Below are 72,089 nucleotides of genomic sequence, written 5' to 3'. Positions count from 1 at the left end.
ATATCAGAGCTATTTGAAATCTATCCCTAAAAGGGTATATAATATTGAAGGTGCACATTGGGTCATTCAGAATAACTTCACACACACCCGCTACTGTGTATTTCCAAGTCTAATTCTGTCACTAAACCCATACCTGTCACCCAGCGCCTAAATACTAGGCCTCAAATTTAAATCCCTCTAAATCTCTCGTTACCCACCGCTGTACTGTTGTTGCTGGGCAAGATATTTAGTGTCCGTCAAAGCACATTTTTTGTTCTGGGTTGAAGTACAATTCCCAATTTAGCAATTTCATAATTTAGTGGTTTCTGCTATATCAGAGCTATTTGAAATCTATCCCTAAAAGGGTATATAATATTGAAGGTGCACATAGGGTCATTCAGAATAACTTCACACACACGCTTCTGTGCATTTCCAAGTCTAATTCTGTCACTAAATCCATACCGGTCACCCAGCGCCTAAATACTAGGCCTCAAATTTATATCCCGCTGAATTTGAATACAATACATTGGGCCAAATAATATATTTGTTGTTGTGGTGAACCATAACAATGAGAAAAACATCTAGTAAGGGACGCGGACGTGGACATGGTCGTGGTGGTGTTAGGGGACCCTCTGGTGCTGGGAGAGGACGTGGCCGTTCTGCCACATCCACACGTCCTAGTGTACCAACTACCTCAGGTCCCAGTAGCCGCCAGAATTTACAGCGATATATGGTGGGGCCCAATGCCGTTCTAAGGATGGTAAGGCCTGAGCAGGTACAGGCATTAGTCAATTGGGTGGCCGACAGTGGATCCAGCACGTTCACATTATCTCCCACCCAGTCTTCTGCAGAAAGCGCACAGATGGCGCCTGAAAACCAACCCCATCAGTCTGTCACATCACCCCCATGCATACCAGGGAAACTGTCTCAGCCTCAAGTTATGCAGCAGTCTCTTATGCTGTTTGAAGACTCCGCTGGCAGGGTTTCCCAAGGGCATCCACCTAGCCCTTCCCCAGCGGTGAAAGACATAGAATGCACTGACGCACAACCACTTATGTTTCCTGATGATGAGGACATGGGAATACCACCTCAGCATGTCTCTGATGATGACGAAACACAGGTGCCAACTGCTGCGTCTTTCTGCAGTGTGCAGACTGAACAGGAGGTCAGGGATCAAGACTGGGTGGAAGACGATGCAGGGGACGATGAGGTCCTAGACCCCACATGGAATGAAGGTCGTGCCACTGACTTTCACAGTTCGGAGGAAGAGGCAGTGGTGAGACCGAGCCAACAGCGTAGCAAAAGAGGGAGCAGTGGGCAAAAGCAGAACACCCGCCGCCAAGAGACTCCGCCTGCTACTGACCGCCGCCATCTGGGACCGAGCACCCCAAAGGCAGCTTCAAGGAGTTCCCTGGCATGGCACTTCTTCAAACAATGTGCTGACGACAAGACCCGAGTGGTTTGCACGCTGTGCCATCAGAGCCTGAAGCGAGGCATTAACGTTCTGAACCTGAGCACAACCTGCATGACCAGGCACCTGCATGCAAAGCATGAACTGCAGTGGAGTAAACACCTTAAAACCAAGGAAGTCACTCAGGCTCCCCCTGCTACCTCTTCTGCTGCTGCCGCCTCGGCCTATTCTGCTGCTGCCGCCTCGGCCTCTTCCTCCGCCTCTGGAGGAACGTTGGCACCTGCCGCCCAGCAAACAGGGGATGTACCACCAACACCACCACCACCACCTCCGTCACCAAGCGTCTCAACCATGTCACACGCCAGCGTTCAGCTCTCCATCTCACAAACATTTGATAGAAAGCGTAAATTCCCACCTAGCCACCCTCGATCCCTGGCCCTGAATGCCAGCATTTCTAAACTACTGGCCTATGAAATGCTGTCATTTAGGCTGGTGGACACAGACAGCTTCAAACAGCTCATGTCGCTTGCTGTCCCACAGTATGTTGTTCCCAGCCGGCACTACTTCTCCAAGAGAGCCGTGCCTTCCCTGCACAACCAAGTATCCGATAAAATCAAGTGTGCACTGCGCAACGCCATCTGTGGCAAGGTCCACCTAACCACAGATACGTGGACCAGTAAGCACGGCCAGGGACGCTATATCTCCCTAACTGCACACTGGGTAAATGTAGTGGCAGCTGGGCCCCAGGCGGAGAGCTGTTTGGCGCACGTCCTTCCGCCGCCAAGGATCGCAGGGCAACATTCTTTGCCTCCTGTTGCCACCTCCTCCTTCTCGGCTTCCTCCTCCTCTTCTTCCACCTGCTCATCCAGTCAGCCACACACCTTCACCACCAACTTCAGCACAGCCCGGGGTAAACGTCAGCAGGCCATTCTGAAACTCATATGTTTGGGGGACAGGCCCCACACCGCACAGGAGTTGTGGCGGGGTATAGAACAACAGACCGACGAGTGGTTGCTGCCGGTGAGCCTCAAGCCCGGCCTGGTGGTGTGTGATAATGGGCGAAATCTCGTTGCAGCTCTGGGACTAGCCAATTTGACGCACATCCCTTGCTTGGCGCATGTGCTGAATTTGGTGGTGCAGAAGTTCATTCACAACTACCCCGACATGTCAGAGCTGCTGCATAAAGTGCGGGCCGTCTGTTCGCGCTTCCGGCGTTCACATCCTGCCGCTGCTCGCCTGTCTGCGCTACAGCGTAACTTCGGCCTTCCCGCTCACCGCCTCATATGCGACGTGCCCACCAGGTGGAACTCCACCTTGCACATGCTGGACAGACTGTGCGAGCAGCAGCAGGCCATAGTGGAGTTTCAGCTGCAGCACGCACGGGTCAGTCGCACTACAGAACAGCACCACTTCACCACCAATGACTGGGCCTCCATGCGAGACCTGTGTGCCCTGTTGCGCTGTTTCGAGTACTCCACCAACATGGCCAGTGGCGATGACACCGTTATCAGCGTTACAATACCACTTCTATGTCTCCTTGAGAAAACACTTAGGGCGATGATGGAACAGGAGGTGGCCCAGGAGGAGGAGGAGGAGGATGAGGAAGAGGGGTCATTTTTAGCACTTTCAGGCCAGTCTCTTCGAAGTGACTCAGAGGGAGGTTTTTTGCAACAGCAGAGGCCAGGTACAAATGTGGCCAGCCAGGGCCCACTACTGGAGGACGAGGAGGACGAGGATGAGGAGGAGGTGGAGGAGGATGAGGATGAAGCATGGTCACAGCGGGGTGGCACCCAACGCAGCTCGGGTCCATCACTGGTGCGTGGCTGGGGGGAAAGGCAGGACGATGACGATACGCCTCCCACAGAGGACAGCTTGTCCTTACCCCTGGGCAGCCTGGCACACATGAGCGACTACATGCTGCAGTGCCTGCGCAACGACAGCAGAGTTGCCCACATTTTAACCTGTGCGGACTACTGGGTTGCCACCCTGCTGGATCCACGCTACAAAGACAATGTGCCCACCTTACTTCCTGCACTGGAGCGTGATAGGAAGATGCGCGAGTACAAGCGCACGTTGGTAGACGCGCTACTGAGAGCATTCCCAAATGTCACAGGGGAACAAGTGGAAGCCCAAGGCCAAGGCAGAGGAGGAGCAAGAGGTCGCCAAGGCAGCTGTGTCACGGCCAGCTCCTCTGAGGGCAGGGTTAGCATGGCAGAGATGTGGAAAACTTTTGTCAACACGCCACAGCTAACTGCACCACCACCTGATACGCAACGTGTTAGCAGGAGGCAACATTTCACTAACATGGTGGAACAGTACGTGTGCACACCCCTCCACGTACTGACTGATGGTTCGGCCCCATTCAACTTCTGGGTCTCTAAATTGTCCACGTGGCCAGAGCTAGCCTTTTATGCCTTGGAGGTGCTGGCCTGCCCGGCAGCCAGCGTTTTGTCTGAACGTGTATTCAGCACGGCAGGGGGCGTCATTACAGACAAACGCAGCCGCCTGTCTACAGCCAATGTGGACAAGCTGACGTTCATAAAAATGAACCAGGCATGGATCCCACAGGACCTGTCCGTCCCTTGTCCAGATTAGACATTAACTACCTCCCCATAACCATATATTATTGGACTCCAGGGCACTTCCTCATTCAATCCTATTTTTATTTTCATTTTACCATTATATTGCGATGCTACCCAAAGTTGAATGAACCTCTCCTCTGCCTGTGTGCTAGGCCTAAATATATGCCAATGGACTGTTGCAGTGGTGGCTGACATGAAGCCTGATTCTCTGCTATGACATGCAGACTAATTCTCTGCTGACATGAAGCCAGATTGTCTGTTACGGGACCTCTCTCCTCTGCCTGGGTGCTGGGCCTAAATTTATGACAATGGACTGTTGCAGTGGTGGCTGACGTGAAGCCTGATTCTCTGCTATGACATGCAGACTGATTCTCTGCTGACATGAAGCCAGATCCTCTGTTACGGGACCTCTCTCCTCTGCCTGGGTGCTGGGCCTAAATTTATGACAATGGACTGTTGCAGTGGTGGCTGACGTGAAGCCTGATTCTCTGCTATGACATGCAGACTGATTCTCTGCTGACATGAAGCCAGATCCTCTGTTACGGGACCTCTCTCCTCTGCCTGGGTGCTGGGCCTGAATATATGCCAATGGACTGTTGCAGTGGTGGGTGACGTGAAGCCTCATTCTCTGCTATGACATGCAGACTAATTCTCTGCTGACATGAAGCCAGATTGTCTGTTACGGGACCTTTCTCCTCTGCCTGGGTTCTGGGCCTAAATTTATGAAAATTGACTCTTACAGTGGTGGGTGACGTGAAGCCTGATTCTCTGCTATGATATGAAGACTGATTCTCTGCTGACATGAAGCCAGATTGTCTGTTACGGGACCTTTCTCCTCTGCCTGGGTTCTGGGCCTAAATTTATGAAAATTGACTCTTACAGTGGTGGGTGACGTGAAGCCTGATTCTCTGCTATGATATGAAGACTGATTCTCTGCTGACATGAAGCCAGATTGTCTGTTACGGGACCTTTCTCCTCTGCCTGGGTTCTGGGCCTAAATTTATGAAAATTGACTCTTACAGTGGTGGGTGACGTGAAGCCTGATTCTCTGCTATGATATGAAGACTGATTCTCTGCTGACATGAAGCCAGATTGTCTGTTACGGGACCTTTCTCCTCTGCCTGGGTTCTGGGCCTAAATTTATGAAAATTGACTCTTACAGTGGTGGGTGACGTGAAGCCTGATTCTCTGCTATGATATGAAGACTGATTCTCTGCTGACATGAAGCCAGATTGTCTGTTACGGGACCTTTCTCCTCTGCCTGGGTTCTGGGCCTAAATTTATGAAAATTGACTCTTACAGTGGTGGGTGACGTGAAGCCTGATTCTCTGCTATGATATGAAGACTGATTCTCTGCTGACATGAAGCCAGATTGTCTGTTACGGGACCTTTCTCCTCTGCCTGGGTTCTGGGCCTAAATTTATGAAAATTGACTCTTACAGTGGTGGGTGACGTGAAGCCTGATTCTCTGCTATGATATGAAGACTGATTCTCTGCTGACATGAAGCCAGATTGTCTGTTACGGGACCTTTCTCCTCTGCCTGGGTTCTGGGCCTAAATTTATGAAAATTGACTCTTACAGTGGTGGGTGACGTGAAGCCTGATTCTCTGCTATGATATGAAGACTGATTCTCTGCTGACATGAAGCCAGATTGTCTGTTACGGGACCTTTCTCCTCTGCCTGGGTTCTGGGCCTAAATTTATGAAAATTGACTCTTACAGTGGTGGGTGACGTGAAGCCTGATTCTCTGCTATGATATGAAGACTGATTCTCTGCTGACATGAAGACAGATTCTCTGTTACGGGACCTCTCTCCTCTGCCTGTGTGTGTGCTGGGCCTAAATATATGCCAATGGACTGTTGCAGTGGTGGCTGACGTGAAGCCTCATTCTCTGCTATGACATGCAGACTAATTCTCTGCTGACATGAAGACAGATTCTCTGTTACGGGACCTCTCTCCTCTGCCTGTGTGTGTGCTGGGCCTAAATATATGCCAATGGACTGTTGCAGTGGTGGCTGACGTGAAGCCTCATTCTCTGCTATGACATGCAGACTAATTCTCTGCTGACATGAAGCCAGATTGTCTGTTACGGGACCTCTCTCCTCTGCCTGTGTGTGTGCTGGGCCTAAATATATGCCAATGGACTGTTGCAGTGGTGGCTGACGTGAAGCCTCATTCTCTGCTATGACATGCAGACTAATTCTCTGCTGACATGAAGACAGATTCTCTGTTACGGGACCTCCCTCCTCTGCCTGGGTGCTGGGCCTAAATATATGCCAATGGACTGTTGCAGTGGTGGCTGACGTGAAGCCTCATTCTCTGCTATGACATGCAGACTAATTCTCTGCTGACATGAAGACAGATTCTCTGTTACGGGACCTCTCTCCTCTGCCTGGGTGCCGGGGCCTAAATATCTGAGAATGGACTGTTCCAGTGGTGGGTGACGGGAAGCCAGATTCTCTGCTATGGAACCTCTCTCCAATTGATTTTGGTTAATTTTTATTTATTTAATTTTTATTTTAATTCATTTCCCTATCCACATTTGTTTGCAGGGGATTTACCTACATGTTGCTGCCTTTTGCAGCCCTCTAGCTCTTTCCTGGGCTGTTTTACAGCCTTTTTAGTGCCGAAAAGTTCGGGTCCCCATTGACTTCAATGGGGTTCGGGTTCGGGACGAAGTTCGGATCGGGTTCGGATCCCGAACCCGAACATTTCCGGGATGTTCGGCCGAACTTCTCGAACCCGAACATCCAGGTGTTCGCTCAACTCTACTAAGGAGAAGAGAAAATATGACGTGAGTAATCCCTGTCTGCAGTGACTATAGCAGTTTGGACATCGTCTCTGCTTTTCCACACCTGAGTAACTTTCACCTAGAAAAATCAGGAAAACCACAAGTTTCCTGTAAATTGCAAGCATTACGCTATATAACCTCTTATGACACTGTTGTAGATTGCTTCTAATCTCAATAAATGAAGTTTATACTTTTTTATGATTTTTTTAATTGTACAAAGAGGTAACTATTTATTACACTTTATTCTACTTCAATGGTTGACTAGTATGTTATACATTTTCCTACAGGCACAGGGGCCCTGAGACTAATTGAGTGTCAGTTGGACTGGTCAGAGTGGTGTACTGTGGTATCTACAACATTGTATAGGACATCAGTGTAGAAAGAGTGGCTGGTACTATTATTGGGACCCTGTGGCTGGCTGTCCTACAGAGACACTGTGACTGGTGCTATGTTTGGGGCACTATGACTGGAGCTGATGGCACCATTAGCAATGCACTATTACTGCCATGGACATTGTGACTGATGCAGTTGTATCTGCGCTATTGTATTAATTTGGCCATTATATAGCTGTGCCATTTGCTGCATAGTAGCAATACTATTGGTGCTTGTAATTATTATATGGATCTCATAGTTTAGCCATATTTTAGAATGATATTGCACTGTATGGCAGTGTTATGTGGACACTGGATCTAGATATAGCTGGGATAATGTGGTAATAATGCTAATAAAACACGGTGGTCCACGAAAAAGTAGCCCACCTCCAGCGATTTTTCACAAAAGATACTGGAAGTGGTCCCCATTTACGTCTCTGCATCTTTGGGTACGCCGTATTACATTGGCGGATACTCTTTGCAGCTCTTTAACAGTGATGCTGCGCATAGTGTTTGTGATGTTTTCCCTGAGTTTATCCAGGGGATGTGGATTGTTAGCGGACACTTTCTGTTTTATATTTCCCCACAGATAAAAATCTAATGTGGATAAGTCTGGGGAACGTGGTGGCCATAACGCCTTGCTCACAGTTTGCTCCTCCGTAAACAGTTCATGATCCCATGCCAGTGAGTTCTGTGAGGTGCGGCATGTTGTTGGAAAAAGCAGGACATTTTTTCTTCTGGTGTTAGTTGGTTATAAGACTGTTCAAAGATGTCCAGGTAAATTGTGGTATTCACAGTTGAATTGGACTCACTAGTTGTGTTTCTGACACTGCGCACCAAACTTGTCGTAAAGTGGTGTTTTGTAAGTCAAATGGGGATTCTCAGTGGATCGGTACCTTGTTTTCTGAGAATTTACGTGACCTGATACATGAAACCAAGCTTCGTCTGTCATGAGGTATAGCATACCTCCCAACCGTCCCGGATGCGGCGGGACAGTCCCAGATTTCAGTGTCTTTTTTTTTTTTTTTTTACTGCCTGTGAAGGGGGCACTTTACTGGACATATTATTGTCAGGTGGCACAGCTATGCATATTACAGTGAGGGGGCACAGCTGGGCATATTACAGTGAGGGGCCACAGCTGAGCATATTACTGTGAGCGGGCACAGCTGGGCATATTACAGTGAGGGGTCACTACTAGGCATATTAAAGTGAGGGGGCACAGCTGGGCATAGTAAAGTGAGGGGGCACAGCTGGGCATAGCAAAGTGAGGGGCACAGCTGGGCATATTACTGTCAGGGTCACCACTGGGCATATTATTGTGAGGGGTCACAACTGGGAATATTACTGCAAGGGGTCACAACTGGGCATATTATTGTTAGGGGGCAAAGCTGGGCATATTACTGTGAGGAGGAACAGCTGGGCTTAATACTTTGCAGGGGCTCATAAATCGGCATAACTACTGCGGGGGGCACATAACTGGGCAAAACTACTGGGAGGGGGCACAGCTGGGCATATTACTTTGAGGAGGCACATATCCGGGCATAAATACTGTGAGGGGTCACATTTCTGGGCATAAATACTGTGGGGGGGCATATATCTGGCATGAATACTGTGAGGGGGCACATATCTGGGCATAACTACTGTGAAGGAGGCACATATCTGGGTATAATCTGTGAAGGGGCAAAATGCTGACATAACTACTGTATGGTGGCATAAAGAGGGAATAATTACTATATGGGGGCATTTAGAGGACTGGGTGGGATTAGGTGTTTAGTTATGTTTTGGGCGGAGTTAGAAACGTGGCCTAATGCGTAAAAAATTGCTGCGGCGCACTTCGCCAAATGTCTGTCGGCAATCATAGTCAGCAACCAAGTACACACGTTTAGCTTTGTCAGACTCTTTCAGTTCCTGCACACATTATTCAGTACGGTTTCAGGTTCACGTCGTTCCTGATACACCAACTTGCTGAGACAGTCTTTGAGTTAATTTTTCGGGGCTACTTGCAAACCGTTACTGAATTTCATGCACAACTTGCCGTCCTGATTGATGGAAGCCTCGGTTTATTCATGTTTACAACAGAGCCAGTTTGATGCTATTTCCGAACCAGACTCTAAATACAGCATTTAGCTGGTGATTTTGTTCCTGGGTACTTCTCTTGAGTTTCCATAATCGATCTCCTTCACACATGGCCTTCCACAATCAATATTTGTTGTACCAGGGAGCTGTACTCGGCTATCTCCAGCTCTCCCATAGAAATGAATGGAGCAGCAGCAGCACACTTTTCCGACTAGCCTCTGTCCATTTTAAGGGGCTCCACTGGGTCCCCTTTCTCGTGATCGGTGGGGTTCCCAGCAGTAAGACCCCACAGATCTGATAGTTATGCCCTATGCTGTGGATAGGGGATAACTTGTCCTAAACGGGATACCTCTTTAAATATGAGCTTTGCACACTGTACTTATGTAATCTCAGATAACCCCTTTAAGGAGACACAGCAGAACTGGTGGTGTAGTACTAGTTACTGAAAGAGTAATCTGGATAATTAATTAAACATAATTTCTAAATGATTCGAGACCAGCTACCAGCCTTATCATTAAACTTTGTGAATTTGCTGCTGTGCTCATGGGACCTGAAGCTTCTGAGGAGGCCCCCGAGAAATATATTGTTTCCTTCTACTAAACTCATTATAACCTGCAGTATAGAGAAAACAGTGATTGCTGATCTTTTATTAGAACATGATGTGAAACGGACTAGTAATGTCTCCAGTGTCGTGTCTAGGCATCTGAGCCTACACCATACATCAGAGAACTCAATGATTATACTCTTGTCACAATACATAGAATTACAATTAAGTCTGAACTGAGTTATCAGCTGCTGCACATTCCTGCTAGAGGGCATTGTGCCAAAATAAATACAATTATGTAATTAAATTTCAGACATACTGGAGTTGGGTTACTCAGAATCTAATGTGATGTAAATGTTCCCCACCTCATCTTTTCCCTTTGATACTTTGGAAATGTATGATCTCCATAAATATATATAAAAAACCAACAATCAAAAGACACACAAGTAATACATATTCTACTTTCATTTCCAATTTTAGTCGTAAAGAAAAATTAATCTTAATAGTATACTGAGAAGGTGCTTCAAATGCTTTTCATTCTTTAAATACCCACTAATAATATTAAGATATTTCCTGGAATGTTCTACTAGAGATGCCATGAACAATTGTTATCATATGATAGACTTTTATCAGATTTAAAGGGGTTCTCCAGGAATTAATACAATGAAAATACTTCAATATTATTTTATTATAAATATATTTCCAAATACCTTTCATTAGTTATAGTGGCTTGTTATGTCTGGGGAGCAATGATTAGGAGAAACAAAATGGCCGCCGTCCTATTAATACACACAAAATCTGTCCTAATCACACACAAGACAAAGTTACTGTACAACACTGAGGTAAAGAGCTGCCTCATCCTCCTCTCTGCTATACTTGTCAGGGATTATGATCCTGAATACAGTTTAAGGCTCCCTTCACACGTCCGCAATTCTGTCCTGCATTTTGCTGAACGAAATTGCGGACCCATTCATTTCTATGGGGCCTCACGATGTGCTGTCCGGATCCAGAAATGCGGATCCGCACTTCCGGGTCTGGAATTCCATTCCCGAAAAAAATAGAACATGTCCTATTCTTGTCCACAATTGTCCGTGGAGAACGCGCAGAACGCACATTGCCGGTGTCCGTGTTTTGCGGATTAGTGGATCCGCAAAACACATACGGATGTGTGAATGGAGCCTAATATGATCTTCAGCTGAATCTCTGTAGTAATGGAGTTCATGAGGAAACATGGAGTACAGAGAGGACGGACAAGACAGACTGTGGTAATGTGGGATTGTGGTAATGGAGACTGCATACAAGAGTTGTTGCTCATTAGCCACATCCCCACTTTCTTCTCTGTAATTCATGTTTCCTCCATCCCTACAGAGATTCACCTGAAGATCATATTAAACTGTATTCAGTATCATAATCCCTGACAAGCAGAGCAGAGAGGAGGATGAGGCAGCTCTTTAGCTCAGCGTTGTGAAGTAACTTGTCCTGCTGTGTGATTCGGACAGGTTTTGTGTGTACTGATAGGACGGCGGCCATTTTATTTCTCCTGATGAATGCTCCCCAGACAAAACAAGCCATTATAACTAATGAAATGTATTTGGGAATATATTTATAATAATGTAATATTTAATTATTTTTATTTTCTTAATTCCCAGAGAACCCCTTTAATATTATATATTTATATATGTTTTTAATTAATGTGATAGCTTTCTATTTCTAATGTATTTCTGTAGGTATTTGAGTTTTTTCTACTATCATGGTATGGCTTTTTCTTCCAAGTTAGTAAAATTGAGTTTTATTCACACTTAGCTGAGTAGTCCAACCATATGGTGTCCAGAAATGCTTGGCTCTGTTCATTCACTCTCACGGAGCCTCCATTAGGGGTTCTATCATTTTATGATCTGTTCATAAAGTATATTCCCACAGAGCCTCCATTAGAGGTTCTATCACTTTTTAAAGGGGTCATCTGGCCTAGGGGCTGGCAACCCAATTGTTCCTAATATGTAGCCCATAGAAAAACACCTGGCCACAGTTACCCCCTGTCCGTGATGCTCTGTTTCTGGCTTCTTTCAGACCCCACAGGACCATGAAGTGGCTTGGTCAGTGACTGCTGTGATGGGTCTCCATGGTCTGCTTGAACGGTGTGACATTTGAATTAAAACACGCTAATACAAACTCATGTGAAACTGACTTCAAATATTACCTGCAAGATAAATTTCCCCCTCCCCCTTAAATTTTATTTTTCGTCATTGTGGCTGATTCTTGGAGGGAGACCCCTTCTAACAGACATCATATAGTATATGACAATCTCTTTCTAGAAAAATTTGAACAAGCCATGTAGCTCACATGGATCCAGAGCTCTCCCCATTTATTACTCTGCAAGATATACTTCAAGCTGGTAACTTAGGGTTGTGTCCTTTCTCAGCGTGTGTGTCCTTCCTGCTATAGCTCGCTCTCTGTAACTGTCACAACTACTAACAGTAGATAGGATGATGGCAGTTAAAGGGTAGAACTGAGTATGTGTTAGGCCTGGGCCTTTTGCTATACCTCTTGCTGTCTCACCTGTCATATCCCCAGCAACTCCTGCCTTGCTGCCTGCTGCTGTCTCCACCAGATGTGGCAGGCGTGTCCTCCGGCCACGCTGCCTCCATTCTCCAACCCATGCTGGCATCCCATTGGTGCGTGGACCCACTGCTTCCTGTCATTTATGCTTCCAGGGGTGCGTGTTTCTTGCCACCCAGCACGGCCCCTGGGCGGGTTACAAGGTTAAAAAGCAGCTTCCTCTTCCGGGAAGTTGCCTGAGCATTGGGTTACTATCAGTAATAGCAAAGATGTTCTGTTCTGATCTTCTGTTTTTGACCCAGCCTGTTTGACAATTCTGTTTGCCTGCCGCCTGCATCGACTACTGGACCCGTCTGAGCCTGTCTCCTCCTCTGTACCACGCTACTATTGGATACTGGCTTCTGACCTCTGGCTTGTCTCTGACCACGCTTCAGCTTCTGCCTCTGACAATTATCATCATCAGCTGCTGTCTTCTCTGCAATACCACTTCTCACAACCGTGTCTGCTATTGGACTCAGTTCACACTATCTCCGGTTCTTACTGCAACTTGTGCTATTGGAGCGTTACCTGTTGTCTGAGTCTGTGAGTCAGCTGTCAACCATGTAATCCCGTAGGTAGTGGTTCAGTTTCTCTCTTGCTGAGTTCTTTCCTGTCTCCTGTGAGACATGGGTTGGTGGGTGGACCCTGGATACGGTGGTCCCCCAATTCAATTAACTATTTGGTTTCAGTCATATATAAATAAGTCTCTCACTGCTGTAACTTATATGCTTGAGAAAGACTGTGAAGTCAAAACGTCGCACAGTTGGTGAATAAAACGACATACTATTGAAGACAGGGAGTGCTGCAGTTTTCAATTTTTTCTATGGATTAACGGGGACCCATTGGGCTTGGACCCAACACCGCTGGCACCGCCACCATTGGGACTTTTTCTGAATCTATTCAGTGAGTAGTGCTGTTTTCCTTTTTTTTTTATATGTCTCCCTGTGAGAGTGATGAATAACACTCTAGGGCAGGAATGGCCATCCTGTGGCTCTTCAGCTGTTCCAAAACTACAACTCCCAGCATGCCTAGATTGCTTAGAGCTTTCAGCCTACAGCAGGGCATGGTGGGAATTGTAGTTTTGCAACAGCTGGAGAGCCTCAGGTTGGCCAGCCCTGCTCTAGGGGTTAGTGGCTGCCATCCCTTGATCGACACAAAGAATCCACACTCTCTGGTTTTACCAGTGGGTCTCACCCTCTGGTTGTAACAGTATGTGTGTCCACCTAATAAGGTGGCACTATACAGATAGATTTTATTGAATAACTCAGTGGCTGTATTAATGTTTTAATTACATTCAGTTGCAAAAGTAATCACATTCACAATATTTTAAATGGCTAGGGCTGTACAGTGGCAATTGGTCAGGGTAAAATTGCAGGTTCTTGTGACCCTCATTTAATCTCAATAGGCCATAAGCTTTCTTGCATTTGTCCCAAAACCGTTTACTACCATATGGAAATACTGAGGTCAAGCTAAAATGTTGTCTATTGGGGACCAAAGATCTCTGTGGAAACCTAAGCCTACCGTACAGGTCCATGTCTATACTATACTAGATGTCCTTCTCTAATCAGTTGAATTGCTAAAGGTGTACATTGTTATACCATACTAGTCTATTTAGAACTGCATGTGCATGAAATGCTTTTTCGAGAAGGGGTTCACTGAGAATACAGATGTACTACTGAGGGGCCCCTGTAGTCTGGTTACAATTCCTATTGTTACAAGTAAGACATATTGATAACATGTAATTAGGTTAATGAGGGATTTTTCTGTGATGATGAAGTGGAACGACCCGGAACAAAGCCACGTAACTAGTCCTCTGGGACTAGTAGATTGTGGTTGCATCATTATACTTGAAATAAAGCTGATTCTAATTTGATGCCTTTTCTTTGTTTATTTTACTTTTTGACTTCATAAAAACTGTTCAGATGTTTTCCTGCTCTAAGCCAAAATACATAGGATAGGAAAAGGATTATCAGTGTGGAGAGCCCTATCTATAAAGGAAAGGCATGGGGGTGGGGTAGAGACAGAAAGCACTCCTAAATTTAGATAACTGGTACATTGGAAGGATTTCTTGAAAAGTGAAGGTAATAATAAAAATAACTTTATTTTGGTACCATGGATACTGATAATGGGGATTGTTTTGGGGTGCACCATGACTTGCACCTAAGACCTAGTGGACCTGTAGAGACTATATTGTGGCAGACATAGCATTGGTGTAGCCAGAATATAAATGGGCAGCAAGGTTCCCTTTCCTCAAAGTTACTAATTGGATTGATTATAGAGTCATAGTAAGGAGCTCTGTGATGGGCCTTGCATTCTTGATAAATTAACTGTTATTAAACACCAAAAGGCCCATATATTATTTTTGCACAGGGTCCCTCTACTGTCTATATCGACCCCTGCCACTCTTTGACTGTCCACAGCAGAGGTCTTTAACCCGTGGCTCTTTAACTGTGACAAAAACTGCAACTACTGTCATGGGATGTCATGGTTTGCTAGGAGTTATAGTTTTGTAAAAGTTGGAGAGCTACAGATTGGAGACCACTGGCATCCAAAGTAGTAATTCTGCAGAGTTTGTAGCCATCAGGTAGTGGACATTCTTTCTCTATATGCAGGGCCAGTTTTAGACAAAATGTGGCCCTGGGCAAAATCAAAAGTGGGGCCCCAAATCTTGTAATAATGTACTAACAACACAGTTATATTCTGTCGATTCCGGCCCTCTCTCACAGATTTACCCTCATGGCCCCAGAATACGCCACATGTCCCCTCCCCTCACCGCAATGAGTTCCCCATACTCACGATATCTGAAAGTGTTAAAAACTGGAAGCGTGGGATTCCTCTTCAGGCACGCTTTTCCCCAGCAGAGATTGGGGAAAGCACCCTGTTCTATAAATAAGCCGCAGCCTGTACTAAGCTTCCAGGCTCATTGTTAGTATACCCCAGTTAAGGCCACTAGATGGCAGCACTGAACTGTCATATAGTGATTTTTATACAGACTAATAGAGCAATTTACATCTGATGATAGTATGTTGTGGTCTACTTGGGGGACTTAACAAAAAGTACAAAAACTAAAAAAAAACTTTTGAAAATATAAAAAAAGTTAAAATTAAAATCAGTCCCATTCCCCAAAATAAAAAGAAACAAACAAACAAAAAAATCACTATAGGCATCGCCGCATGCGAAAACGCCCATACTATTAAAATATTTTAAAAAGTTAGCCCATATGGTGAATGGCGTAACAGAAAAAAATTTAAAAAAGGCAATTCGCTTTTTTTGATCATATTTTACGTTTTGCTCAATAAAATCTAATTTTTCACTATTAGGGACACCCTGTATACTTAGGTTTTATTTAATCTCTATTTTTAAAATGTTTCTGTGGGCATTCGAACTCACAACCTTCTACATTAAAGGTAAGAACCTTAACCACTGGGCTATAGAGCTCAATGCTAAATCATTGCTGAAAGACCTCATAGTTTCTCTTGTTAAAAAAACTCATAGACGTTTCTTTTGTATTATACAAGAGAAACTTCTATGAGGTTTTTCAGCAATGACGTAGCATTGAGCTCTGTAGCCCAGTGGTTAAAGGGAACCTGTCAACTTTATGCAGCCCATACTAACAGCAGCATAAAGTAGACACAGGTGAGTAGATTTCAGCAGTCTGTCAAGTTAAAAGTCAGTGGTTGCCGAGAACCAACATCACAATCCTTGCAGACCGGGCCTGGAAAAGAGTCACGGCCACCTGAGAAGAGTCCTGGTTATTCATGAATTCCTGCTCTCCCGCCCACCTGCTGATGACTGACTTCTACCTGGCTTTCTCCCTCTCTCTAGGAGAGAACTGCCAACAGTCAGCATATAGACAGGGAGAGCAGGAGATTATGAATAACCAGGACTCTTCTCAGGTAGACTGGACTCTTTTCCAGGCCTGGGCTGCAATGATTAAGATGCTGGTTCTCAGCAACCACTTACTTTTAGCTCATGAGTGACAGACCGCTGAAATCAGCATTTCTGTCACTAATTTATGCTGCCCTCAGTGAGGTCAGCATAAAGTTGATGACAGGTTCCCTTTAATGTTCTTGCCTTTAATGTAGATGGTTGTGAGTTTGAATCCCCACAGACATATTTAAAAAATAGATAAGTATACACAGGGTGTCTCCAAGTATAGTGACTATGCTTTTTCCCAGTTTGCCCCCCTAACGCCGGTAGGTATTGTAAGTGGTGTCACTGATGCAGCTGAACTATGCCTTTCTTTCTGTCTACATTTTGCAAATTTTGCTTTGGGCATCATAAAAAAGTCTTAGCTGGATGTTTGAAGTGAAGTATGAAGAAGCTGTGTCATGTACTCAAATACATTCCATGCCTCCTGCAAGTAAGGAATGCATTAATGTGTACTGTACTTTAGGTAGCTGTATTTCAGTAATATCCTTAGGAAGTCTACTTAGGAAATACTGTGGATAACCTATTACATTTTACATTATTGTTACATTTTGTATTTGCTTTTTCAGGACATACTCTTGCATATAAGGCTACTTTCACACCTGCGTTTAGGTGCAGATCCGTCTGGTATTTGCACAGACGGATCCGCACATAATGCAAACGCTGGTATCCCTTCAGAACGGATCCGTCTGCATTACTCTGTCAAAAAAAAATATAAGTCTAAGTGTAAATCAAACGGATCCGTCCTGACTTATATTGAAAGTCAGTGGGGGACGGATCCGTTTACAATTGCACCATATTGTGTCAATGTAAACGGATCCGTCCCCATTGACTTATTGTAAGTCAGGACTGATCCGTTTGGCTGCAGGCAGCGTTTTGGTGTCCGCCTCCGAGGCGGAATGGAGGCTGAACGGAGCCAAACTGATGAATTCTGAACGGATCCTTATCCATTCAGAATGCATTGGGGCTAAACTGATCCGTTTTGAACTGCTTGTCCTGAACGGATCCCACAGGCGAACCCAGAAACGGCAGTGTGAAAGTAGCCTTATATGCTATATATCAGGCATGCTCAACCTGCGGCCCTCCAGCTGTTGTAAAACTACACCTCCCACAATGCCCTTCTGTAGGATTTTAGTTGTAGGCTGTCAGGGAATGATGGGAGTTGTAGTTTTGTAACAGCTGGAGGGCCGCAGGTTGAGCATGCCTGCTATATATTATGTATTTTCAAGTACAGCACCTCTGTGTCCATAAAGGTACTGGAGGGTGCGTATATTTCACCCATAATGCTTAGATGGGTAAGGTAAAAGAATCCAGGAAAGCTGGGTTGCTTCAGTAAAGTGAAGTTGTTTGATGGGTTGGATTTTTATGGAATGGCAGGTAGATGTTGTAATGGAACTTGGCATTCCCTCCCACACCAATACACCACTTTCTCCTAGCCTGAGGCAACCCAGGTGTAGCTATTGACCTCATAACAGGGCTGCAAAGCCCATTAAGGGTCAGTGCCTGAAAGCTGCATCTGTTGTTGTTCAAAGCCTGATATAATGTTGATGCTGAGAGATAGGTGAGGTAACCTTATGTATAGTTAGCACCCAGACGGGCAGGTTTTTTTTTTAGTTTATAATTATGGTTCATGTTGCCGTTGGTTCAACCAAGTGAATTTTGAACTTGGATGCCACTGTGCTGCTTGGACGATATAAACAATATTTGGACTTTTAACCTGCTGGAGTGTGTGGATCTGTCATCTGTCATCTCCGACCCCACCCCCATGCCCAAATTGCAACACTATCTATCTAAAACTATTTTATTACTAGGATTATTACTTTCCCTTTTTCTTCCTCTGGGCCAGTATGTAACAGGCAGTGAGCATGGAGCCACTGTGCAAACTAACTGGTTTTGCTTTGGGCTAATCTTAAGGGCATTGTCCTGGCAGTCCCTTGGTATTCACCCTTTAACCCCTATACAGGAATCTGGTCTTCAATGCAGGGAGCCACCAGGCTGCTACCACTTGGAATAGTCCTGGTATAGTTATCAGCTAACTCATAGGGACCAGAGACACCAGTGCAAAGCACCAAAGGAGCAGACAATACTTATGCGTATCTGTTAAACAAATCTGAGGTCTAGGCAGGCAGAGTTCTAGCATATCCATAAAACAAATCCAAGGTCAAGACAGGCAGCGGAGGATCAGGGTTGGTACATGGGTAGATAGACAGCAAAAACACACCTTCTCTAGAACTACCAAGCACAGAATATCAAAGCTAAGGCAAAGGGGTGGAACAAAGTGCCCAGAAAAAATAGGAGGGTTGATCAGCACCATAGCTGCTAAACCGAAAGCAAAAGGGAAGGTTAACCTTTTTAGTGCCACAGCAAGGTTTCACTGAATACTAGCCCAATACACACAGGGAGTGGAGCAACCCCCGCACCCGCCTGGAATAGCAGGCATCGGTGGACACAGGTCGCCACAGTAACAAGGGGTCAAAGTAGGATTTCCTTCACTCAGGGCAAAGGTTTAGCTTACCATCCTTACTCAATATCTTAATACCCTTAACCAATGCAATGTACCTTGTTTGTGCTCCCCAGCAACCACCACCCTGGGGACAAGCCCATTTGCCCTCACCCCTAGCTATGTACTTGCTCCAGCCAACTCATAGACTGCTTTGGCTCATATAGTCCCCCTTTTGTGCTCATTTAGCCAAATCAAGACTTCTGTCCTCCTATTTTTTCCCTTTTACATTCCCCCAGCAACCTTTTAGGCTGCTTTTTCCTTCAACTTTTCTTCTACTGTCGGTCCTTCAGCAATCTATCCTATTAACTTTCCTTACATTTCACCATTTTGTACATAAAATGGATGGAAATTATTACTTGCTTGACAGCTGTATGACAATGTTTTCTACTATTGTACTACTGCATAACACCATTATTCTAGATTATTTGATGACCCTCTTTGTCATTTTTCTCCATGTTAAATAAAAAAATACATATTTAAAAAGAATAACTTCCTGTCAGCCGTTATCAATATGTGACATCATCCTACTACAGCAGTATACACAATCTATAAAATGACATGTGCTAGATCTGTAGGTGCTTCTTTCTCTTCACACTTTGTTCCTGTGTTTTTACTTCTTTTGTTATTTTTGGTCTGTCCATAGAAATGAAACATCTGTTTGCAGTTCATAACAATCTCCATATCCGTCTGATCCATCTCAGCACTGTTCGCCAATTATATGTTATGTATTATACCCAATTTTTTCACTTTGGCCTCCCTGTTTATTTTATTGGCCACTTTTGAGTCGACTAGCCTGAGGTTTTGTTTCCTGGGAGCAATTCATGGTTTAATACCAGATCATTCTCTCCTAGATGTTGATGGAGATTTATCATGAGGGGAATGTTTTAAAGTCAGTTTTGTTGGATTGTGCGTTGCCATAATTTAGGCCAAACTTATCAAATGATGATTGATAAATCTGGTGTATCTTTAAATCTAACACCTCTGTCTTGAGCTGTTCTCCATTTCTTACTCAACCCATTTACTGGAGTAAGATTAAGTTGACCTGGCCTAAATCAGCTCGACAGGCTAACCACATCCACTTTCCCACCCACTATTCAAAATTGGAGAGAGTGATAGTAAAAAAAATATTTAGCTAATAAGTCACAAAGCTTTATTCTGAGACTTTTTGAAGCTAGAATTCTGGAGTGCAGGGCTTGATAAATTCTTCCTTAATGTTTAGCCTTTTCGGAGGCTGTCAAGTAGTTTTACTACAGTAATTGTGAAAAGCAAAAGCAGACAATGTCCAGTTGACTGACCAGAGATAGTGGAATTCATTCGCTCATACTCCATTCTGGTGTGATCATGAACAGTCCAGTAGTAAAACTATGAGTTTTGTTGAAGAATATTAAACATCTACCAACACAAGCTGTAAAATAGATGAACACTTATGCATTTAAAGTGGATACACCACTGTTAAGGCTGCTTTACACCAGCCAATGATAGGGGCACTTATCAGAAAGAAGCATTCCTAGAAACATTCATTGCCAATAATTGGCCGTTGTAAAATTGCCATTGATCACCTGATGATGATGAACAGTGGTCCATCAGATGACACCAAAATAATTGTTTATGGGAATCAGATAATTCTGTGTAAACAGGGATCTGCCGCCCAGAAACAAGGAATCTGTATGGAGACAAGCGTTAGAAACAGCAATCGCTTGTTCCCATACAGCAGAGGTGAGTGCTACATGTAAACACGCTCACCATCAGACAATTAATGGGACAAATCATTTGTTCCTAATAATTGCTGGCACAGTTGGCCTGTGTAAAGGGTCTTTCACTCATAGCATGTGTTTAGTAGGTATCGACATACATTTAAACTTTTAGACGCTATTCACAACCACTATGGGCAGTGCTCACCTAATTTTGAGCTCTGTCCAGAGTGGGTGTGAATAGCTTCTATTAGTTTAAATGTATGTTAATACTCGCTGAACAGTGCTATGAGAAAGAGTGACTGGGGTGAACATACACAATAGAGGACCCTAGAATATGGGCCCCATGTTGGTTAAAGGAGTTTTAAAACTCCTCTCTTGAAAAAGAAGATTGATACTGCTCCACGCTGCTTTGGTCCTTCATGCTACCTCCACTGTGTCCAACTTCTGGTCGCCACACTGTTTTCTTCTGGCAGTCCAAGAGCATGGTCACATGCACTGCTCCAGCCAATGACTGACTTCTGTGATGACATGCTGCTTGTTGCTACTTCACCGCTGAAGTCAGCTATTGGCTGGAGAGGTGCCTGTAACCATGTCCATGCACCAACAGATGTAAACAGTGCGGGGACCGGAAGATGGACACAGCGCAGAGGACCAGGGTGACGGAAAGCAGGTAATCATGAATGTTTTGTTTCAGGAGGCAGACTGCGGGCACTTGCTAAAAAAAACATTATTTACGGAAAACCCCTTTAAGTTATTAAGAGTAAGCGGCTCATCATAGTCTTTCTTTTCAATTACTATGACCCTATAGTCCATCCTTCATCTGATGGATCAGAATCTAACAATAGTGATGTGGCTCCTTATGCTTTTGCGGTTTTACTGCTTGGACTATTTGTTGACCTTCTTCATCACATGTAGCATTCAACAGTATCTTAGCACTTATTTCATATTTCCCATCTGCCTTTCCAGTTTTCTTGACTGCGGCATACCAAATCTGTTTTAATACGATACAGTGACATTTTTAGTTCTGTTTTTGATCAATCAGAAAGTCTAATAACCCAGCTCTTGTTACTAACAAAGAAACACAATATATTGTTTCACAAGACCAGAAATGGAAGACCGCTCTGATGGAACCAATAATAAGGGAGTTTCATATAATATTTAATGACTGTGAGATCTTTTAATCAAGAATATTCTTTAACCCTGCACCTATTAGAATTTTTACAATATTTTAAAACTTTAGTTAATTTTATGCTTCACTTAACTAAATGTTCCAGAATACCCTCATGGTCAATTGAGATTAACCTACAACAGCAGTCTTTTTTCCATTTCAAGTTGCCAGGTCACTAGAAAGATTTTTGACCAATAGTTTACTTTCCATTTTTCATAACTACTGACTGCTGATTGTTTTCTAGGACTATGTTTCAATAAAAATATAGATTTGATGTCTACCATTTGGAGCAACCCTATGGGCATGGAGTCACATATCTGATTATTCTTCCAGTGCCTGCAGGACATGAGAACCTACATCTAAGGCTTTATATACATTAAGTATGAGTAACACATTTCTTGGGTTGAGAAGATCCGTGCAGGAAAAAGTGGAACCTCTGTATCGGCGCTGTCAGCAGGAGTCAGATACCAAGTGAGTATTGGTACAAATAGTTAATAATTTTTATTTTCAGTCCCTCCTTTTTCTCTCTACATTTCTTGGGTTAACGCAGATGGAACAATGCATTAATATTTTTTTTTTTTAAAACAGTTCATTCCATGTATTCTAGAATTCGTCTACCACAATATACTATGCAGGGAGCTTCAGATCAAACACTTTCAACAATCTAAACTGCTAGCCTCAACCAAGCAGTAAAATGCCATTCACACATATCAGAATAATATTGGTGGATCCTACAGAAAAACAACAGAATCTGCCAACAATAACCTGTGCATGGGGGCTTCCAAGTTCCTTTCAATAGAAGATGGGGAAATTTGATGTGAAATGATTATGACTTTTCACATTTGCCTTTTTCTTTTACTATAGTAACATTAGTTATAACAGATCATCCAACGAACCAGATTTTGGACTTGAACAAGTAGGAAAAAGTTTGTGTGAAAAATTCTTCGCAACATTAGACTGACCTTGCAAGACAGTTCTCCTCAGCTGCACATCTCAGGCTGTACATGGACATTTTTTGCACATAAATGGAGGACTGGATGTAGTAGGGATCTGGAACCAAGTCTGGAAGCCCTAAGGAGAGGAAAACACGATTCAGTATCATAATGTTTAGTTACCATATAAGGGTTAATAAGTAATGTAATAAATCCTTACATCCTGTCAGCCATAACATTAGAACCATCAGAGGTCTTTTACTATTAACCATGATTTTTATATTCTGAAATTCATGAGGGCAGAAACATTGCTTCTGTAGTAACTTGATGTGGCCCCAATAAAAAATACTCAGTGGGAAGCTGCCACCTCTTTGGCTATTGTGGATCTTCTTCCTTGGGATTGATCATGAAATTCTGCAACCTTAGTGAGTTCCACTTGCCAATTTTTAGATATATAAGCTATGGATATACTAGCTCGAGGAGAGAAGAGGAGTGAATGCTTTATTCATATCCATACAGGTCAGTATTTTTCTGTAATGACCTCCATAAGAAGCATATTCTCCTCTACTTTTTGTGTGCAGTATATGGAAGCTAGTGAAAACTGTTGTAAACTACAGATATAGAGTACAGATGAGAAAACCGCTAAAATGGCAGATATAATTCATATAATGGCCAGAAATAATGTTATCTCTAGAGATTAATGAAGTTTAAAAAAATTTGTTTTGGCAGCTTCACCAAAGTTTGGCAATAAATTTAAATTATTACAACTGAATTAATCACAAATGGCTATAAACCAGGTATAGCCAGGCCACTCTGCCTAATCATATTCTTCCCACTTTGTGGCCCAATCTCAGTGTGAAGGCTTGGAAGTTAACCGTTTCCCAACAGTAAATTTATGTCGGCAGCCAGGCATTTAAAACCTGTGGTCCTGTGTGATGGTACCAGAGATAGTACACAGCATTGAGGCGGGAAAACCTAGGCATAAGGCTTTTATATGGCTGTTACATCACAGGGGATGGCTGGCTGCACGGCATTATCTCTGATCTCATGTTCTCAGACTTCTTACTTTCACTTTTTAACACGTGCAGCCATTTTATGAAAACCTAAATCGTTACCAAGAAGTGTGAGAAAATTTGGCTTTGTTGCAAATTGAAGTTTTCCTAAATTTTGGACCAAATTCCGCTTCAAATGCTTCACTTTACTCAACACTAGTTATTTCTCATGTAGACACATTGTAATATTAATTCATGCAAAGTTTGTTAAAAGGTTAGGTAAAGGTTTAGGCATGATATTTTACTTTTCTCTGTATAAAAATCTATGTAAGAAACATACTATATAAAAACATGAATAGGTACACTGAAAAAGGTAAACCATCGCTATACTCTATGTGACATAAGGTATAACCTTGAATTGAATCCTCTTAGGGTATTTAAGCCATTATTTAAATAGTTTTGCTAATTGTGTGTTCTAGCTTGTCTTTATTCTCCATTTAATACTTATGTCTTAGGGGTAACCTATTTTGAGAAACCTCTGCTCAGCTGTTAGGTCCCCTCCAACGATATCTGTTCATGAGGAATCTAGTTGTGATGGACCCTAATCATCTGATCGTATAATGTCTGGATGCAAGCCATGCTTCAGAGCCCGAGTAATAGAATCAGGTTGTGAGGCCCCTTTTATTACAAATATATGATCTAATAGGTTGTACAGAAAGGGTTTTTCCATGAGAGACAACCTAAAACTAGCCATGGTAATGGTTGACCTCTCGAATTACCATTCACGATTGTCTTGATCTTTGGAGGGAGAAAGTGTGAGCAACTGGTAGAAAACCTGCTTTGTTACTCATCCTAGGAAAACAGCAGAGGATCAGCTGGATAAAATGATATTCACAGCTAGTCTACTATTGTTTTAAAAACTGCTCTGATGACAATACACATTAGATCCACAAGTTTTAGCCAACAAATAAAGTCAGATCTTAATGGTAAACTTTACTAATAACTAAAAACTTTAGTTTGTCAATTACAAGTAAAGTACTATGTCCAGTAAACATTTAATGGGCATTGTAGTGTAAATAACTTTTTTTCCCCCGACTATTGCCCTTTTTGGACATGGTAGCTGAAGCGTACCTACACTTAAGGTGACTTTTCAGAATACATTTTTGTGTGTCCATAAGTTATAACACTATATCTAGAAATTATATGACTTGTATCCTATCCTATAGGTTCTTTCTTTAATTCTCAGTTTTGCCTGAGTTAGTGGGCTGAGGCTAGCTGCTGCTATTTCTCCTATACACAGAACACAGAAGGAAGAGGAGATCCCACTCTTATATCACTATCTCTCACATACACTCTGGAGGACACTGTAGAGAAATACTGACCAGTATTGACGTGAATAAAAAAAAACTTGGGGTGAGATTGAAAAACTCATTACTAACTGCAGAAGCGTTATTATAAGAGGGATGAAAAAATAGCTTACTAAGAGAAAACCCTCTAAAACGTTTGGACACACCTTCTCATTCAAAGTGTTTTCTTTATTTTCATGACTATGAAAATTGTAGATTCACACTGAAGGCATCAAAACTATGAATTAACACGTGGAATTATATACATTAAAAAAAGTGTGAAACAACTGAAAATATGTCATATTCTAGGTTCTTCAAAGTAGCCACCTTTTGCTTTGATTACTGCTTTGCACACTCTTGGCATTCTCTTTATGAGCTTCAAGAGGTAGTCCCCTGAAATGGTCTTCCAACAGTCTTTAAGGAGTTCCCAGAGATGCTTAGCACTTGTTGGCCCTTTTGCCTTCACTCTGCGGTCCAGCTCACCCCAAACCATCTCGATTGGGTTCAGGTCCGGTGACTGTGGAGGCCAGGTCATCTGGTGCAGCACCCCATCACTCTCCTTCATGGTCAAATAGCCCTTACACAGCCTGGAGGTGTGTTTGGGGTCATTGTCCTGTTGAAAAATAAATGATGGTCCAACTAAACGCAAACCGGATGGAATAGCATGCCGCTGCAAGATGCTGTGGTAGCCATGCTGGTTCAGTATGCCTTCAATTTTGAATAAATCCCCAACAGTGTCACCAGCAAAGCACCCCCATACCATCACACCTCCTCCTCCATGCTTCACGGTGGGAACCAGGCATGTAGAGTCCATCCGTTCACCTTTTCTGCGTCGCACAAAGACACGGTGGTTGGAACTAAAGATCTCAAATTTGGACTCATCAGACTAAAGCACAGATTTCCACTGGTCTAATGTCCATTCCTTGTGTTCTTTAGTCCAAACAAGTCTCTTCTGCTTGTTGCCTGTCCTTAGCAGTGGTTTCCTAGCAGATATTCTACCATGAAGAAGGCACGCCGAAACGCGCGTTGGGGTAGCGCCACCCTGGGTCTCTTTGCACACGTTCTGTCTTAGGTGAGCTCCGGTCTCCTGCTGCCCCCCTCTGGCCATATGATCTTGTTGTTTATTTACACTTGGTCTACTTTATGCAACATACTTTCATCTTTACTTATGCTTGCATATTTGTTATGCCATTGGGGGTACATGCGTTGACCATTGTTGTCACCTGGCACTCACTGTTTTCATTATTTATTCATTGCATGGGTTGGGCATTGTACCCAGCATTCTCTTTTCCCATGTTATATTCCATTTACTTTTGTATTCTTTCATTCGTGTGTTTTCCTTCCCGGGGTGGCGCTCTTTTTTGTTCTCCGCTGCCATCATTTTGTCTAATGGCATCATATGTACTAGTTTTTCTCTACTGTTGTCATTTTATCATGCTTTAATAAAATTTATATATATTTTTGGTACTATGAGTAGGGATGAGCGAACTCGAACTGTATAGTTCGGGTTCGTACCGAATTTTGGGGTGTCCGTGACACGGACCCGAACCCGGACATTTTCGTAAAAGTCCGGGTTCGGGTTCGGTGTTCGTCGCTTTCTTCGCGCTTTTGTGACGCTTTCTTGGCGCTTTTTGAAAGGCTGCAAAGCAGCCAATCAACAAGCGTCATACTACTTGCCCCAAGAGGCCATCACAGCCATGCCTACTATTGGCATGGCTGTGATTGGCCAGAGCACCATGTGACCCAGCCTCTATTTAAGCTGGAGTCACATAGCGCCGCCCGTCACTCTGCTCTGATTAGCGTAGGGAGAGGTTGCGGCTGCGACAGTAGGGCGAGATTAGGCAGATTAACTCCTCCAAAGGACTTGATTAACTGATCGATCTGCAGCTGTGGATCATTGAGCTGCTGATCCTCAATTGCTCACTGTTTTTAGGCTGCACAGACCGTTTGTCAGTCACATTTTTCTGGGGTGATCGGCGGCCATTTTGTGTCTTGTGGTGCGCCAGCACAAGCTGCGACCAAGTGCATTTAACCCTCAATGGTGTGGTTGTTTTTTGGCTAAAGCCTACATCAGGGTGAAGCTGTCACACCAAGTGCATTTAACCAGCAATAGTCTGTTCATTTTTTGGCCATATACAAAATCAGGGGCAAGCTGCGCCTGTCACCAAGTGCATTTAACCCTCAATGGTGTGGTTGTTTTTTGGCTAAAGCCTACATCAGGGTGAAGCTGTCACACCAAGTGCATTTAACCAGCAATAGTCTGTTCATTTTTTGGCCATATACTAAATCAGGGGCAAGCTGCGCCTGTCACCAAGTGCATTTAACCCTCAATGGTGTGGTTGTTTTTTGGCTAAAGCCTACATCAGGGTGAAGCTGTCACACCAAGTGCATTTAACCAGCAATAGTCTGTTTATTTTTTGGCCATATCCCAGTCTAATTCTGTCACTAAATCCATACCGGTCACCCAGCGCCTAAATACTAGGCCTCAAATTTATATCCAGCTAAATCTGTCCCTAGTGCTGTAGCTGGGCGAGTTATTTAGTGTCCGTTCAAGCACATTTCTTGTTCTGGGTTGAAATACAATTCCCAATTTAGCAATTTCATAATTTAGTGGTTTCTGCTATATCAGAGCTATTTGAAATCTATCCCTAAAAGGGTATATAATATTCAAGGTGCACATTGGGTCATTCAGAATAACTTCACACACACCCGCTACTGTGTATTTCCAAGTCTAATTCTGTCACTAAACCCATACCTGTCACGCAGCGCCTAAATACTAGGCCTCAAATTTATATCCAGCTAAATCTGTCCCTAGTGCTGTAGCTGGGCGAGTTATTTAGTGTCCGTTCAAGCACATTTCTTGTTCTGGGTTGAAATACAATTCCCAATTTAGCAATTTCATAATTTAGTGGTTTCTGCTATATCAGAGCTATTTGAAATCTATCCCTAAAAGGGTATATAATATTCAAGGTGCACATTGGGTCATTCAGAATAACTTCACACACACCCGCTACTGTGTATTTCCAAGTCTAATTCTGGCACTAAACCCATACCTGTCACCCAGCGCCTAAATACTAGGCCTCAAATTTATATCCCGCTAAATCTGTCCTTAGTGCTGTAGCTGGGCGAGTTATTTAGTGTCCGTTCAAGCACATTTCTTGTTCTGGGTTGAAATACAATTCCCAATTTAGCAATTTCATAATTTAGTGGTTTCTGCTATATCAGAGCTATTTGAAATCTATCCCTAAAAGGGTATATAATATTCAAGGTGCACATTGGGTCATTCAGAATAACTTCACACACACCCGCTACTGTGTATTTCCAAGTCTAATTCTGTCACTAAACCCATACCTGTCACCCAGCGCCTAAATACTAGGCCTCAAATTTATATCCTGCTAAATCTCTCGTTAACGCTGTCCTGTTGTGGCTGGGAAAGTTATTTAGTGTCCGTCAAAGCACATTTCTTGTTCTGGGTTGAAATACAATTCCCAATTTAGCAATTTCATAATTTAGTGGTTTCTGCTATATCAGAGCTATTTGAAATCTATCCCTAAAAGGGTATATAATATTCAAGGTGCACATTGGGTCATTCAGAATAACTTCACACACACCCGCTACTGTGTATTTCCAAGTCTAATTCTGGCACTAAACCCATACCTGTCACCCAGCGCCTAAATACTAGGTCTCAAATTTATATCCCGCTAAATCTGTCCTTAGTGCTGTAGCTGGGCGAGTTATTTAGTGTCCGTTCAAGCACATTTCTTGTTCTGGGTTGAAATACAATTCCCAATTTAGCAATTTCATAATTTAGTGGTTTCTGCTATATCAGAGCTATTTGAAATCTATCCCTAAAAGGGTATATAATATTCAAGGTGCACATTGGGTCATTCAGAATAACTTCACACACACCCGCTACTGTGTATTTCTAAGTCTAATTCTGTCACTAAACCCATACCTGTCACCCAGCGCCTAAATACTAGGCCTCAAATTTATATCCTGCTAAATCTCTCGTTAACGCTGTCCTGTTGTGGCTGGGAAAGTTATTTAGTGTCCGTCAAAGCACATTTTTTGTTCTGGGTTTAAATACAATTCCCAATTTAACAATTTCATAATTTAGTGGTTTCTGCTATATCAGAGCTATTTGAAATCTATCCCTAAAAGGGTATATAATATTCAAGGTGCACATTGGGTCATTCAGAATAACTTCACACACACCCGCTACTGTGTATTTCCAAGTCTAATTCTGTCACTAAACCCATACCTGTCACCCAGCGCCTAAATACTAGGCCTCAAATTTATATCCTGCTAAATCTCTCGTTAACGCTGTCCTGTTGTGGCTGGGAAAGTTATTTAGTGTCCGTCAAAGCACATTTTTTGTTCTGGGTTGAAATACAATTCCCAATTTAGCAATTTCATAATTTAGTGGTTTCTGCTATATCAGAGCTATTTGAAATCTATCCCTAAAAGGGTATATAATATTCAAGGTGCACATAGGGTCATTCAGAATAACTTCACACACACGCTTCTGTGCATTTCCAAGTCTAATTCTGTCACTAAATCCATACCGGTCACCCAGCGCCTAAATACTAGGCCTCAAATTTATATCCAGCTAAATCTGTCCCTAGTGCTGTAGCTGGGCGAGTTATTTAGTGTCCGTTCAAGCACATTTCTTGTTCTGGGTTGAAATACAATTCCCAATTTAGCAATTTCATAATTTAGTGGTTTCTGCTATATCAGAGCTATTTGAAATCTATCCCTAAAAGGGTATATAATATTCAAGGTGCACATAGGGTCATTCAGAATAACTTCACACACACGCTTCTGTGCATTTCCAAGTCTAATTCTGTCACTAAATCCATACCGGTCACCCAGCGCCTAAATACTAGGCCTCAAATTTATATCCAGCTAAATCTGTCCCTAGTGCTGTAGCTGGGCGAGTTATTTAGTGTCCGTTCAAGCACATTTCTTGTTCTGGGTTGAAATACAATTCCCAATTTAGCAATTTCATAATTTAGTGGTTTCTGCTATATCAGAGCTATTTGAAATCTATCCCTAAAAGGGTATATAATATTCAAGGTGCACATAGGGTCATTCAGAATAACTTCACACACCCGCTACTGTGCATTTCCAAATCTAATTCTGTCACTAAACCCATACCTGTCACCCAGCGCCTAAATACTAGGCCTCAAATTTATATCCCGCTAAATCTCTCGTTACCGCTGTCCTGTTGTGGCTGGGAAAGTTATTTAGTGTCCGTCAAAGCACATTTTTTGTTCTGGGTTGAAATACAATTCCCAATTTAGCAATTTCATAATTTAGTCGTTTCTGCTATATCAGAGCTATTTGAAATCTATCCCTAAAAGGGTAGATCATATTGAAGGTGCACATAGGGTCATTCAGAATAACTTCACACACACGCTTCTGTGCATTTCCAAGTCTAATTCTGTCACTAAATCCATACCGGTCACCCAGCGCCTAAATACTAGGCCTCAAATTTATATCCCGCTGAATTTGAATACAATACATTGGGCCAAATAATATATTTGTTGTTGTGGTGAACAGGGGCGTACATAGAAATCACTGGGCCCCATAGCAAGCATCTAAATTGGGCCCCCTAACCCCGCCCACTAACCACCCCTGGCCCGTCCCACCTCCTGTCCTGGCTCCTCCCATGCCACACCCCCATTAAAGAATCCCTAATGCCCCCCAAGGAGTAGGAGAGCACACTGTCCACTATGAGCCCCCCAAACCCTTAATGCCCCCCAAAATGCTCAGGGCAGTGTGCTTTCCTTCTACTCTTCCCCCCCTGGGCAATTTGGGGTAATGGGGGCATAAGGGGGGCTCATAGAGGATTCAGGGGGGGAGGCTCATACAGGACAGAGTAGGAGGAAAGCAGACTGTCCTTTATGAGCCCCCGAAACCCTTAATGCCCCCGAAAATGCTCAGGACAGTGTGCTTTCCTTCTACTCCTCTCCCCCCTGGCATTTTCGGGGGCATTAGGGGTTGAGGGGCTCATAGAGGACTCAGGTGGGGGGGAGGCTCATAGAGGACAGTGTGCTTTCCTCCTACTCCTCCCCCCTGGACATTTTGGGGTAATGGGGGCATTAGGGGGCTCATAGAGGATTCGGGGGGGGGGGGCTCATACAGGACAGAGTAGGAGGAAAGCAGACTGTCCTCTATGGGCCCCCCTCCCTATAAGTTCTCTTGCTGCCTGGCAATGCTGCAGCCTGCATTAACCTATCTATCTAACCCTGGGGACCCTTCCCAATATAACAAACCACCGGCACCAACCGTGTCTGGTCAGGAGCTGGCAAGCAGTCCTTCAGTCTGGGGCTGAGAAGGGATCGATGCAGGGTGCAGGCTGCCTACTTCACTCGAGTCGCGGCTCAGCTCAGGTCAGACAGACTCAGAGAATGAATGTGTAATGACCGGCGGTCCGGCGCCCGCCCCTGCTGCCCGCAAACACTGGCCAATCAGCAGCTGCCTCTTTGTGCTGCTGACTTGCGCTGATTGGCCAGTGTCTGTGAAACTAGAACACACCTGCAGGCTGGCCGGGCGGGAGAATCAAGTTGAAGCAGTGAGGCAGCATGAGCAAGTTAATACAAGGGGGGAGGGGGCCGGGCGCCGATCAAAGGCAAGTGCCGCGGGCCCGCACTGTGCCTGCGCCGCCCACAGTGTGTGTTAGTACTAGTATTGCCTGGCTAAAATAAATGGAGGGGGCAGGGCCTTCCGTGCACTCCGGGCCCCCCTGCGCTGCGGGCCCCATAGCAACGGCGTGGTCTGCCTATATTGGCGGTACGCCACTGGTGGTGAACCATAACAATGAGAAAAACATCTAGTAAGGGACGCGGACGTGGACATGGTCGTGGTGGTGTTAGTGGACCCTCTGGTGCTGGGAGAGGACGTGGCCGTTCTGCCACATCCACACGTCCTAGTGTACCAACTACCTCAGGTCCCAGTAGCCGCCAGAATTTACAGCGATATATGGTGGGGCCCAATGCCGTTCTAAGGATGGTAAGGCCTGAGCAGGTACAGGCATTAGTCAATTGGGTGGCCGACAGTGGATCCAGCACGTTCACATTATCTCCCACCCAGTCTTCTGCAGAAAGCGCACAGATGGCGCCTGAAAACCAACCCCATCAGTCTGTCACATCACCCCCATGCATACCAGGGAAACTGTCTCAGCCTCAAGTTATGCAGCAGTCTCTTATGCTGTTTGAAGACTCCGCTGGCAGGGTTTCCCAAGGGCATCCACCTAGCCCTTCCCCAGCGGTGAAAGACATAGAATGCACTGACGCACAACCACTTATGTTTCCTGATGATGAGGACATGGGAATACCACCTCAGCATGTCTCTGATGATGACGAAACACAGGTGCCAACTGCTGCGTCTTTCTGCAGTGTGCAGACTGAACAGGAGGTCAGGGATCAAGACTGGGTGGAAGACGATGCAGGGGACGATGAGGTCCTAGACCCCACATGGAATGAAGGTCGTGCCACTGACTTTCACAGTTCGGAGGAAGAGGCAGTGGTGAGACCGAGCCAACAGCGTAGCAAAAGAGGGAGCAGTGGGCAAAAGCAGAACACCCGCCGCCAAGAGACTCCGCCTGCTACTGACCGCCGCCATCTGGGACCGAGCACCCCAAAGGCAGCTTCAAGGAGTTCCCTGGCATGGCACTTCTTCAAACAATGTGCTGACGACAAGACCCGAGTGGTTTGCACGCTGTGCCATCAGAGCCTGAAGCGAGGCATTAACGTTCTGAACCTGAGCACAACCTGCATGACCAGGCACCTGCATGCAAAGCATGAACTGCAGTGGAGTAAACACCTTAAAACCAAGGAAGTCACTCAGGCTCCCCCTGCTACCTCTTCTGCTGCTGCCGCCTCGGCCTATTCTGCTGCTGCCGCCTCGGCCTCTTCCTCCGCCTCTGGAGGAACGTTGGCACCTGCCGCCCAGCAAACAGGGGATGTACCACCAACACCACCACCACCACCTCCGTCACCAAGCGTCTCAACCATGTCACACGCCAGCGTTCAGCTCTCCATCTCACAAACATTTGATAGAAAGCGTAAATTCCCACCTAGCCACCCTCGATCCCTGGCCCTGAATGCCAGCATTTCTAAACTACTGGCCTATGAAATGCTGTCATTTAGGCTGGTGGACACAGACAGCTTCAAACAGCTCATGTCGCTTGCTGTCCCACAGTATGTTGTTCCCAGCCGGCACTACTTCTCCAAGAGAGCCGTGCCTTCCCTGCACAACCAAGTATCCGATAAAATCAAGTGTGCACTGCGCAACGCCATCTGTGGCAAGGTCCACCTAACCACAGATACGTGGACCAGTAAGCACGGCCAGGGACGCTATATCTCCCTAACTGCACACTGGGTAAATGTAGTGGCAGCTGGGCCCCAGGCGGAGAGCTGTTTGGCGCACGTCCTTCCGCCGCCAAGGATCGCAGGGCAACATTCTTTGCCTCCTGTTGCCACCTCCTCCTTCTCGGCTTCCTCCTCCTCTTCTTCCACCTGCTCATCCAGTCAGCCACACACCTTCACCACCAACTTCAGCACAGCCCGGGGTAAACGTCAGCAGGCCATTCTGAAACTCATATGTTTGGGGGACAGGCCCCACACCGCACAGGAGTTGTGGCGGGGTATAGAACAACAGACCGACGAGTGGTTGCTGCCGGTGAGCCTCAAGCCCGGCCTGGTGGTGTGTGATAATGGGCGAAATCTCGTTGCAGCTCTGGGACTAGCCAATTTGACGCACATCCCTTGCTTGGCGCATGTGCTGAATTTGGTGGTGCAGAAGTTCATTCACAACTACCCCGACATGTCAGAGCTGCTGCATAAAGTGCGGGCCGTCTGTTCGCGCTTCCGGCGTTCACATCCTGCTGCTGCTCGCCTGTCTGCGCTACAGCGTAACTTCGGCCTTCCCGCTCACCGCCTCATATGCGACGTGCCCACCAGGTGGAACTCCACCTTGCACATGCTGGACAGACTGTGCGAGCAGCAGCAGGCCATAGTGGAGTTTCAGCTGCAGCACGCACGGGTCAGTCGCACTACAGAACAGCACCACTTCACCACCAATGACTGGGCCTCCATGCGAGACCTGTGTGCCCTGTTGCGCTGTTTCGAGTACTCCACCAACATGGCCAGTGGCGATGACACCGTTATCAGCGTTACAATACCACTTCTATGTCTCCTTGAGAAAACACTTAGGGCGATGATGGAAGAGGAGGTGGCCCAGGAGGAGGAGGAGGAGGAGGAGGAAGAGGGGTCATTTTTAGCACTTTCAGGCCAGTCTCTTCGAAGTGACTCAGAGGGAGGTTTTTGGCAACAGCAGAGGCCAGGTACAAATGTGGCCAGCCAGGGCCCACTACTGGAGGACTGAGGAGGACGAGGATGAGGAGGAGGTGGAGGAGGATGAGGATGAAGCATGGTCACAGCGGGGTGGCACCCAACGCAGCTCGGGTCCATCACTGGTGCGTGGCTGGGGGGAAAGGCAGGACGATGACGATACGCCTCCCACAGAGGACAGCTTGTCCTTATCCCTGGGCAGCCTGGCACACATGAGCGACTACATGCTGCAGTGCCTGCGCAACGACAGCAGAGTTGCCCACATTTTAACCTGTGCGGACTACTGGGTTGCCACCCTGCTGGATCCACGCTACAAAGACAATGTGCCCACCTTACTTCCTGCACTGGAGCGTGATAGGAAGATGCGCGAGTACAAGCGCACGTTGGTAGACGCGCTACTGAGAGCATTCCCAAATGTCACAGGGGAACAAGTGGAAGCCCAAGGCCAAGGCAGAGGAGGAGCAAGAGGTCGCCAAGGCAGCTGTGTCACGGCCAGCTCCTCTGAGGGCAGGGTTAGCATGGCAGAGATGTGGAAAACTTTTGTCAACACGCCACAGCTAACTGCACCACCACCTGATACGCAACGTGTTAGCAGGAGGCAACATTTCACTAACATGGTGGAACAGTACGTGTGCACACCCCTCCACGTACTGACTGATGGTTCGGCCCCATTCAACTTCTGGGTCTCTAAATTGTCCACGTGGCCAGAGCTAGCCTTTTATGCCTTGGAGGTGCTGGCCTGCCCGGCAGCCAGCGTTTTGTCTGAACGTGTATTCAGCACGGCAGGGGGCGTCATTACAGACAAACGCAGCCGCCTGTCTACAGCCAATGTGGACAAGCTGACGTTCATAAAAATGAACCAGGCATGGATCCCACAGGACCTGTCCGTCCCTTGTCCAGATTAGACATTAACTACCTCCCCATAACCATATATTATTGGACTCCAGGGCACTTCCTCATTCAATCCTATTTTTATTTTCATTTTACCATTATATTGCGATGCTACCCAAAGTTGAATGAACCTCTCCTCTGCCTGTGTGCTAGGCCTAAATATATGCCAATGGACTGTTGCAGTGGTGGCTGACATGAAGCCTGATTCTCTGCTATGACATGCAGACTAATTCTCTGCTGACATGAAGCCAGATTGTCTGTTACGGGACCTCCCTCCTCTGCCTGGGTGCTGGGCCTAAATTTATGACAATGGACTGTTGCAGTGGTGGCTGACGTGAAGCCTCATTCTCTGCTATGACATGCAGACTGATTCTCTGCTGACATGAAGCCAGATTGTCTGTTACGGGACCTCTCTCCTCTGCCTGTGTGCTAGGCCTAAATATATGCCAATGGACTGTTGCAGTGGTGGCTGACGTGAAGCCTGATTCTCTGCTATGACATGCAGACTGATTCTCTGCTGACATGAAGCCAGATCCTCTGTTACGGGACCTCTCTCCTCTGCCTGTGTGTGTGCTGGGCCTAAATATATGCCAATGGACTGTTGCAGTGGTGGCTGACGTGAAGCCTCATTCTCTGCTATGACATGCAGACTAATTCTCTGCTGACATGAAGACAGATTCTCTGTTACGGGACCTCCCTCCTCTGCCTGGGTGCTGGGCCTAAATATATGCCAATGGACTGTTGCAGTGGTGGGTGACGTGAAGCCTCATTCTCTGCTATGACATGCAGACTAATTCTCTGCTGACATGAAGCCAGATTGTCTGTTACGGGACCTCTCTCCTCTGCCTGTGTGTGTGCTGGGCCTAAATATATGCCAATGGACTGTTGCAGTGGTGGCTGACGTGAAGCCTCATTCTCTGCTATGACATGCAGACTAATTCTCTGCTGACATGAAGACAGATTCTCTGTTACGGGACCTCCCTCCTCTGCCTGGGTGCTGGGCCTAAATATATGCCAATGGACTGTTGCAGTGGTGGGTGACGTGAAGCCTGATTCTCTGCTATGACATGCAGACTAATTCTCTGCTGACATGAAGACAGATTCTCTGTTACGGGACCTCTCTCCTCTGCCTGTGTGTGTGCTGGGCCTAAATATATGCCAATGGACTGTTGCAGTGGTGGCTGACGTGAAGCCTCATTCTCTGCTATGACATGCAGACTAATTCTCTGCTGACATGAAGACAGATTCTCTGTTACGGGACCTCTCTCCTCTGCCTGTGTGTGTGCTGGGCCTAAATATATGCCAATGGACTGTTGCAGTGGTGGCTGACGTGAAGCCTCATTCTCTGCTATGACATGCAGACTAATTCTCTGCTGACATGAAGACAGATTCTCTGTTACGGGACCTCCCTCCTCTGCCTGGGTGCTGGGCCTAAATATATGCCAATGGACTGTTGCAGTGGTGGGTGACGTGAAGCCTGATTCTCTGCTATGACATGCAGACTAATTCTCTGCTGACATGAAGACAGATTCTCTGTTACGGGACCTCTCTCCTCTGCCTGTGTGTGTGCTGGGCCTAAATATATGCCAATGGACTGTTGCAGTGGTGGCTGACGTGAAGCCTCATTCTCTGCTATGACATGCAGACTAATTCTCTGCTGACATGAAGACAGATTCTCTGTTACGGGACCTCCCTCCTCTGCCTGGGTGCTGGGCCTAAATATATGCCAATGGACTGTTGCAGTGGTGGCTGACGTGAAGCCTCATTCTCTGCTATGACATGCAGACTGATTCTCTGCTGACATGAAGCCAGATCGTCTGTTACGGGACCTCTCTGCTCTGCCTGTGTGCTAGGCCTAAATATATGCCAATGGACTGTTGCAGTGGTGGGTGACGTGAAGCCTCATTCTCTGCTATGACATGCAGACTGATTCTCTGCTGTCATGAAGCCAGATTGTCTGTTACGGGACCTCTCTGCTCTGCCTGTGTGCTAGGCCTAAATATATGCCAATGGACTGTTGCAGTGGTGGGTGACGTGAAGCCTCATTCTCTGCTATGACATGCAGACTAATTCTCTGCTGACATGAAGACAGATTCTCTGTTACGGGACCTCCCTCCTCTGCCTGGGTGCTGGGCCTAAATATATGCCAATGGACTGTTGCAGTGGTGGGTGACGTGAAGCCTCATTCTCTGCTATGACATGCAGACTAATTCTCTGCTGACATGAAGCCAGATTGTCTGTTACGGGACCTCTCTCCTCTGCCTGTGTGTGTGCTGGGCCTAAATATATGCCAATGGACTGTTGCAGTGGTGGCTGACGTGAAGCCTCATTCTCTGCTATGACATGCAGACTAATTCTCTGCTGACATGAAGACAGATTCTCTGTTACGGGACCTCCCTCCTCTGCCTGGGTGCTGGGCCTAAATATATGCCAATGGACTGTTGCAGTGGTGGGTGACGTGAAGCCTGATTCTCTGCTATGACATGCAGACTAATTCTCTGCTGACATGAAGACAGATTCTCTGTTACGGGACCTCTCTCCTCTGCCTGTGTGTGTGCTGGGCCTAAATATATGCCAATGGACTGTTGCAGTGGTGGCTGACGTGAAGCCTCATTCTCTGCTATGACATGCAGACTAATTCTCTGCTGACATGAAGACAGATTCTCTGTTACGGGACCTCCCTCCTCTGCCTGGGTGCTGGGCCTAAATATATGCCAATGGACTGTTGCAGTGGTGGCTGACGTGAAGCCTCATTCTCTGCTATGACATGCAGACTGATTCTCTGCTGACATGAAGCCAGATCGTCTGTTACGGGACCTCTCTGCTCTGCCTGTGTGCTAGGCCTAAATATATGCCAATGGACTGTTGCAGTGGTGGGTGACGTGAAGCCTCATTCTCTGCTATGACATGCAGACTGATTCTCTGCTGTCATGAAGCCAGATTGTCTGTTACGGGACCTCTCTGCTCTGCCTGTGTGCTAGGCCTAAATATATGCCAATGGACTGTTGCAGTGGTGGGTGACGTGAAGCCTCATTCTCTGCTATGACATGCAGACTGATTCTCTGCTGTCATGAAGCCAGATTGTCTGTTACGGGACCTCTCTGCTCTGCCTGTGTGCTAGGCCTAAATATATGCCAATGGACTGTTGCAGTGGTGGGTGACGTGAAGCCTCATTCTCTGCTATGACATGCAGACTGATTCTCTGCTGACATGAAGCCAGATTGTCTGTTACGGGACCTCTCTCCTCTGCCTGTGTGCTAGGCCTAAATATATGCCAATGGACTGTTGCAGTGGTGGCTGACGTGAAGCCTCATTCTCTGCTATGACATGCAGACTAATTCTCTGCTGACATGAAGCCAGATTGTCTGTTACGGGACCTCTCTCCTCTGCCTGGGTGCTGGGCCTAAATTTATGACAATGGACTGTTGCAGTGGTGGCTGACGTGAAGCCTGATTCTCTGCTATGACATGCAGACTGATTCTCTGCTGACATGAAGCCAGATCCTCTGTTACGGGACCTCTCTCCTCTGCCTGTGTGTGTGCTGGGCCTAAATATATGCCAATGGACTGTTGCAGTGGTGGCTGACGTGAAGCCTCATTCTCTGCTATGACATGCAGACTGATTCTCTGCTGACATGAAGCCAGATTCTCTGTTACGGGACCTCTCTCCTCTGCCTGTGTGTGTGCTGGGCCTAAATATATGCCAATGGACTGTTGCAGTGGTGGCTGACGTGAAGCCTCATTCTCTGCTATGACATGCAGACTAATTCTCTGCTGACATGAAGACAGATTCTCTGTTACGGGACCTCCCTCCTCTGCCTGGGTGCTGGGCCTAAATATATGCCAATGGACTGTTGCAGTGGTGGCTGACGTGAAGCCTCATTCTCTGCTATGACATGCAGACTAATTCTCTGCTGACATGAAGACAGATTCTCTGTTACGGGACCTCTCTCCTCTGCCTGGGTGCCGGGGCCTAAATATCTGAGAATGGACTGTTCCAGTGGTGGGTGACGGGAAGCCAGATTCTCTGCTATGGAACCTCTCTCCAATTGATTTTGGTTAATTTTTATTTATTTAATTTTTAATTTAATTCATTTCCCTATCCACATTTGTTTGCAGGGGATTTACCTACATGTTGCTGCCTTTTGCAGCCCTCTAGCTCTTTCCTGGGCTGTTTTACAGCCTTTTTAGTGCCGAAAAGTTCGGGTCCCCATTGACTTCAATGGGGTTCGGGTTCGGGACGAAGTTCGGATCGGGTTCGGATCCCGAACCCGAACATTTCCGGGATGTTCGGCCGAACTTCTCGAACCCGAACATCCAGGTGTTCGCTCAACTCTAACTATGAGCTCTATTCCTCTTTGTTTCTGCTGTTTCACTCGGGAGCTCTTGCCGAGTTACACTTTTGGTGTGTCCCCTGTGGTCGCATTAGATGGGCACTGTTCCTCACCCGTCCTGGGGACACCCTGAGTCATTTTGTTTGTTTTCCATTCTACCATGAAGGCCTGATTCACACAGTCTCCTCTTAACAGTTGTTCTAGAGATGTGTCTGCTGCTAGAACTCTGTGTGGCATTGACCTGGTCTCTAATCTGAGCTGCTGTTAACCTGCGATTTCTGAGGCTGGTGACTCGGATGAACTTATCCTCCGCAGCAGAGGTGACTCTTGGTCTTCCTTTCCTGGGGCGGTCCGCATGTAAGCCAGTTTCTTTGTAGCGCTTGATGGTTTTTGTGACTGCACTTGGGGACACTTTCAAAGTTTTCCCAATTTTTCGGATTGACTGACCTTCATTTCTTAAAGTAATGATGGCCACGCGTTTTTCTTTGCTTAGCTGCTTTTTTCTTGCTTAATACAAATTCTAACAGTCTATTCAGTAGGACTATCAGCTGTGTATGCACCTGACGTCTCCACAATGCAACTGATGGTCCCAACCCCATTTATAAGGCAAGAAATCCCACTTATTAAACCTGACAGGGCACACATGTGAAGTGAAAACCATTTCAGATGACTACCTCTTGAAGCTCATAAAGAGAATGCCAAGAGTGTGCAAAGCAGTAATCAAAGCAAAAGGTGGCTACTTTGAAGAACCTAGAATATGACATATTTTCAGTTGTTTCACACTTTTTTGTTATGTATATAATTCCACATGTGTTAATTCATAGTTTTGATGCCTTCAGTGTGAATCTACAATTTTCATAGTCATAAAAAAAAAAGAAAACACTTTGAATGAGAAGGTGTGTCCAAACTTTTGGTCTGTACTGTATATAAACCCCACATAAATATTATACATAAAGATAATATATGTGCCTCCGAAAAAAAGTGTAGCTACATATATTGAAACACATACTTGGGCAGTTATACATAGACAATACCATGTGAAAACAGTGTGGGCTATTTGGTGAATTTTTACTCACGGTTCCTGTGGTTTTGGAATTACACCCACCAGAGTTTGTCATCATAAGCAGTGTTGTCGGGAGATGAACTGTCCCTGGGTGTTTCTTTTGGCTATCCCTGCCTAAAAGCGGAGCACCCGCCCCGAATGGGGCGACCCTACTTATCGGTGGCTAAACCCTAAAAAATGCCCTGGAAAGCCCTAAAAAAAGCTTGTCAAAATGAGTCCTGACGTGTTTCCCCATTGAAGATGGTAATGGTTGATCAGGGGACAAAAAACAGTATAAGATGAAGTGAAGATGCTGGCAACCAAGATGATGTGGGCGCACTAAGTGTCCAAAAGCTCCCCTATTTATACCTAAAATGGTAGATGTGTTTTGAAAATGGCATTCCCGCTCTTAGTGGCATGATTAGCCGGAAAAGGATATAGTTCCGCCTTACCAAATGCGTTCCAACGATAATAAATTGGCACTACAGGATACATATTAAATATATTTGGTCATAAGCCAATATAATGTGCCCCTATTGTGCTAATATAAACAGACCCACTAGTTGAAAGTAGACACACAAGTAAGCTGAGGTGCCGGAGTAAGTGCTATCGCTGGAGAAGGAGAGATTTCCCGTGAATGGAACACACTTCCGTTTGGTGGAACGCACTATACAGACGCATCGTTAACAGTGTACATAAATAAATACAGTAAGTAAAGGGACCATACATATTAATAGGAAGGGGGAACATGAAGAACGAGATTTAAAGAAAACAAGCAAAAGATATCTGTTCATTAAGGCCCCGCGGGCACACCGTTTTGAGTGGTGTATCCACTGGGCCTCCTTGCAGAGAATCCTTTTGTCCCAGTCACCACCTCTAGGGGATCTGTGAATTACTTCAATTCCTTGGAATTTCAAGGTCCTATAGTCTCCATTGTGATATTCCAAAATGTCACATGCTATAGATTTATCACGCTGATGACTAATATTACCAAGGTGATCCCCTACCCTATGTCTTAATTCACGCTTTGTTTTACCAACGTAGTTAAGGGGGCATTCACAAGTGCATAAATAGACTACACCCTGAGTCTTACAGTTTGCAAAATCTCGCATTTGATAGGTCATACCTGTCGATACACTGGTAAAGGTGGTGGACTTGAGAATCGTAGGAGAGCAGATACAATCATTGCCGCATTTAAAGGTCCCAGGCAATTTACGATTAAGCCAGGTACCCTTTCCATGCGGTTTAGTATAGTGACTTGTTTTCTTTAAATCTCTGTTCTTCATGTTCCCCCTTCCTATTAATATGTATGGTCCTTTTACTTACTGTATTTATTTATGTACACTTGTTAACCTGTCTCTTTACCTGACCAAGAAGGGGCATAAGTGTACATTTATAGTCATATGGGGACCCGAGGCTAAAGGTATAATCCTTCCTTTCCTTGGGTTTTCTTCATCATCCCCTTTCCTCATTTTAAGTATCTTAAATTTTTGTGGCCAACCTGTCTTAACATAGGTGCACCTTAAATTGTGCTCCTCTCTCTTCCCTATTTGTATTATATATTATATGACTGTTAGTGCAAGCAGGTCGAACGCACAAGGCACAATATCAAGTACCACTGACCGGAAGTGTTTTCCATTCACCGGAAATCGCTTCTTCTCCGGCGATAGCACTTATTCCGGCACCTCAGCTTACTTGTGTGTCTACTTTGAACTAGTGGGTCTGTGTATTAGCACAATAGGGGCACATTGTATTTGGCTTATGACCAAACATATTTAATATGTCTCCTGTAATGTCAATTTATTATCGTTGGAACGCATTTGCGCTCTATAAAACCGGAAGTAAGGCGGAACTATATCCCTTTCCTAATCATGTTCCTAAGAGCGGGAATGCCATTTTCAAAACACATCTACCATTTTAGGTATAAATAGGGGAGCTTTTGGACACTTTAGTGCGCCCACATCATCTTGGTTGCCAGCATCTTCACTTCATCTTATACTGTTTTTTGTCCCCTGATCAACCATTACCATCTTCAATGGGAAAATGCGTCGGCACTCATTTTGACAAGCTTTTTTTAGGGCTTTCCAGGGCATTTTTTTGGGTTTAGCGACCGATAAGTGGGGTCGCCACTTTTGGGGCGGGAGCTCCGCGTTTAGGCAGGGGTAGCCAAAAGGGACACCCAGGGACAGTTCATCTCCCGACAACACTGCTTATGATAACAAACTCTGGTGGGTGTAATTCCAAAACCACAGGAACCACAAGTAAATTCACCAAATAGCCCACACTGTTTTCACATGGTATTGTCTATGTATAACTGCTAGGATAAGTATCTGTTTCAATATAACTAGCTACACTTTTTTTCATGGGCACATATATTATCTTTATGTATAATATTTATGTGAGGTTTTTATATATTTCTTTTTTTCTATTGGTTTTATTATGTATGATTAAAGGTTATGTTTTAGAGGGTTTTCTCTTAGTAAGCCATTATTAACTGCTGCACCATGTCTATGTATGCATCTCTGCTTCTCTCTCACTGGCATTCTCTTCCTCCTTCCTTCTCTATAGGTTTCTACTGGCAACATGTAGTCAGTGATCTGATAGTCCATCTAGGGAGACCAAGACAGATTTAAGGGAGCATGACCACTTTAGAAAGGATGGTGGGGGGAAGAGAAAGAGCCTTATAAGTAGTGAATTATCCATGATAAGATATATTACATAATTTCTGCTTATATAAAGTTTGTTGAACGCACAGTAACAATTTAAGTAAAAATCGGATACATCCAAAAACTAGTGCTCTGAATCTACTGAAATTCCAGATGTTTTATAGGAGGTGTAGGAGGATTGTTCCTGTTGCTTCACTTGTATAAACATCCAACATACTTTATGCATGCACTAATACATATGAAAAGTCATGGTAATATATCTATCTTCCTGAAAGAGAGGCAGTTGAACCTTGTAAGCCCCCTCAGGCATTCCTATACACTGAAGACATGAAAACTTATGAAATGGCACAGAATATTTAAATAAATATTCCATACTATATAATTACTATACTATATTGTTAACATGCCAGAAGTTGAAAGTGAAGTGGATGGCGGTTTCATTTTAACAGGACTGTACATCATGTAGGTCATCTGATCATGAGATTAATTAGACAAGTAGAATTAGCAGCTGTGACCTCAGGATATAAACACCAATCATCCCAATAGTAACCAACCAACGTCCTACATTTTCCACATCAACATTCCTAATTGTACATGTATTATAATTTATGACACAAACTAAATTCTCTAGTACATTAGTGGAAGCTGAAAAAAATGTACTGTTCCTCTCTTCTCAGGGGTACTCCCTGGGAAGAAGTATGTACATTAGCTCTCGTCTTCAAGGAAGATTTGCATACTGTGACCTAAATGGAGCATGGAAATTAAAGGGGTTGTCCAGGTTCAGAGCTGAACCTGGACAGCCCTCCATTTTCACCCCGGCAGCCCCCCTGACATGAGCATCGGAGCAGTTCATGCTCCGATGCTCTCCTTTGCCCTGCGCTAAATCGCGCAGGGCAAAGGCATTTTTCAGAGTTCCGGTGACGTACCGGGCTCTCCATGGGGCTGACAGGAACCCCGGTGACGTCACCGGCACTGATGGGCGGGATTTGGCTCTGCCCTAGCCAGTAAAACGGCTAGGGCAGAGCTAAAGCCCGCCCCTCAGAGCCGGTGACGTCACCGAACACACTGCTGGGCGGAAGTTACCGCCCGGCAGTGTGTTATTAAAAACAAAAGAGCCCGTGCCCTGCGCGATCTAGCGCAGGGCACTGGAGCGCATCGGAGCATGAGATGCTCCGATGCTAGGCTCAGGGGGGCTGCTGGGGTGAAAATAAGGGTATGTCCGGGTTCAGCTCTGAACCCGGACAACCCCTTTAAGTAAGGCTACTTTCACACTGGAAAAGTCCAGCAATACAGATAGCGAGCTTATACTAAAACGGGGTATCAATATGTATCAACAGTTAGTCCAGCAAGAGTACCCTGTTTATCCATTAAGTAACTAAATTTAATAGGTAAGTTCAGAATTTACATATATACAGACAAAACAGTTCTATGCAAATGATCCATGTAGAGGCCAGAATATGGATACCTAAGATACAGGTATACATAGGCGGGAGGCCGGGGAAAGTTATCCCTAGCACTGATTCCCTGATCTGGTCCTCTGCCCAGGGACGTCTCCTGATGGTGGGGGCGCCCTGTCCCCGTACCTGAACTCCAACTCCTAATTATCCCTGGTGAGGTGAGTGATGGAGTGGGACGATATACGTGGTGTCTAACATGGAAAACAAGCACAGATAGGAAAGGATAGGTTACAAAGGTGTCCACTGTATACTGCCCTCATGGCGTAACCAGGAGGTACAGGGCCCACCTAGAAGATAAAATATACTAACAAAACGCACAATTGGGTATAGATATATTAAGATAATTATAGATGACCTACAAACCCCGACGCGTTTCACCCAAACGGAGGGTTCATCAGGGGGTTACGTGTAGTAGGTATGCAAAGATAATGGGACCATTGCCAATGGTTATGGCCGCCCCAGTTCAGTGATGCGTGCGTGCATATATAACAGGAATAGACAATCCTTTATGACACTGCAGACCCACAGTAATGAAACGATTGCCAAATGGCAGTTTACATACGTTTTTGGCAGCGTGGTGAGTGAACTCGACTACCAACATACACACTGAGGTTGGCAATAATATATTGCAAACAAGGTCGTTCCTGAGGAGGCTCATAGATAGGAGCATATGCACCTGACTGAAGTGCAGCACGAAAGATATGCGTGCCCCAGTTTAGTCACCCAGGATGCCGGGTTACCCACCCAGAGGATACATGGTGTGGTCAGTGGTGTGGAATAATGGGTCTGAGGTGACCCATTATTCCACACCACTGACCACACCATGTATCCTCTGGGTGGGTAACCCGGCATCCTGGGTGACTAAACTGGGGCACGCATATCTTTCGTGCTGCACTTCAGTCAGGTGCATATGCTCCTATCTATGAGCCTCCTCAGGAACGACCTTGTTTGCAATATATTATTGCCAACCTCAGTGTGTATGTTGGTAGTCGAGTTCACTCACCACGCTGCCAAAAACGTATGTAAACTGCCATTTGGCAATCGTTTCATTACTGTGGGTCTGCAGTGTCATAAAGGATTGTCTATTCCTGTTATATATGCACGCACGCATCACTGAACTGGGGCGGCCATAACCATTGGCAATGGTCCCATTATCTTTGCATACCTACTACACGTAACCCCCTGATGAACCCTCCGTTTGGGTGAAACGCGTCGGGGTTTGTAGGTCATCTATAATTATCTTAATATATCTATACCCAATTGTGCGTTTTGTTAGTATATTTTATCTTCTAGGTGGGCCCTGTACCTCCTGGTTACGCCATGAGGGCAGTATACAGTGGACACCTTTGTAACCTATCCTTTCCTATCTGTGCTTGTTTTCCATGTTAGACACCACGTATATCGTCCCACTCCATCACTCACCTCACCAGGGATAATTAGGAGTTGGAGTTCAGGTACGGGGACAGGGCGCCCCCACCATCAGGAGACGTCCCTGGGCAGAGGACCAGATCAGGGAATCAGTGCTAGGGATAACTTTCCCCGGCCTCCCGCCTATGTATACCTGTATCTTAGGTATCCATATTCTGGCCTCTACATGGATCATTTGCATAGAACTGTTTTGTCTGTATATATGTAAATTCTGAACTTACCTATTAAATTTAGTTACTTAATGGATAAACAGGGTACTCTTGCTGGACTAACTACTTTCACACTGGCCTTTTTGGCTTTCCATTTGTGAGATCCGTTCAGGGCTCTCATAAGCGGTCCAAAACGGATCAGTTTTGCCCTAATGCATTCTGAATGCATCAGTTTGCCTCCGTTCAGTCTCCATTCCGTCTCCATTCCGATTTGGAGGCGGAGTGTTTTGGTGTCCGTCTGACGAAACTGAGCCAAACGGATCCATTCTGACACACAATGTAAGTCAATAGGGACAGATCCGTTTTCTATGACACAATCCGGCACAATAGAAAACGGATCCATCCTCCATTGACTTTCAGTGGTGTTCAAGACGGATCCGTCTTGGCTATGTTAAAGATAATACAAACGGATCCGTTCTGAACGGATGCAGGCGGTTGTATTATCTGGAAGGATCTGTCTGTGCAGATCCATGACGGATCCGCACCAAACGCGAGTGTGAAAGTAGCCTAAGTAAGGAAGACAGTGGACACTCATAGGGAGATTATGTTGGAGAGTATTGAATACAGTGTTACCAAAATGCAGTTTACCTGACACAATATGAGAGTGGGGTCAAGTTTATAGTATCTGCAAGAGTCACACAAATCACCAATTATTATTATTTAATTGAAAGCACCATTAATTCCATAGCGCTGTTCATCCAGATGGGGTTACACAAATATAAAAATACAATAAGCAAGAAAGTATTAACAGACTGGTAAGGAGGGGTAGAGAACCCTGCCCACAAGAGCTTACAATCTACAAGGGAAGGGGAGAACACAGTAGGTGAGGGTATAGGCTGCTCATGTAGCTGTGTGGTGGCAGCATGCTATTGCAAGTGGTAGGCTTTCCTGAAAAGCTGGGTTTTCAGGTTACTCTTGAAGTTTGGATGTTGGGGAAGAGTTTGATGTGTTGGGGTGGTGAGTTCCAGAGTAGGGGAGAGGCAAGTGAGAAATCTTTTAGTCGATTGTGTGAAGAACAGATGAAAGGAGAATAGAGGAGGAGGTCCTGTAAGGATCTGAGATTTCATGTGGGGTGTATTGAGAAAGTAGGTCAGAGATATAAGGAGGGGACAGATTGTGGAATGGCCTAATATGTAGTTGTAAGGGATTGGCAGAGGGGGGAGGCAGAGGAGAAACGAGGGGAGAGCTAGTTTAACTGGGCAGCGGAGTTGAGAGTAGATTGAAGGGGAGCAAGAGTGCTGGAAAGGAGGCCACACAGGAGGATGTTGCAGTAGTCCAGGCGGGAGATGACGAGAGCATGCACTAGTATTTTAGTTGACTCAGGGGTGAGGAAGGCACGAATACGAGAGATGTTCTTAAGTTGAAAATGGCAGGTGGAGGTGAGGGTTTGGATGTGTGGCTTGAAGGACAGGATAGAATCAAATGTTATCCCCAGGCAGTCGATCTGTGAGACTGGACAAAGCTTTGTGCTGTTAACTGTAATGGATAGGTCTGGTAGGGAATCGTGACATGGGGGAGTTTTCTCCATGTTGAGTTTTAGGAAGCAGGAGGAGAAGAATAAAGATTTAGCTGACAGACATACTGGGATTCTGTATAGCAGGAAAGTGACATCTAGGCCAGAGAGGTAGATTTGAGTGTCATCAGCATAGAGGTGGTATTGGAAGCCATGGGACTCTATGAGCTGTCCCAGACCGAATGTATAAATGGAGAAAAACCTCCCGACATAGACAAAAAAATACCCTGTCACTTAACAAACCTGTTGTCAAACTACCTTTCCTTACATTACTTGCCAGTAGAAAATCCATAGATATTTGCTACACATATTAATTGAACCTACTGATTTCCGGCCATCTAATGTCCATGGGGACAACACTCCCTTGACAGTAGATATTGGGGGAGAGAAGGAGCAGACGTTCATTCTCTAGTGAAGATAAGCTGCACCCCTCTCACCATGAAGAACACATGCATGTGCACGAGTGGTCTTCTGGCCTAGGGAAATTTAATGTGGATGGCCAGCCTTACATTTCATTACATGATGCAAGGTATTTCAGTGTGTCGATGCATCAAATGTATCTGGAGTATTTGTTTTATGTACAGCTTAAGTATATGACCTACATACAATGTGAGGTTTCTAGTAGAAGGGAAATGGAATAAAGTAGTCATTCAATCATGTATAGCCCCTAGTTTAATAATAGAATCTTTGTTGGGAGTGTATGAGTAAAACTAGAATGAATTTATTTGTTTCTTATGACACCGTAACTGGAGTAAAATGGAATGTAATACACCTAAAGTTGGAAAATGCATACATTATAGGACTGTGACTCATTACTTCCCTGCATCCTGTTTGATTCACTTTTGGTATACAATATCAGTTTTATGCTAGCTGCTAATTTACACATCAGCTTTCCTGTTCTACCATTTATCTAAGAAAACATGAATTTAACTAGTTTGGGAGAACTGTAGCATATTTAGATATTTCTTGCAAGAGTTCAACCAGACAGACTAGACCAAACCAAAGCTACCTTTCGCTACAGTGGTAGCCTGTGGGGATATACATTTAGATGGCTATTTGATCATCTTTCTGTTAATTAGATCTGAATGACTAGATTGACTTGTACAGTATGTCTACTGGGTTACCTCATTGTTTATGGTTGATTATGTATAGGCAGAATTTGAAAGTCTTCTATAAAGCTATACAGTGCATTCTATAGTGTGAAGAACTCAAATAGACTTACTGCCTCATTTGCCAAAGGTGATGTTAAGTGCACAAAGATCATTTTCAATTCAAGAACACGTCTCTATTTCATTTCTGTGGGAATTTTTCCTTACGAAGAAATTAAGAAATGTGTACATCTTGGAAAATGTGGAAACTAAATAACATAGCGATACATACTGGACTAAGTGCTGTCACGGTATACCTATTTAAGTGATAAATGAGCTTATAAATCTTACCATGCTGGAAATATCCTGTGCCATAGCCTGGCCTCTGGCTTGCTCTTCTCCTTTCATATGTATCATAATAGTTGTGGTAGGCATTTTCTTCCTGATTCTTATATCGGTCGTGTGGATCATCTGCTTGCACATTTGACCTGGCTGTATTACTTGTTGTTGCATTGAATCTCTGGGACCGTTGTCCACGCGAAGGAAGAACTGTACCCTGATGACTATCTGGAGTACCATCTTGGATCCTGCCTGTAGCATCATTTCCATGGTTTCTTGATCTTGATGCCTGAAACCATAGTTGGTCAGGAGTTTCCCTTTGGCTTTGTATATTTGTATGTTGTAAGCCCTGCCGCTGGTTGGTGTTAGAAATGGAAGATTGAGATCTTCCAGCAGCTGAAATACCTGTCTGATTTTGGGTGCTCGGCAACAGCATAGAATTACTGGATGTATGAGCCACAGATTCTCGTCTCCTAAGAGGCTGGTAATGAGGACCCTGACTTAGCAGGCTAAAAGATCTTCCATTGTTTTGCCATTGCACCCTGTGACTCCAAAATGTACTAACTCCATTGTGGTTTCTTTGGTTCTGGCAGCTACCTTCCAAAGTACAATAAAAGTACACAACAAGCTGCAATAAAACTATACCACCGAGTGAGCATCCCATGTTCTATACTAAGACTAAAATAATAGTAGATTATAAATTGGTTAGGAATTGGTTCTGAAAAATAAAAAGCTTGGAAGCTCAATGTATGAGGTAGCAGTTAGCTAGAGAGAGGCTAGACCCTTCTCATCTTTCTAATATTGTGCTGGTGCACTGCTGGTAATAAGAAAAGGGGAGGGGGATTTGGAATAAAGTTACCAGACCTCCCATTTAAACTGTAAGCTTTTAGAGTATGCAAGTACAGGGGCTAAACAGTAATCCAGGTATCTGAACTAGCATCTTAACAGCCCCGTAATGTAAACCCTAGAAAACAGTTCTGGGAGTGGTCTGGAACATGTACATGGGGGTTGTAGAGTTTCCATGGTATTTTACACTTGGAAAAAGAATTTTGGCTGAGTGCCCACTTGTTACTTGTTCACATTATAGGCTGAAAACTTGTGACTTGACATATCGTCCAGGTCTGTTTATCCCTCTGAGCTCATAAAGACCTGCACGTCGAGCCTGCTGAATGAAGGGCACATTTCAAAATGCAAAGATGAGACCAGTCTGTTACATGCAGGTTATCCAGGGGATAATTATCAAGGAAAACAACTGTATCCAGACACATCTGGCAACTAGGAAAGCCAGACTCAAAAAGGGGAGAAATATAGGTTTTTCTGTTACATGTGTGTCATAATTAACTTTAGATCCCTGAAAGAATTTTCCTTCTGAATGTATTGCATACAATGTTCAGCTTTGAGATTTTTGAAGACCACTGTGAAATGTATTTCTTATCATGGTGCCTTTTCTGACTGCATGCTCCCTGTTGCTCAATGTATGCAACAAGCTTGTGGCATATACCGATTGCTAACCTTAGGTTAGACTTTTCTACTATGCAGGATCAGTGCTTCACTATGTGATGATAACTATAGGGAGTGACAGTGATAATCTGTCAGTATTCCAGTGCTATAAACATGCAGATTAGACATACTGCAATCATAGGAATCAGTGCAAACTGAGCTGCAGGTTTCAGTACCCTAATTTTCCCCTGGGGAAAATGGTCACGTGGTATGGATTAAGTGAATGCACATGCAGATGTGGAGTAGAAAACATTTCTCCATTACACAATGAGGGAGTGTCACAGCCAGGACAAGTGAGATGCTGAGCTACCCCAACCACTGCCTCCACCTATTTGCATGATCCATCCTAGTTGATGGCCCACAACTGGTTGACAGTCTCTCCTTAAATAAGTGCTGGGGCCTATACGGGAAGGAAAAATGGGGAAAAAAATAATAAACTATTTGCAGATTGGCCAAAACTGAGCAGAATGAAATATGAAATAGAAAAACCGGGTCAGGCCAGCACAGAATCAAGAGAATAAAACCAGTAATTGAATCATGACAAAGTCAATACCAGAAGAGACAGAGAAAAATAACCAGAAACAATACCAAAAGCCAGGGGTCAATACAAGGAAGTCACTGAGGGGTCCAAATAATCAGGCAAAGGGACAGCATCATAATCCAAAGCTAGGTCCAAAATCCAAAAGGTCCAGAGCTGTATAGAAAGGCTAGTGTGGATCTTCCAGAGAAAAAACTATCACAGGCAACTGTGGTCAGCATTTGCCTGTTTAAAACAGACTGACCTACTGGTCATGTGACGCGGACAGTGTCACTTGACCCCTGACATCACTACACCGGGCGTGTCGGCATGACTGCTGATTGGCTGATTCTCCTGCTTGCAGAGGCTGGCCTAGTTGCCCCAAGAGCGCGCCCATCTTCCCCAGTGTAACAGGGAGATTTATCATGAAGGGAATTTTTAAAGTCAGTAATCATTGCTATAATGAGCAAATAAGTCCAAAAAGTTACCAAGCCCTATTTTGGGAATTTTGATGCCAGAGGAGTGCTAGGCTTGATACATTTACTCCCTAGTGAATAAATTAAAGGGGTTGTCCAGGAATTATTTAAAATGGCAACAAGCTAGAATGTGATGAGGACAGGTTGCCTCCACTTGCAGAACTTCCTAAGTTATATGGGCATGGTGCCTCACGACACTGCTCTACAATAGATAGTTATGATTTGATCCTACCTACAATATTCCATCATGGCTGAGCAGCCTGACAAATACACTCACCAATGTGTAGTGTATGGTAGTATATGCAAGTGCCTGAGAGTAATGTGCACCGCCTAGGCAACTCTGCAAGTGGAGGCAACCAGTCTTGCTCACATTCTAGAACAGTTTAATTGCTTCCCTAAAAAACCCTTTAAATTAAAGATGATATACAGGCAAAGCATTTATGAAATGTACAAAGTATCTAAAGTTGTGATTTGTGGTACTGTAGCTGAAGAACGTTTACAAGAACACTAGAATGTACTTAAAATTCAATCCATCTTTGATTACAATATCCTATATGCTATGCATATGTAACTTCAAAGATTTTTGTAATAACTCTTACTAACCTTTTCTGCACTTTGGTTTTTACTCTGTGCAGTATTGGAGAAATCTTTTGCTGCCTGAAAGAATAATTATTGGTTATATACACTACTAACACGCTGCAGCTCAGCTCTTAAGTATCACCCATGGTCCCAACGTCTGAGGACTATTGTTAATCAACATTGGCACATATTATCTAAATCTTATCCTCAGATAAGTGAGTTTCAGAGACCACCTATGATATGCTATAAACGTGCTGAGAACATTAGAGATGATATAAACGTGCTGAGATGATAGTTCGGGCTGACGTGGGAAGTAATAAAAGAGAAAGAGGGCAGAGTACCTTGTCAGCACCTAGACAGAGTATGTTTCCCTGTCTTAACTGTGTGAATTGTTCCAGTGTTATCAAGGGTCCATGTTTTTCTCATCCCCATTCAGGTGAAAGGATTTCGATAAGGGGCACATTCACATGTGATAGTAGATTTGTGATTTACATTCTTAAGTGTCCATGTGGATTATTATATATGGGGGAAACCTCTATGAGAATGAAGGACAGACTAAGTAAGCACAAATCTACTATCAGAAAAGGAAGCCTATTGCTTCCAATACCCTTTCATTTCCACGAAAAAAAACCATAACATTTCACATTTACGGTATCAGATTATTCGTTACCCCGTCGTGGGGGCGACAGAAATAAAATGTTACTAAAAAGAGAGGCCTACTGGATCCATGGTTTACAAACGATGGAGCCAAGGGGCCTCAATCGTGAATACAATGTGTCTTGCTTCCCATGAGGCATCCTGCTCATATAAAGTTTATACATTTTTTTTTTACTTTTTCCCCAGCGGGATTGATTGCTTAACATATTGGATTATATCGTATTACAAAACTTCGATGATATGACTACTATTGTCAATGAGGGGGAGGAGCTTTACTAATGAGGTCAGTTCCCCTATATTTCCTTTGTCTATTTAAAGTCTGTAAGTGCTGAAACGCGTCACTATGAAATAATATGTGACCAATAAATCGAATTCCTAAATTGAAAATCCTGCGAGTGACGGTCTTCTTACTACGTCATTGCAAGACTGTGTTTAAATAAATTAGACAGAGCCACCTGTGTTCTCTCCTATGCTTGATCTCTTCTTGCTAGAGAGGACGCCAAAGATGAGCTGATCCCAACGGTATGACCTCCCAGTGAATGAGGGACCCCACCAGTAGTATTTAGTTCCCCTGCAACGCCCCAACAGGGGAATAAATCATTACACAGTTTCTACTAAAATCAATCAGCTGGTTTTCTCCAGAACGAGAAAAGCTTTTTATAGCCACTTTTATTTTTTGGCTAGTAGATAAAGGTCCAAAATAGGGGAACCCTCTTTATTAACTGTATGACTCCTCTAAGGGTGTATTCAGATTGTGTAGCTGGGTGCATTTAAAATTGCAGAAAAAACATGCATTTCTGCTGCTGTTTTCAATGCAGTTACATTTTTAGCAGGTGAAACACATTAAATTGACAAGTTTGGCTTGTAAAATCCACAGGCATGGAAATCTGCATGCATTTTCTCTGAATACACCCCAGGAGGATATTTCAAAGTTTTTATTTTTATTTTCAATAGTCTTTTTATTGGTTTTAACATATAAAAGAACAACAATAAAGCATGCATAACATTATCCCTAGAATACTGCGGATACTACATTGCAGGACAGATTGACTTTAGACAATGCTGAGTAAATACTTACTTTATTTTTTATTTTTTTTATTCTAAACCAACAACCCTTGTAATGATCTCTAGTTCACCACAGCAAGACTTACAATATACAGTGTATACTGCTCCATGGTATTCCAATGTAATTCTAGTTTAGGGTGCATGTTACTACCCAACACACCTGTTGAGGAATTTGGAACATCTGAACAGTTGCTATTAAACAGGACTACAGGCGGAAATCTGTAGTAAATCAGATGCACAGATGGCAAGTTGAAAGCCCTACACCCTTCTTTCTGATATTCTTGGGGAGTCCCACAAAATACATAAATATGGTCTAAAATGTTTTAGGAATTGAGGCATATCCCTCATCACAATAGGCTGTTCTCTTTAAGGACTTATCTTTAGATATCTGAACTGACTTCCTCCTAGATAGAAAAGAGTGGAGCCAGCCCTGCCTAGCTACAATAACTAGGAAACCCCCCACTCCATACACAGCCTATGGGACATAGTGCACAGAATATAATGCACGAAATACATTGACATTAAACACTTTAACCACTTACAGTGGGAACACTGCGCATCTACGCAACTTTTGCCACTGTAGTCTATAGGGGATACAGAAACAGCCACAGCTGTCTCCTATAACTAAGCCAAGGGTAACACACTTGCAAAAATTGAAAATCTCAGAGCAGAGACCCCCACCATTAAGACATTACTGGCATATCATGTGAATATTAAACCTACAACAACCCACACCAATAACATACAAATCCTCAAAGCAACCACAAGCAAACACCAAAAAAGCGAGGATGTTATTCATAAAAAATATATCTTTTATTAAATTACATAGTACAATCAATACAGGTCAAGTCAAAAGGGATAGGACAAGAAGAACCGAGCCTCTAGGGGGCTCAACAATGTGGAGAATCACACTTGAGGAAAGTTGCACCCCGAGCAGTCAAGATAACAACAGTTTGGGGGGGCAGATGACAGTAGAGTAGTGGGAGGTGCCACACTTGAGGAAAGTTGCACCCCGAGCAGTCAAGATAACAACAGTTTGGGGGGGCAGATGACAGTGGAGTAGTGGGAGGTGCCAATACCTATCCCCACAACCATGGAAAATACCATCCAATCTGTCCTGGCATCCCCCATGAAAAACCCAGGTGGATGATGGGACAGCAGCTGTATAATAGTGTGACTGATGGTTGCTGTGATAGTAACTAATGCCGCCCGTTCAACCCACACCGAGTCTCATGTTACATACCCATGTTGTTGCTGCTCATTGGTGACAATGGATCCCCAAGTGCCTCAACCTCAACACGTGTATCGCCACGTAGGCTTCGTCAGGAGGTACATTCAACACTAAGACAAGTTGGGTATATAAAGACAAAAGGGGAGGGATCAATCATTTACCTACCACGATCACTTGCATCGGGGGACGATCTTACGCGGTCCCGCCCATGATGTGTGGGTGCTTCCTTCAGCGCCTCCTGATTGGAGCACGTCCGGATAGTAGCCACACAGCGCATGCGCCGGCCGCGTCACCCCTAACCACGTGATCGCGAGGTGGTCACCTGATCCCGACGTCATCATTACATAATCCTCTCAAAGGTCCTTCAACCCCGATCACAAATCATACATCCTAGGATCTTTTGCGCTTATGCACACTCTAAGGGGCCCTGTGACCATCAGCTGTCAGTCGATCGTGACTCCAGCATTCTGTGACCATCCCGAAGGTCCCGCAGTCCCCACTGCAATATCCTCAGGTACATAATCCTTTAATCATATATATACATTATGAAATCACTAACCAAATCATGAGGATCGCATGGTAAAGTCATCAAAAACCAAAATACAGAGAGGAAACATACCATAATTCATCATCCAAAAGTGCATATATATAATGTTTATAGCCATCTCATGAGACAGTGCCTACAGAAATAAACTCTATCCCTAGACCCAGATCACATACACCCCATCATAGATCCCATCATCCTACTATGCTGATCAATTAATAAACATTGCATTGGTTAAAAAGACCCTCGTGTTGCGAGGGATAAAGTGCATAAGTGCTACAAGGAAACAAGTTAGAAAACCTCTGCTGGCAGCTAAGTGCCAAAAAACGATTAAATATGTGCATACGTGCTACAAAGATACAATAAATCTGTGCTGGCAAAAAAATGCCAGGATACATATATAATTGATAGATCGCAGCGACACCGACCGCCAGTGACCAGCAGCAGAAAAATCGACCCCAGGGTTACCCAGATGTCGAATCCTCCGCTGCCGACAGTGGCAAGTCAGTGCCGCCCAAACCACAAATGAGAGGGTCAGCTGTCCAAGTGAAAGATAGAGTGGGACACCCCGTTGCGGTGGCCCAGACCCCTGACACCCAGGCAGCCATACCCTGTGATCACATATAATTGATAAATTACTGCGACATCGACCACCAGTGATCAGCAGCAGAAAACTAGACCCTAAAACACCTGGATGTTGAATCCTCCGCTGCCATCAGTGGCAAGTCGGTGCCGTCCAACAACAAGTGAAAGGGTCAGCTGTCACCAGGTGTTCCCAGACCTTGGTGGAGTTGTTGATTGGGGCCGACCGCAGATCCTTGAAATTGTTGAGAAAGAGATTGACTGCCTGAAAGATAAGATCCAACAAGCGCTGACTAAGGAAGAGCTGGAGGCATTTGACAGAGTTGTGGAGCAGGACCTGGTCAAGTGTGAAAAAGAGATTCAAACAATTAATGCCCTGAATTTCAGCGGGATCTGAGAGATTACCCAAGGAATAAAGTTTTTAGGTGGCAGAAAACGTGGGATAGAAGACGGTCCATATCGAGCAACTCTGTCACTTCTGAAGAGGAATGTGGACAGCCTTTTTCAGGGGAGCGTCCAAAATCTGGGCGAGGTCCAGACGTAGACAGAGACAAGTACAATCTGCGCACCGCATCATAGAAGAGAACAAACGGGAACACCAGCAACAAGGACAAGAAATCCAAGAATTGAAGGTAATTAATTTATCTAATATTACTATGAGTGTTCCTCAGATACAGGTGTTACAAAAGCGTCTGACCTTTTCCCCTACGGGGAAATTTTACTTCTTTGAGGCAGTTAAGGATCTTGAACTCTTTTCCCGTAAGTAACTTTTGAAGAAACACTTTAATAAGAGGGAGGATAAGTCAGCACCTATGACTGTAACTGAACAACAAGCGATGCAAGATCTGATGTCCCTTTTAGACGAACAGGAGGGTCAGCTGCGGACAACGACTCCTGTACATTTGCACCGGAGATCACAGACCTTTCCCCCCAGATCCCTATGTCCAGTGGTGGATATCTTTACCAAATTGGTAAAGCAATATTTTAAGAAAATTACATCAAGGAAATATAGAGACAATCTGACCTCACCACAAAGTAAAGCACTGAGGGAATTAAAATCTCTCAAAGAGGTAGTAATCAAACAAGCGGACAAGGGGGGCAACGTTGTGATCTGGCCGGTGCAGTTATATGAGCAGGAAGTCTTCAGGCAACTTAATGATAGATCCTGCTATATGCGCCTGGATAGGAATACCTCTGTCAAGTACCAGGCAGAACTATATATGCTGCTGCATGAGGCAGTGGTAAATAATGTAATCAGCCCCAAAATGATGGAGGGTTTGATGTGGAGTCTCCGGTCAGCCCCACATTGTATCTGCTGCCCAAGGTGCGCAAGAATGCCACCAATCCACCAGGACGAGCCATCGTCTTGGGGATTGGTGGACTTTGTGCCAACATTGGGAAGTTTATTGATTTTTACCTTAAGGGCTGTGTGGAGACCCTACCATTGTTTGTACAAGATACGTCAGACATGCTAAGGCGATTAGATGGACTGTACTTGGAGGATGATATGCTTTTGGTCACCTGCGACGTGGAGTCCCTGTACACGTCGATATGCCACGACCAGGGCTTGAGGGCGTCGAGATATTTTCTTTCCATGACAAATCTGGACGATGATCTCATTGAATTGATTTTGAAATTATTAGAATTTTTATTAACCCTTAATTATTTCCTGTTCAAGGATCTCTTCTTCCTACATCTCTGGGGAACTGCGATGGGGGCGCCCTGCACGCCCTCATATGCTAATTTGTTCCTGGGGCTGTGGGAGGGAGAAATCGTCCAGAATTCAGTGGGTTTCGACGCGGCTCTGCTCTGGTCGAGGTATATCGACGACGTGTTTTTTATCTGGCAGGGCTCCACATTGCAGTTTGATGACTTCTTGGTGGGCCTCAATCTCAATGATCGTAACATCAAATTTACCTGGAAGTACAGTCCACTGGAAGTGGACTTCCTGGATATAATCATCAAGGAGAGTAGGGGTATGATCGTGATGGATGTACACAGGAAGCCCATCGTGATGGATGTACACAGGAAGTCTGAACAACAATCCCTGGACTTACCAATCAATTCCTAGACAGAGAGTATCAGATGGGAATGGTCAGAAGAGGTTATGAGATGGCTAAAACCAAGACGAGAGATGCCCTTCTGTCTAGGAAGAAACGATCAGAACAACAAAAAGATAGTTCGGTAAGATTCATTACTCCATTTAACAGCGAATGGCATACAATACAGGAGATTATGAAGAGACATTGGTCAGTGTTACTGACAGATAGGGATCTGCGGTCGTCCCACCCAATTATCCTCAAATTTCATGGAGAAGGTCTAAAACTCTACGGGACATCCTGACGAGAAGTCATTATGTAGCAGATATTCCAAGAGGAATCTTTGGGTGTAAGGGTCCCCCGTGGGGTTCGAGAGCCTGTGGCAAGTGCGCTGCGTGTATTTATATGGAAAGTTCCACCACTTTCTATGACGCCTCCGGGGACACGGAGTTTAAGATTGTACATTACATAACCTGTACCACAGAGAGAGTTGTATATTGGTTGACTTGTCCATGCCGATTGATTTATATCGGCATGACAACTAGAACCTTGAAAACTCGGATATTGGAACATGCTAGCAAAATCAGCACAGCCTCACAATGTGAAGATCAGGACGTGGAAGAGTTACAATCTGTGCCGCGACACTTCTTTAAGTGCCACAATAGGGATCCCAGCAGTCCTGAGGGTAAGAGGGATTGATAAAGTGAGGTTGGGAGTGCAAAAAAAGCATTACTACAAAAGGAAACTAAGTGGATTACATTGCTAGATACTGTGGTTCCAGTTGGATTAAACAAATACAATAGCTTCAAATCCTTTCTGTAAGACGTGAATTTTATATGTGGGCATATAAGATTTTTAATATGTGTTTTCATTTTCGTTTAGAGATACTTGAGATGGAGGGGGATATGATGGTATGACAGCCACGAGTGAGCCTGTTAACCAAATCACGTTAACTGAATGGAGATTTGGACCGTGTCCTTACGATGGATTGTCATCAACTGCCAGTGAAGAAACATCCTCCAGCACTGTTGTCCACTTATGGTGGGGAAGTGTTGACAGTATCGGGGCTTTTAACCACCGCCCGTTGTACGGCGACACTGCTTACATTATGATAACATTGGTGGTTAATATTATGTCAACACTGGTGGTCACTGAATCAACTATGGACTTTACAATGTATCATAGCACAGTACACACCTTACTATAGGGTATGCCTTTGTGTTAGAGGACTGGGCCACCCCGTGGTGGTGTCCCACTCCTGTCTTCCACGTGGACAGCTGACCCTTTCACTTGTTGTTGGGCGGCACCGACTTGCCACTGATGGCAGAGGAGAATTCGACATCCAGGTGTTTTAGGGTCGAGTTTTCTGCTGCTGATCACTGGTGGTCGATGTCGCAGTAATTTATCAATTATATGTGATCACAGAGTATGGCTGTCTGGGTGTGAGGGGTCTGGACCACCGCAACGGGGTGTCCCACTCCATCTTTCACTTGGACAGCTGACCTTCTCATTTGTGGTTTGGGCGGCACTGACTAGCCACTGTCAGCAGCGGAGGATTCGACATCTGGGTAACCCTGGGGTCGATTTTTCTGCTGCTGGTCACTGGCGGTCGGTCGGTGTCGCTGCAATCTATCAATTATATATGTATCCTGGCATTTATTTGCCAGCACAGATTTATTGTATCTTTGTAGCACGTATGCACATATTTAATCGTTTTTTGGCACTTAGTTGCCAGCAGAGGTTTTCTAACTTGTTTCCTTGTAGCACTTTATCCCTCGCAACATGAGGGTCTTTTTAACCAATGCAATGTTTATTAATTGATCAGCATAGTAGGATGATGGGATCTATGATGGGGTGTATGTGATCTGGGTCTAGGGATAGAGTTTATTTCTGTAGGCACTGTCTCATGAGATAGCTTTAAACATATATATATACATGCACTTTTGGATGATGAATTATGGTATGTTTCTTCTCTGTATTTTGGTTTTTGATGACTTTACCATGCGATCCTCATGATTTGGTTAGTGATTTCATAATGTATATATGTGATTAAAGGATTATGTACCTGAGGATATTGCAGTGGGGACTGCGGGACCTTCGGGATGGTCACAGAATGCTGGAGTCACGATCGACTGACAGCTGATGGTCACAGGGCCCCTTAGAGTGTGCATAAGCGCAAAAGATCCTAGGATGTATGATTTGTGATCAGGGTTGAAGGACCTTTGAGAGGATCATGTGATGATGACGTCGGGATCAGGTGATCACCTCGCGATCACGTGGTTAGCGCTGTGTGGCTGCTATCCGGATGTGCTCCAATCAGGAGGCGCTGAAGGAAGCATCCACACATCATGGGCGGGACCGCGTAAGATCGTCCCCCGATGCAGGTGATCGTGGTAGGTAAATGATTGATCCCTCCCCTTTTGTTTTTATATGCCCAATTTGTCTTAGTGTTGAATGTACCTCCTGACGAAGCCTACGTGGCGAAACACGTGGCGAGGTTGAGGCACTTGGGGATCCATTGTCACCAATGAGCAGCAACAACATGGGTATGTAACGTGAGACTCTGTGTGGGTTGGACGGGCGGCATTAGTTACTATAACAGCAACCATCAGTCGCACTATTATACAGCCGCTGTCCCATCATCCACCTTGGTTTTTCATGGGGGATGCCAGGACAGATTGGATGGTATTTTCCATGGTTGTGGGGATAGGTATTGGCACCTCCCACTACTCCACTGTCATCTGCCCCCCCAAACTGTTGTTATCGTGACTGCTCGGGGTGCAACTTTCCTCAAGTGTGATTCTCCACATTGTTGAGCCCCCTAGAGGCTCGGTTCTTCTTGTCCTATCCCTTTTGACTTGACCTGCATTGATTGTGCTATGTAATTTAATAAAAGATAAAAAAAAATTCAATAACAGCCTCGCTTTTTATATCATGTGAATATGCCATAAATGTCTCTGGTAAGAAAACTATGTTAAAGGATGGCTACATCTTTCACACAAAATGATCAATTACCACGTAATAAGAAAAGCTCCCCAAAAGAGTTGGGTATGATTCATTGAGCCCTATTAGATGATTAACACCAGGAGCTCTCCCCATAGAAGTCAATGCAGAAGTGGCTGGATTTTTCTCAGCATTGCAGGCACATATGAACATGGGACCAACACAGATGTCTTCAGCTGCCAAGCAAACATGAAACAGGTCAGCCAGTTTCATAGGACAAATCTGCTGCTAGATGCCCTTTAAATGGATTTTCTGGGATTTTGATACTGATGACCTATTCTCAGGATAGGTCAGATCGGTGGGGGTCTCCTTGTTGACCAAGCACAGTGCCGTACATTGTATTGTGGCTGTGCTTTGTATTGCCCTCAGCTTCATTGAAGTGAATGAGGCTGAGATGCGATGCCAAGCACAACCGCCATACAATGGTCACAGAAGAGCTGGTACCTTCTCAAACAGCTGATCGGCGGGGTCCTGGGTGTCGGACCCCCGCTGATCAGATACTGATGACCTATCTTGGAAAACCCCTTTAAGGAGAACCTATCTTCAAATAAAAATGTTAAATCAAAGTACTTCTGTGAATATGCGCCACTCTGAATAGGAAGTGCAATTTTTTTGCACTTACCTCCCCATCCCTGAATTATGGGCAATAGTTCTGCCTCCAAATTAGCAAGTGTGACCATGGTAAGCCAAATGGCTATCCCTGTACTTAATGGAGGGTGAGTGTCACGGTCTCTAACGTGACAGGTGTCAGAAGATCTAAGAGACTGGCTGCATGTGATGTGATCTGACAGCCTCTTTGGTATCACTTGTTTTCAGTGTTGTTGCTAGTATGACCACACCTCTTGTCTCAGGTGTAGCTTAGTGGTCATTACTGCTCCTCTATTTAGTCTGGCTATACCCATCATGCTATGCGGTTAATAGCTTAAGTTTGGTAGTGGAAGTGCTGGTGTGTGCTCCTCTTCTGAATTCCTGCTCGTCCATTTACTTCTACTTAAGTGTTACTTCCTTTTCATATTTTGTTGTTTCCCCTCTTTTTTTTTTGTTACTAGGCTTCAGGGAGAGGCTGGTTCTTTCATATTGGGAGGAACAGGCCGTCTCAAGCCAGACACTACTCCAGGGCTATTCAGGGTTTCCAGGGTCTTAGGTTCCAGTGTATGAACATTCTTACCCTCGAGGTCCATTCATACGGATAGGAGTCAGGGCTAGGATTAGGGTTTCCATAGGTGATGACCGTTTCCCTTTGAGGCCTAGTTCCTTTTCCCTTCCCTACTGTTGTCGGTGTGGTGTTCCCTCCCACATCAGTACGTGACAGTGATCTTTTCTGCTCTGCTTACAGCTTTTGTATTTTGGAACTAAATGTAATCTATATAATATACAACTTATACTGATCGTGTGCTTCATCAGTTCAGTCTCATCAAGAGCTGTATTTCACAACTTTCGGCAGTTCCCTACTGTTTTAGTGTCTGCGCCAAAGTGATCTGTTGTTTTCCATTCAAGGAGGTTTGCTATTTACAGGCACTGCGCTAAATCTCCCAAAACACAGTTCCTTACATCTAAACACATTTTCTAACCGTCTCTAAAAATAGCATATATTTCATTTTTATTGGCAAATTCACCTAATAATAGAGCAAAAGCTGAAAACAAGGTTTGCAGCCTGCAAACGTGTGATAGTCAAGCAGCAACTCTTGATGCCTAGTGCCTTCTGCCATTCATAAAAGTTTGTATCTACTCAGAAATATATTTGGAGTAGTTCCAAATAGGACAACTTCCAGACGGCTGCATAGACACCCCATTAATTTCTATAAAATGCAATTGAGGTGGTCAGGTCATGAGTTCCTGTAGATAGTCTGCCAATATCTCAAGAGGTAGAAGGTAGCTATAGACAGCACAGGGAAATTACCGATACTGCATAGGGGCATGGGGCAACTTGAATTAATATCAGCACAGCAACATGGAAAATAGGTGGAATATTATCTGGATGAATTGCTGTTTAACCCTTTGAATCTAGCCATACAAGATTCCTTGGCTGACAGCTGTTCCTTCCAGCCCCCTCCCCCCATATATATACATACTTGACTCAACCACATGTGTTCTCAGTTGGGAGAGAGGAATAAGCCACTTACAGACACCTCTTGATACCAAAAGAATTGGGCATGTTGAAATCCAACTGCTCTACCCTTCTTTCCCCAACATGTGCCATTGGGGGAGAGATGGAAGTCACATTTGATGGCCAACATTCATCTAATGTACATGGCTACATTAAGAGTTAAACCTATGACGGATCTCAATACCGGAAAATAGAAATGCTAGTGTGAAAGTAGCCTAAGCTGTGACCTTGCTCACCATGCTGAGCTCCTTCCACTGATTTCTGTTATACCCTGATAGTTCTTGTTGCCCCTTGTCCTTTCCACTTGCTTTAAGATACCAGATCAGTATCTGACCATTGTGTTAAAAAACAGTATTGAGATGCAACTATTTTCCTTCTGATAGACCAAGTGATCGTTCATGTTGAACTACCATGTGAATCCTCTTATAGGACGCTCTCTGTATGTTTGCGAATACCAGGGACAAAATCATTAGCACTAGAGATGAGCGAATTTCTTAAAAGTTCGATTCGGCTAATTCGACGAATTTCAGAAAAAAATTCGCTTTGTGACGAATTACTTCGTCATAAAGTGCATTTTTTTGTAAGTTGCCGGTGCAATGATAGGAAGCTGCGATAGCGCTGCCCCCATCATTGTACCCCTCAGATGTCGCTTTCATACATGATCGCGGCATATGAGTGTCTAATTAACAATAATTTCATTAAACTTACCGCCTCCATTTGCTCGCGAAGGGCCGGCCGCCGCCATCTTGCTTGAAGATCTCAGCCGAAATCCTGTGCAGTGCGAGATTACATCATCACGCCGGCCAGCGTGATGATGTAATCTTGCGCGGCACGGGATTTTGGCCGAGATCTTCAAACAAGATGGAACCTGGCGGCCTGTCGCGAGCTAATGGAGGAGGTAAGTTTTAATTTTTTTTTTTTTTATACTATTGCAGGTTAAATCGATTCGCTGACACCAAGCTCTAGGAAATTTGGCTTCTAGGCGAATCGAATTTATCCTGAATTTCGGATCGAATTCCACTTCATGGGATTCAATTTGCTCATCTCTAATTAGCAACAGTTTGCTTCACAGTTTGGAAGCAACTGTATATCTCCAGGTCATGCACTTTAGTCAATTCATTAAAAGTTATTAATCTCTGTATTGGAAACTGACTGGTAACAAATATCGGCCATTACTGTGTCCCCCGTCCCCCCCCCCCCCATTTCTGAAAGCTGGATTACAACCCCATTGGATGCTGCAATTGTGGCTATATTGGGTGAGGCTACTTTCACACCAGTGTTTTCGCTGGATCCATCATGGATCATCAAAAACGCTTCCGTTCTGATAATACAACCGGCTGCATCCATTATAAACGGATCCGGTTGTATTATCTTTAACAGTGCCAAGACAGATCCGTCATGAACTCCACTGAAAGTCTATAGGGATGGATCCATTTTCTATTGTGTCAGAGAAAACGGATCTGTCCCCATTGACTTACATTGTGAGACAGGACGGATCCGTCTTGCTCCGCACCACATCGCGGACAGAAAAACGCTGCTTACAGCGGGACGCAACCACATGGAGAGGAATGCATTCTGGAGCATTCAGTTTTGTTCAGTTCAGTTTTGTCCCTATTGACAATGAATGGGGACAAAACAGAAGTGTTTTCCCCCCCTATTGAGATCCTATGATGGATCCTAATGGCGGAAAGGGAAAGCGCAAGTGTGAAAGTAGCCTAACACAAATATAAGCTATGGTTATAGTTGTCACATTGGAGTTCTGTAATCAGAGTGTGTAAATGATCAGCCACAGTGCCCCAATAACAGTGATCAATAGTGTCCACCCAACAGTGACCATAACAGTGACAGCTATAGTGCTCCCAAAATAGACAGGTACAACCAGAGTGCTCCTATAACTACAACCACAGTTCCCTCGTAACAGAGCTACTGACAGTGTCCCCTATAAGAATAACCATACTGCATCCTGCAATGACTGCAACAGTGACAAACACAGCTCCCACATTATAGTGACCATAATGCCACCATAACCAGAGTCAGCCACAGTGCCTGTCATTGTAGTGACCTTCTAACAGTAACAATCGGAGCACCCCCATTGGAATAATAGCCGCATAGGGTCCATTCACACATTCGTAGTTCTGGGTCTGCATCCATTCCGCAATTTTGTGGAACGGGTGCAAACCCCATTAATTTCAATGCGGCCGCAAAATATGCGGACAGCACACCGTGTGCTGTCCACATCCATAGTGCCGTTACTTGGCCCCACAAAAAAGACAGAGCATGTTTTATTCTTGTCCACAATCTTGTGGACAAGAATAGGCATTTTTATCATAGGGCCGGCCATGTGCAGTCTGCAAAATGCAAGAGCTAACACGGCCGGTATCCATGTTTTGCGGATCCGCAAGTTTGCAGACTGCAAAACACTTACAGACGCGTGAATGGACCTTTAAAGAAATAGTCTAACTATATTTTGATTTTTTTTGCTGTATTAAGCATTACTATTATTACATGCACCTTGTTTTAACCTCATGCTGCTCAGATTACTAATCCCAATAATGTGAGGCACAGAATAACAGTTGCAGGTTGAGTAATCCCATGTAGCTTCCATGACATCTTTACTGTTGGTGATTAGATTGGATCTTCACATCAGACCCTGGTAAGTGAACCTTCTTACTGTACCCATACTTTATCTACCTTGTATGTCTGGAGATCATCATGGTCACGTATCATTCATAATAAACCCTAGAGATTCAGATAATTCTGGTGGACACAGAGTTTTTTTTTTCATCTTTGCCTTGCAGGATACTTAGAAGAATTCTTAATAAATTGAACATCCTGGATTTATTATGTTCTCTGGATATTTCAGTTCAGTATAGAGAACTTGAGAAACTTGCTGATTATTTATGCACGAGTAACAGAAGTATATGTAGGATGCTTTATAGATACTGGCACCATATCTATCATATTACAAAATCAGCCCTAGCACCCCCCACCATCACGTGCACATTTTATGTGCGATGTAATCTCTTATCATCTACATTACAATTGTATAACAGATGTGTAATGCCTGACACATTTTGTCTGCATTTAGAGTAAGACCTAGTGTGCCCCCTTGAGGCTCTGTTTTGTTTCAAAGTCAGGGCTCTTCTACACACGCTAGGCTCAATACCACAACGTGGCGTCGTATATATGCCACAAAAAAAACATCACACAATATATTTAAATTATTTAAAAAAATAACATAGGGGGAGATTTATCAAAGTGGTGCCCATAGCAACCAATCAGATTCCCCCTTTCTTTTTCCAAAGGAGCTGTGAAAAATTAAAGGTGGAATCTGATTGGTTGCTATGGGCAACTAAGCCAGTTCTACTTTACACCAGCTTGATAAATCTCCCCCATAATTTTCATTGTATCAAATCCAGATGAAAAAATATTCCATGATTAAAACAGAAGTTACCTCTATACCTACACAGAACCATGATGATCAGGAGAAAACACCAGCATGAGAATCAGTAAACATAACCCAAAAGGGGGGAATATGAGTCAAAGTGCAAAAAATGCAAAGTCTAAGGAATAACAATGATCCAGACCACAGCAGCACCTGAGACTCCAATGCTGTTTTGCATTCGCTTCCTCCAGGGGGACTCAGGGCTTGTTCACATCATCAATTAGTGCTCCATGTGTTCTCTTTCAAATGGATTGTAACGATAGCGGATCGCGAACGGACAAAACGGAAACAAACTGATCAGTTTTTCTTTTCTTTTTTATTACAGTAATGTACCACACAAAAAAAAGATCAAAATCATACTACGGAACACGCATTCCAATTAACACGATAATGAATAAACCGTTTTTTTCTTTTTTGCCCCTTTTCTAACAGATTGAAACAACGACGCTGATGTGAACGAGCCCTTAGTCAGTTTTATCAATCAAAATAGTAACATAAACGTGTAATAAAATGTAGTTTTGCTAATATTCTCATGGTGTACTGTAATATGACTATGTTTTATGCAGTGACATTCATCCATGCATTGCTGTATCTTACCATTCTGATGATACCGGGTACCGTAGCCATGTCGTTGTCTATCAGATGGCCTTGGCCTCTCGTAGGTGTCATAGTAGTTGTAATAAGGATTGTCATCATTACCATACTTGTAAGGGTTATATGGATCATCTCCTTGCATCCTTTCCAGCCTGCCTCTGTTGCTTGTAGTTGCATTTACTCTTTGTGATGGCTGTGGACTGGGTTGAGCAGCAGTGTGTCTCCTGTCAGAAGCACTCTCTTGTCTGCTTCTTTGTCTAGGAGAAGCATCCTCTCCTTGACTTCTTGGTCTGCCAGCTTGGAACCAGAGACGACTTGCAGTCTCACTTGCCTGATTTGTGCTTGTGGCTTGTCGAACTTCAGTCTGAGGGTTTTCAGGTCTGGAATCTTGTGGTCTCACTGAAGCTCCTGGAGATGTACTATTTCTACTGCTTAATAGCAGCAAAGGATTGTTAGGTGAACCCGATGCAGAAGTTCTTCTCCTTGATGGCTGATACTCAGAGCCCTGGCTCAGTAGGCTGTATACTCTCCCATTGTTCTGCCACTGCACCCTCTGCCTCCATGAAGGGTTGGAACCACCAGCTATTCTGTGGTGTTGTTGACAGGTGCCTTGCAAAATGCAGTATATTATGAAGACAACTAGATGCAGTAAAGGTGTACTGACTTTTAAGGAGTCCATTTTCCAAATAAAAATATGAAGTATTAAGGTTTCAATTAAAAGGGGACATATGAGAAAAAGTAAAAAGCTAAGACAAGAAGCAGTTATTGTAAATGAAAGGATAGCAGGACCTCTGTCTTTTAGGCAAAGCAGACGAGTGAGCCACTTCTCATATTTCTATAGTTTTGCTGGTGCTTGCAGTGGTGAACAGAGGGGAGGGGAGGAGAGATGGGAGTTTTTAAAGTTTCTGGCATGTTTAATAAAAGTTATACAAGATTCATTGGCTGGCTGCCTCCTCTGTTATTTGTTCATGTAATATGATTGAGAACGTGGGGCTTAGCATATCTTCAAGACCCCCTGTCCAGAAAGCATATAGAAACACATGCAGATGAAGCAGAACCTAGCACATAAGTAAAGATTCATTTCATAGATGATAAGGGGGCATTATACTTTGCATTTTTGGATATTTGAGGCTACATTACTGAGTATAGAAACAGAATTAATTGGTGCATCCTGCATGGTAGAACAAAAACTCAGGTGCACATATTTTATAGTTATAGGGAAAGTCACACAGGCATAGCAACATTTTATAAACTGTGTATGATCTATATACAAACTAATACCTCATCATCTAATATGCAATCATAGGTTCTTAGCAGATATAATTTTTGATCAAAAAGTATCTGAGCCCATCCACCAGCAGCAAGGTTACCTTGATACGGATGCATACCTACAGTATCTCTATACCTATTTCTATGTCGTTCGTGGGCATCTACTCTCAAGGAGATCTGAACCCATAAAAACACAGACTGCTACCATTATTACCTTTCAGGGTGAGCAGACAATGACCTGCTGCATCCCTCTATGTCAGCAAACATTTTATGAGCAGAAGGCGCATGGTCAGCTATACATATGGCTTCATTAAAAAAAGGCTGCGAAGGGAATGGGTTTCTGATATCACTCAACATGGAGGTCACCACACCTCCTCATATATGCTGCAAAAAAAGGTGATGTGTATAGCTGACTATGCACCTTCTGCTCATAGAAGGTTTGCTGGCTGTAACAGGGTGCCGAAGGCGCACTCGGTCTCCCATCAGCCGCAGACCTGCTGCTTAGCTTCGGGAGCAAGGATCTGTGTTTGACCTTGTTCCCAGGGCGGCTTTGCTAGCTGGGAGGCTCCCTGCTCCTAGGTCTACCTTTAGCGCCGAGCTGATCACTCGGTGCTCTACTGGTCGGTTTGTCGGTCATGTGACGCTGGCCACGTCACATGAGCCTGCTAGCCACAGGTTGCCTGTTAATTCTAGGTTCTTGGCATTTTGTTGGACTACTGAATACTACCTGATCCTGTTCCCTGACGATCCTTTGCCTGCTCCTCCTGTACTGCGAATCTCTCCTGGTATCCTGACCCCGGCTTCCACCTGACGATTCTTTGCGGACTCCTGTTGTACTTCGTTTCTATCCTGGTATTTGACCTTGGCTTTTCCTGACTATTCTCTGCTCATTCCTTAGTACTGCGTAGCTCTCTAGGTATTGACCCGGTCTGTTCACGTTCCGTTATTTGTCTTGTCTGTCTTCCCAGCACGTATACCAAGTTAGGGACTGCCGTCTAGTTGTCCCCTGTCATTGGGACTTGTGAGGCAAGTAGGCAGGGCCAGGGGTGAGGGTGGAGCGCAGTGGTCACTATCCTCCCCCCTGTGTATAGTTTACATGACCGTCACACTGGCACAGAGTGATGCAACAGGTCATTGCCTCCTCATCCTGAGAGGTAATAGGTCATCCGTATTGAGGTCACCTTGCTGCTGGTGGATAGGCCCAGATACTTTTTGATTAAAAAATACATCTGCTAAGAACCTCTGATTGTATATGGGATGAGGTATTATTTTGTATATGGATCATACACAGTTACTTTAGAGAATGCTGCTATGCCTATCTAACTTTCCCTGCATTACTTAGTATGTATATATGCCCTTCAGAAAGTATGTCCTTTTTTCAGTGATATGAAAACATTTTGATCCTATTTTCTGTCACTTGATCCTTTTGGTTGCACCAAATTTGTCCATGAGCATGTCTAGAATGACCATCAGTTCTATTTCCAGGCACAATTTCCTGCACAAACAAGCACTTTGTCTGTGTAAAGAATGAAAGAGAGACAACACAGCTCGAGTTTTGTTGCTTTGTTGTGCTCATTATCGAAGGTTCTTGGTCGGAACCCCCACTTATTAAACATGGATGAATATATAAAGGGTATCTGCCATGTTGTACATGCAGACCTACATAAGCCGCTACAGCAGGGGTGGGGAACCTCCGGCCTGTGGGACCATTTCATGTGGCCCCTGTCCCCTTGCCAGAACATATTGTGAAATGCTAATGACCGCTTCTATTAGCATGCGGGAGACACAGGAAGGTGAGAACAGCGCATTACTAGCTATACTCACCTTCCCTGGTCTTCTTCCCGCCCCAAGCTGTGTCCTGACACGTACAATGTCAGGATGTAGTGCACATAGATGATCACTATGACCTGACACTGTGCTCTGTCAGGTCACAGTACAGTGCGGCAGGTGAAAACCAGGGAGGGCACGTGAATATGCCAAGTGGTAGAGCCATCCGGCTGGAGAGGTAAGTTTATTTTTTTGTTTATTTAAAAATGTCTGATCTGAGGTCTAATTGGGGCTGATCTGAGGCTGGGGGGGCGGGTCTGATGGTGGCTTATCTGAAGCTTGGTTCTGATGGGGGCTGATCTGAGGCTGGGGGGCCCGATCTTAGGCTTGGGGTCTGATGGGGCTGATCTGAGGCTGGGGGGTCTGATAGGGGCTGATCTAAGGTTAGAAGGGGTCTGATGGGGATCTGATCTGAGGTAGGGAGGTTTGATGGGGGTCTGATCTAAGGCTGGGGAGGGTTTGCTGAAGGGTCTGATCTGAGGCGTCTGATAGGAGGCTGATTTGAGACTGATGGAGGTGGGGGGCAGCTCTGAGGCTGAGAAAGAGACAAAGGCAGGGACAGTTGTGAATAAAGAGGCAGGGACAGTAGCAGGGAGAGTGAAAGCTGAGTGAAACCCTTTCTGGACCATTCTAGGTTTAGCTTGGCTGCCATTAATGCCAAATAAAGAAATAAATATATAACATTCTCAACTTAAAAATTAGACTGCTATATGTGGTCAAAATGGCAACTGTACTATTTGTAATATATAGTGCAGGCTCCATTTTGTGCTGCAGTGCTTTAGATTGTTTTAATTGAAGTGCAATTTCGGTACCTTACCCCTAAGTCACTTATATGTTTAACCAAATATAGCCGTCAAATTTTTAAGTGGAGAATTTTTTATGGCCCCTGAACGATGTTAGAAATATCCAAATGGCCCTTGGCAGCAAAAAGGTTCCCCACCCCTGCACTACAGCCACTAAGCCACAGTGCACTACTCATATTCTGAGATTACTCATATTTACTCACCTATTTTTTGATTCTCTTATTTTGGAGGCTGCCATTTCTTTCCAGATTTCACTATCACAAATATGGTGAGTCATGAGGAGAATGCATATTTTTTTACAGTAATTTTGATTTAAAAATAAGAACAAAATGTTAGTTTAGACTCCGTTTCCACAGATATTGGTAGAAAATTATTTTTATAGCATGTCACACCCTGGAGGGTAACAGTCACTGCAATTAATATATTTTTTAAGGGGTTTTCTGGGAGTAGAATATTGATCAATATCAGATTGATCAGATTGATGGGGGTCCGACTACTGGCACTCCTCCAATGATCAGTTTGAAGAGACTATAGCGCTCTAGTGAGTGGGAAGGGCAGTTGTAATTGCACTGCACCACCACTACAAAAAAGACGACACACAGGTAAACTTTGAA

At 44.4% G+C, this 72,089-nt stretch overlaps 1 protein-coding gene across 1 annotated transcript; it reads right to left on the bottom strand.

The window, feature by feature from the left end:
- Positions 1–22,597: 22,597 nt before the first annotated feature.
- Positions 22,598–68,426, bottom strand: LOX (lysyl oxidase). Its single transcript, XM_044282377.1, has 2 exons — positions 67,580–68,426; positions 22,598–22,716 (listed from the first exon to the last, which is right to left on the bottom strand). The coding sequence occupies exons 1-2, from the start codon at positions 68,253–68,255 to the stop codon at positions 22,598–22,600; spliced, it is 795 nt and encodes a 264-aa protein (XP_044138312.1). The 5' UTR covers positions 68,256–68,426.
- Positions 68,427–72,089: the final 3,663 nt, after the last annotated feature.

Source organism: Bufo gargarizans, chromosome 1 (assembly GCF_014858855.1).
Source record: "Bufo gargarizans isolate SCDJY-AF-19 chromosome 1, ASM1485885v1, whole genome shotgun sequence".
Taxonomy (NCBI): domain Eukaryota; kingdom Metazoa; phylum Chordata; class Amphibia; order Anura; family Bufonidae; genus Bufo; species Bufo gargarizans.
This window is presented reverse-complemented; position numbering and strand designations above follow the sequence as displayed.

Bases quoted from the DNA above. Each gene is read 5' to 3' on its own strand.
- LOX (XM_044282377.1), bottom strand. From the start codon at position 68,255: ATGGACTCCTTAAAAGTCAGTACACCTTTACTGCATCTAGTTGTCTTC. The intron at 22,717-67,579 runs GTAAGATACAGC...TCCTCTCCTTAG, and splicing joins TACCCGGTATCATCAGAATG to GGCTTCCAGACTTGGTTCCA.